General features: G+C 43.7%; 1 protein-coding gene across 1 annotated transcript; it reads right to left on the reverse strand.

Annotated features, from left to right (window-relative positions):
- Positions 1–2,022: 2,022 nt before the first annotated feature.
- smad3a (SMAD family member 3a) lies at positions 2,023–53,153 on the reverse strand. Its single transcript, XM_080730794.1, has 8 exons — positions 52,364–53,153; positions 22,999–23,192; positions 22,070–22,204; positions 16,391–16,516; positions 14,147–14,359; positions 12,969–13,106; positions 11,978–12,122; positions 2,023–5,302 (listed from the first exon to the last, which is right to left on the reverse strand). Exons 1-8 carry the CDS (start codon positions 52,564–52,566, stop codon positions 5,179–5,181), a joined length of 1,278 nt encoding a protein of 425 aa, XP_080586920.1. The 5' UTR covers positions 52,567–53,153; the 3' UTR covers positions 2,023–5,178.
- Positions 53,154–72,089: the final 18,936 nt, after the last annotated feature.

Raw genomic sequence — 72,089 nt, forward strand, 5'->3', positions numbered from 1 at the left:
TGGTAGAGCAAGAGGACCCCTTTTTTTGCCGAATCTGGGTTGAACATGATCTGTGGTGCAGCGCTGCCTCTGGTGTTGTAATTGTGGACATCCTTAACGTTTTTAAAGTATTTTGTCACGTGGGTTGTGGTGTAGTGTATCTTGTACAACAGGCCCAATGAATGCAAGATGCTGTATCTACTCTGAGCCACCCCACGCTTGGTAGCTAGCCAACACCACAAACTATTTCCCCTTAGTGCACATGCATAGGCATTAGGCAACACACACTCACCTGCATCATTCTCAACAGGGTTTGTGTGCACATATTACGCACGTACAGATCTCCGCCAGGCCAAGCCGCCTTCCCATTTTAGAATTTAGCCATCAGAACATGAGGAAGCTGTGTGTAGTTTGTAGACAAACGGTGCAACTTCTCATGTGTGTGGCGCCCTCTATGTGCAGAAGTGAAAGTGCTTTTGGAGTTGTAAGGAATCTCACTTGTCACAGTTAGGGCCTACAGTACACAAGACAATACACTAACATATTTAACCCATTATAAGACCTGGAATTATTTTATACTTTAGCTATTGAAAAATAGCAGATATACAAGCTCACAGGTGCCGCACTTATTATTATTATTATTACAAATCTTTGAATAGATCTTTTTAAAAGTGAACATTTGTAACGCAAATATTTGCTTCTGGGGGGTCCCTGGAACAACATATTTTGAGAGGGGGGTCCGCGGCCAATTACATGTAATTTCCTTGACACCAATGGTGATAGAAACATGAGATTTTCAAAAAACCTTATTTTTTGAAAAACTCCTGGATTTAGAAGACATTTGTAGAGTCGGGTCAAAAATATACAAATACAGGCTTGTAGCCTATATCTGCTATTTTCTAATAGTTAAAGCATAACATAATGGTTAAAGTAATGCTTTATTAATTATTAGTAATGCGTAATAGGTTCCAGGAGCACATAATCAGGTTTTATAGGATGTTTTATGATGCCATTCTTATTGAGGGGCCCCGCTCTACTCAGACAGATTAGGGGTGGATAACACAACTTCCTGTAACACACATTTTCAGATATGTTTTGCATATTTTTGGATGCTTCTGTAAAAAAAAAATGTTTTATGGTCAAATCATGATTGTTGGCACTAGGCCAACCCATTTAACCTCCGAGAGAGGTTATGGGGTTGAAGGGCCATATTGCATGGAGTAGGTCTACTTGTCCTGTATATAAACCTATCGTGAGTGTTTTTTATCACGATAAACGATAACGATTATCGTCCCATCCCTAGATCAATCACTTTTTTGTAGGGTCAGGTTCTGAAGACATGTCTGCATGTTCCCTTGTAAAGTATGCCATCATTATTCAGGGACAGACAGCAACAGAAGAATCGGATGTGGTTTTCATTAGTCTGTAACTTAGCAATGGGTTAAGAAATAAGTGGGTCCGTAATTAGATGTAACTTTTGTCTATCTTCTGCTTTGTGGCAAATGAGAGATAATCTAAATGCTACAGAGGGAAACACAATGGGACTCTGAACTTGAAATGTCATTAAATGACAGTTAAAGTTAATTGAAGGGGCTCTCCAAGTTGCCTACAGCAGAGCCCTAGAATGGAGAGTTGCGTCACTCCCGTTCACTTCATGGGGCCAGGTCTTCTACGCACACATCTATTGGCGTATAGTGACAAACGGCCAACCGGAAGTTTACAAAATGCATTGAAGTCTATGAGGTGTAAAGTGACAATGAACCACGTGACCAGCGCTGTTTCTGACCCCGCGGTGACACCACTCTCTGATTATACTGCTCTGGCCTACAGTATATACGAGTTCTAGAGTAGCTATTAATTCATCAAGTTCAGGTTATTTTTTTAGAACATTTTGGCAGAGAATTTGATTAAATCCAACACCCTTTTCCTAAATTACCAAGAAAAGGTTTATTTGGATTATCGCAGTCAAATTCAGAGTATGCCTATATTATACACACAAGTATGTATGAAGATTCTGTTTGATATATGACATCTTGACTCCAGTACCGCCACAAGATATAAGATTTTATTTATAGACCAACAACAACAAAACAAAAAAATGCAATGTATAACAAAAATGTATGGGCATATTATCATTTTTATACAGAACACATCTAAAAGAGCAATTTGTAACACAAAAGCACAAATTACGGGCAAATTACAGTCAATTTAGTCAAAAGAGAAAAAAATAAACAAGCACTTTTACTTGAAGAGTATACAAAAAAGAAAAAAGGAAACCAAAGTAAAACTGCCTGCAAAATATGTTGTACTGGATACATGAAATGACAATTGGATTAAAAAAGGCCAATGACATGCCATTAGGAGTTTACTCGCATAGAAACGTGGGACGTCTTTATAAAGAACTCTTGTTTCAGATCGGTAGATACTACTTTTTCTGAAACGTATCTGTACGTATGCGGCAGTATAGACTAGACTAGTAGGGTTACCGTCGTCGTAGTCAAACAGTAATAAACCTAAGCAGAATGTTAAAGCTTAGCACCATTGGGCTAGCAATAACATCATTAGTAACCATAATACCCACTCTGTGACACTGTCATGTTAAATACTTGGGGTGGGCACTGGAAGGAATCCCATTTGCAGTCAGACACGTTTTTAAACATGGCACACGAGTGAACCGACACTTCACCTTCCAATGTTGTACAGCAATTATAGGTCTTTAAATGTTTCATCAAAGTCTTAGCTTCCTCCCTTTTGTTCATCTGCTGCCAAGACCAATAACCGTACAAAGGCAATGGTCACCTATAAACATGTATACTGTACATGCACACGCAATTAAAACGTATGGGTAGGATTACCATAATGTACATTCCCATACTCATTTGAAACATTTCCCTTTGTAAAAAAAAAGAAGACAATTCTTTATCAAAACGGCCTCACATATAGAAAAATACAAGATCAGACCCCCAGATCTGCCTGCAGTATGTGTTGTGTTGCTAAACACTGGGGGGCAGATACCATCCAGCATGTTATCCCCCTTCAAGTCCTACAAAAAATAACGGATAGCAAAATAGACTCCACAATCTAAAAACTTGTGGAAAATAAGGACACCACTGTCCCTAATATACTGTTGAGCTATGTACATAATTGAGCTTGTTTTCCCAGAACCTGAGTGCTTAAAAGGTCGATCATCGATGATGTAAAAATAATGGCAATATGTTACAGAATGCTGAACGGGGCACTCTGCTTCTGTAGGACATGTGCACATGTGGCTGACTGAATGTTATGGTAAATTTAAACGATTGCAGATTTGTGTGCTGTAAATGTCTGCTGTAGGTTTATTGTCAATAAGACCTGGAATTATTTTATATTTCAGCTATTGAAAATAGCAAATATACAAGCTCAGCACTCGGTGCCGTGCTGTGAGCTTGTATATCTGCTATTTTTTTTTATAATTCCAGGTCTTAAAGGGTTAAACACTATAATAATTACAAGCACAGCACAAATGTGGGGAAACACAAATTGGCAAAGCACTCCTGTACTCACTACAGGATATTAGTGTCACAAAAGTCGAGCACTAGTCCAGCTATGTACCATCTACAACTATTAATTGTCAATTATCACCTGATCATACGTAGTGATACATCATGCAATATCAGTGGAATAAACAGGCATATGCTCTCTCTTAAGTTCTATGATGTCATGGTGTATTGCTGTATAACCTGAAGTAAAAACAATATCTACATCCTGAGCTCTATCCTGAACTATCAGACTTATAGAGACTACATCTAGCTCGCGGTTGAAATACACAGCACCATAAACTGTGCCACTGGCAGGGAGAAGATTTGACAATATAACCGATTAAAAACGTTTGTTTTTAAAGAGTCGCACAACACTTGGCTGCCGAAGCATAAAGGTACGGTCAGACATGCACAAATGAAATATTATATTAATCGCCTCCCGTTCACTGGAGCGAAGGGGCGCGATGCTCCCCATGGCGAGGCAAAATTTGCATCTTCTGCTTCACATGGATTTCAACTTTGGTGACTCATGTGTGCATATTATCCACTCAAACTGCCAATTGCTAACAACATAATTTCTATGTTACATCACATTCTGCACTGCTCACATTGAGCATGACACAATATGGAACTTGCCTCGGCATGGGATGGTCATTCGCACATGCGACCGTGCCCCAAAATCAGGCTTGAGTGGGAATTGGTGGGCAGGTACTGTACTTTACAGCAGCTGGTCATTTGGGGTGCGTAGCTCTGTTTTCCGACACGCATTACTCCGACATTACTAACCCCATCTCTAGTCTTCACTCCCTAACCTAACCGCACGTGCCACGTATTCGGAGTAATGATATGTCGGACTTCCGTATTCCTCCTGGTCAAATTAACTCAGCTGTTCCTTTGTTACTTGTGTGCCTCCTTTCATACACCTGTGTAATTGACAATATCAATATCATCTTATTATCAACAAATATAAATGAGCACCTTAAAGTGTCCTTCAATGCTTGCAGCTTCCCCTCCTTCAAGCACCACTCATAAGTGATGACTGAAGAGTATGTTTTGTTTTCCAGTAATTCGTACATTTTCAATCCATCTCGTTGGGTCACATTGGAAAGCATCTTCAGAACAGCTATTAAATGCCCGAACAGAGAAACAAATTCCACTAATGTGTTTAAAACAGTCTTACACATGCTAGGGGGGGGGGGGGACAACTACAAATCTTTTGCATCTGTACAAAAAACAAGAAACATGAAAAACAGCTTTGAGGAAGGAAAGAACGTGAAAAATCTCTTGAGTTTCTAAACCACACTGCTCCCATGCTACAGCGTATTTGGCACTTAATTGCCAAGTTCATAGAAAAAATAATTGCAATTAAAATATATATGGGAATACACGTGGAGACCATACCAACATGGCTCTGCTTTAATGCACTTGTCCCCTTTTTGTCACAAACAACATGTATATTATAAAAAAGTGCTACCAACAGTCGGTGGGGGAAGAGAGGGCGTTTTAAGTTGCACATCGGAGGTTGTTGGCAGAGTTTGAAGGGCTCATCTTCTCTCCAGGACCTTTTGCGGAGCTGCTCGTGTGTCTCTGTGTCCAGTTTGTGAGTTGAGTTTCTCAGTCTGTTTACTCGACAGGGGAGGATGTGGTCGTGGAAGTGGGTGGACGCTGGGAGACGTCTCCCCTAGGACACGCTGGAGCAGCGGATGCTGGGGGAGCCCATCTGCGTGAGCACCTTGTCCAGCCACTGCAGGGGGCCATTGAGGTGCAGCTCGATCCAGCAGGGGGTGCTAGTCACCGTCTGCCGCCTGGGACAGGATGAGGCAGAGAGAGAGAGAGAGAACACATGGTTCAATAATAGTCACAACAACCAAGAAAGAAACATGCCTGCAGTGTAAAGCAGTGGTTCTCAACCTGTGGGTTGGGACCTCCCAGGGGGGGTCCCCAAATTATTTTGGGGGGTCCCCAGATGATCAACTATTAATGTGCAACATTGTTTTCTCGCTCAGGAAACAAACCAACATAACGTTTAAGTGTATAGAGGGCATATGCACATTTATAATGTGACAATTTAAGGACTTTTTAATACCTTGCGATGCGACGCGTTGTGAGCTCTGCTATTTTCAAACATGTTGTGCTTCTACTTGTGGCACTTTAAGTACACGCTTTTATACTTTTACTCAAGTACATTTTGAATTCCGGACTTTTACTTGTAACAGTGAATTTCTATATTGCAGTATTGATACTTTTACTCAAGTAAAATATGTGAGTGCTTTTTCCACCACTGAAACAGGCCTCCTTTCTTTGTACCGAGAACCAGTTCCTCCCTCTAAACTATTTCTCTTTAATCTCACTTTCAATTTCATCCGGAACACTGACTGAACAGGTTTCAAAACCACACACCTCTTTAACAATTCTATAGGTAAGTAATAAGTATAGAGACACAGGAGAGGTGGGAGAGAGAGTAAAGCTGGTTGCACACTGCTGCGTTTTTTTCCCGTTGCGTTTTGGAAATCCGCAAAAACCTTTTTCAGGCAGGAGAGAGAGAGAGGAAAGAGAGAGAGAGAGAGCAAGGGACCCAGTAGGGATAGTTGCGGAAATCGAAAAAAAAATCAACCCTGGTCCGAAAATAAATACAAAGCGGGCGGCAATAAAGTGAGGTTGTTGTTTTTTTATTTACGTGCTCTGAAATTCGGCCAGAAAAAAACACAGAAGTGTGCAAAGACCTTAAGCGAGTCATGCAGCGAACCGATGACTCACCGTCAGGCATCAGAGCCTATGTACTGTAAGCACGCGCCCAAACCCAGGGGGGGGGGGGGGGGGAGTGACTGAGTTACTAGGGTCCAAGGTGGAGGGGCCTTAATTATTTTATACTTTAGCTAGAAAAATAGCAGATATACAAGCTCGCAATGCGGCACTTGGTGCCGCGCTGTGAGCTTGTATATCTGCTATTTTTCAATAGTTAAAGCACACAATAACACAGTGAATCCTTGTACCCAGGGCCCAGAATTTGGTGCGACACCCCATGATTCCTAACATGATTCCTCAGCGGACCAGATCATGGGTGGCACAGTAGGGCAAGAAAGTTAATGGCCCATCCAAAGCAAACAAAAAGAATCACACCCGTGTGAACTGAGCGGTGGTTTACCGTGTGTGTGTGTGTGTGTGTGCGTGCGTGTGTGTGTGTGTGCCTGGTCTGGCCTGGCCTGAACAACAGCGCCCCTCCCTTACAGTTTTTTTCGATTGCTAAAACACAAAAAGCTAAAATTAGGCACAATTTTCACAACCTTTACTTCTGTCCCCAATCACTTGACTCAATTTGTTACTACTTTAGATTTCCTTATCATATTAGACTCTGACTTTCCTTCTTTACACTCTGATGTAAATTTCACATCACCTTGTTGTCAAAACACAACACACAATTTTCAGGTTTGCACACACTTCTCACATAAAGTCTCAAAGCATCAATCCACAACACACAAATATTCAAATCTCTAAACTTTCGGGTCTAGTGTCAATTACAAATCCCCCTGTTGTCTAAAAACCACAGTTGTTGCACAACTGAACATTGAGACAGGAACCGGGGGCAGAGATGGGCACAAAATACAAAAAAATATTTGAAATACAAAGGTATAAATACCAGGATACTGTCGCCAGGATAGTATATTGGTGACAGTCCTGGTCAGTATTAGACCAAGTACTGACCAATTTCTTTCAAAATATTATTTTTGTTTTTTGTGCCCATCTCTGACCAGAGGCATGATGCCTAAATCTACTGTAAATCAAAACTTGTTTTTGTTTGGATGCATATTTGTGTGCTGTTTTATGTTTGACAATGAAAAAAGTAGGCCTACACTGAGTCATTTTACAAAAGGAGAAATATCTTATTCTCCAGAGCCATGGTCATTCTTATGGTGTGTTCCATTTCGACAATTGTGTTTTCAATTTTGCTCTTCAGTGTTCTGTACATGCTTGGTAGTGTTCTGTTCAGCCAAAAGCTAGTTGTGTTTATTCAATGAATGGTATGTGTGTGTCATGTGAAAATATGGCTGTGTTTACCAAATGAAAACACGAGTTCCATTTTGTGAACATGTTAAGAGATTTGATGGCAAAGAGTTGTTTTGCAAAGGGATGCCAGGGTTTAGCAATTTGTGTGTAATGTTTGGAGTTTTGTGTGTGCAGTTTTGAAAAGAACGTACAGTTTTGAAAAATGTGTTTTAGCAATCGAAAAAAACTGTAACATGTGTGGTCATAAAAGGTACTGCAGGCCTGCAGGCTACATACAGACACACACGCACGCACGCACACACACACGCACACACACACGCATACACACACGGCCACGTATAGGAGACGGTGTAACCACCGCTCAAAAAAGAAAGAAAACTGCATAAGAGAAGTAATATAATTGGATGGTTTCTTTGCACCTGGTGAGTGGTAATCATTTTCATGAGCCCCTCTCAAGTGAGCATGATGTGAAAACGAACTATTCCAACACAGAGGCAGAAAGGCACTCGAGTAAATCGTCACTGTCGGGCAAAAAACTTGTATCTCCAAGTTTCAAATGTGTACGTTTTCTTCGTAAAGCAAAGCCCTGCTTCGTCATACAAGACTGTCGCACAAAACTAGTGAAAAAAGCAGATCTACAAGCTTGTAGATAGGCTATTATCACAATTTTAAAATAATTTTTAAAATTACGAATACAAAATTAACGGTTTTGGACATACAAGGTTTTCACCCGACAGCGACGAAATTATACCTTCGAAGAGATCTGCTCGAAGGAGTCATACATAAAGGTAAATGGTAAATGGTGCATTTATATAGCGCTTTTATCCAAAGCGCTTACAGAGATTGTGCATTACATTCACCCATTCACGCACACATTCATACACCGGTGGCGGAGGAAACCATGCAAGGCACCAACCTACTCACCGGGAGCAATTAGGGTTAGGGTTAGAGTCTTGCCCAAGGACCCTTCGACATTAACTCAGGGGGAGCCCGGATTCGAACTGGGAACCCTTCGTGCTCTAATAACGGTTTCTCTACCCCTGAGCTATGCCGCCCCACACAAACAAAATAGATGCGGTGGGTAGGAAAGGCAAAGTGAAAAAATTAGTCAGATTGTGAGAGAGAGAGGAGGACAGAATAGGCCGCGCACGCACACGCACGCACACGCACGCACACGCACACACACACACACACACACACACACACACACACACACACACACACACACACACACACACACACACACAGTACTGGGTTTCGCCTTTGTGGAAACCTCAGCTGGAAAAGTCAACTTTCAAACAAGCACTGCCTCGCACTGAGAGACGGCCCTGGGGCCATTTTCTCTCTCCTGTCCTCTGTTTGCTACTATCAGGTGAGTCACGCTGGGTGGAAAAGAGGGAGGGAGGGAGGGAGGGAGAGCGAGCGGCGGGGGAAAGTCTGACATCTCTCTTTGACACAGCACATGTGTGTTTGTTTAAAAACAGTGGGCTGGTGCTGCTGGGCCAAGGCTGTTGTGCTGATGGGCTCTTGGCAGCGTGACGCGCTGCAGCAGAGTGCATGCAGATGCTTGGGAGGGAGGGAGAGAGAGAGAGAGAGAGGCTGGCTGGCTGGAGACTTTGCTATAAGACAGGGGTCTTCAACAGGGGGTCCGGGACCCCTCGGGGGTCCTCAGAGTTACTACGGGGGGGGGGGGGGGGGGGGGCGGGGGGCGCCAAATCTTTGTGTGATAGAAACTTTTTTTCTCCTTTTTTTAACCACTTGAACCCTGGCATCCATATTCTGAGAACTTTTGCCTAAAATAGCAGATCTACAAGCTCACAACGCCTCACGCTGCGAGGCGTTGTGAGCTTGTAGATCTGCTATTTTCGGCCAAGAGGTCTTGTGTAGAGGGGAAAAAGAGCAGACTAATGCCTCATTCACATACAGAAAAGCTAAGCTAATGGTTTGCTTGGTAATTCAATGTATTATCAATGCAAACCAGCTTTTAAAATGTCCAAGCTGGAAAAAAAGCTTGGCAATTTTTAAAGCTGGTTTGCATAGAGAATACATTGAATTACCAAGCAAACCATTAGCTTGGCTTCTCTCAGTGTGAATGCAGCATAAGTACAGAATGAAAGGTCAAGTTTATTAACTCATTGACTGCCAAGGCCCGAGTTTCCCGAGTTATTACAGTAGTCCCAGGCTGCCACAGCCCGAGTTTCCCGAGTTATTACAGTAGTCCCAGGCTGCCACAGCCCGAGTTTCCCGAGTTGGAAGCCATTTTGAAAAAAAAAGAAAAAAAAGAAAGAAAAAAAAAAAAAAAAAAATTATAAAGAAAATTCTAATAATGCCTCAAATGTATTAGGCATGATCGCGATTGCGAAATTGCATGTTTAGCCCCATAACAAACACATCTTTCAAAATGTCAAAAATGGCTGTTTTGTCTGACTTTGAAGGCTTGTATCCCATGAATGCCTGAACGGATTTCCAAGCGGATCTTTTTGTTTGAAAGCTGTTAAAAAGTACTACACATATGGTGCATGATCTAGGCATGGGCGTGCACGATCCGTGCACTAAAAATTGATCCGTGCACTAGAAATTTAGGAAGGTGGCAGTGTTTGTTTTGTCTGACTTTGAAGGATTCTATCTCATGAATGCCTGAACGGATTTCCAAGCGGATTTTTTTGTTTGAAAGCTGTTAAAAAGTACTACACATATGGTGCATATATGGTGCATGGGCGTGCACGATCCGTGCACTAAAAATTGATCTGTGCACTAGAAATTTAGGAACGTGGCATCCTGGTACTTGGCGGCCATCTTGAAAAGGGCATTCAATGAGTTAAGTATTGACGGTTCAAGTGGTTAAATATCTGAAAACAAATTGACATGAATCCAAAATACACTGACGATTGCGCTGTCAAACAATGAAACTATATGGAATCTATGAACAGGTTGTGGGGGTCCCTGCTTCATCTCTCTCTCTCAACTAAGGGGTCCTTGGCCTGAAAACGTTGAAGACCCCTGCTATAAAGATTCATGGTCGGTGTTGGTCTCTGTTGTCTGCATGGTGAAACTGTGATCTCAAACAAAAGAGCTGCCACTGATAGTGCTGACACAATTATTACATAGTCGTCTAATCGCAATTAATTTGCATAATCGTCATAATCGTTTCCATGTTGAGAAATGTTATTATAGTTTCAAACACTTTCAAAAAGTAGTGGAAATAGCAGATCTACAAGCTCACAACGCACCACATCGTGAGCTTGTAGATCGGCTATTTCCACTATCAATGTTCTTTTTTAAGTATAACATTCTCAAATATGTCAGTAATTTCTTTGCATAATATAAGTTATGTGTCATGATTGTCATGTGCAACTTCAAAGCCTACAAGCCAAACAGAAATGTAATTGTCAACGACAAATACACGATTAAATCGATAATTGCAATTATTTGAGTGACAATTAATCGTCATGTAAACATTATTGTGATTATGTAAAATGATTGCGATTAGACGATTATATAATAATTGTGACAGGCCTACATAACACACATTGATGTTCTCCACCCTATAATCACGATGACCCACTGCTATTTTACATCTGAGGTGTTTATGGTAAAAATGGTGGGTGAATCTTGTTGTTAATCTCTGGCAACCGTGCTATAAAAGCAATAATAGGCATGTGAGCTTGTAGCTTGTAGGCTATTTTAGGCAAAAAGGTTTGGTGTAGAGGGGAAAAAGAGCAGATCAAGTACAGAGCGAAAGGTCAGGATTACTAATTGACGGTTAAGTGGTTACATTTCTGAAAACACACCTTAACATGAAACCAACATACATTGATGATAGCGCTGTCAAACAAGTCTATGAAACTATCTATGAAATCTATGAAAAAGTTTAATCTGTAACACAATGTTATACAATATGAAGTGGTGGTCCCTGATTCATGTCTTTCTCAGCCAAGGGGTCTTTGAACTGAAAAACGCTGAATACCCCTGGTCCAAGACAGGGGTGTCACAAGGGGGGGGAAAGTGGGACTGAGTTACCAGGGCCCAAGGTGGAGGGGCCTGGAATTACTGGTATTTTATACTTTAGCTATTGATGAATAGCAGATATACAAGCTCACAGCGCTGCACCGAGTGCCGCGCTGCGAGCTTGTAGATCTGCTATTTTTTAAATGTATTTTTTAAGCGGAACATTTGCAACTCAAATTTTGCTTCATTTTGGGGGTCCTTCACATGAAAAGGTTTGAGAACCACTGACATAGAAACATAGGTTTTTCAACAAAAAAAAAACCTTAGAAGGATTTGAAATATTCAAAGACTTGGACAAACGTTCAATATTTTTCAAAAAATAGCAGATCTACAAGCTCGCAGTGCGGCACTCAGCTTGTATATCTGCTATTTTTCAATAGTTAAAGCACAAAATGTGAGTGAATCATTGTACCCAGGGCCCAGAATTTGGTGTGACGCCCCTGGTCCAAGCACTGTGCATGGCTCACCTGTACTCGGCTCCCCAGCCCTTGACGAAGCTCATACGGATGGTGCACATCCTGGTGAGCTGGTAGACGGCCTCGAAGCCCTGGTTGACTGACTGGGCCAGCAGGGCAGCAAACTCCTGGTTGTTGAAGATCTTCAGGTTGCAACCTGAATGGACGGACGGACCCAGAGACAATCAGTTCAGCCCAGTGGTTCTCAACCTGTGTGTCGGGACACCCCCCAGGGGGGGTCCCCAGATTATTTTGGGGGGTCCCCAGATGATTAACTTAATGTGCAACATTGTTTTCTCACTCAACAGTAAACAAACTAACAAAGTTTAAGTGTATAGAGGGTATCTGCACATTTCTAAAGTGACAGTTTGAGGAATTTTTAATACCTCTAAAATGCCAAATATTAGTTCACCGTTCACACAAATACTAGCCAGGGTTTCTGGGTTTCAATACCATTTTTGGCGGGTTTCTGATCCAGTCAGAGCGGAAATAACATTCCGCCGTCAGGCGGCCCGGGAACCCACGACCGGAAGTTCCGGCGCCGTGCACCTCCAAAGCCATTCCCCAGTTTAAAATGTATTTAGTTTTGTATGAGCGTTCCGCTTCATTGGGTCTAATAATCGTTTGCTGTGTCCATCCTAAATTCTAACTCCTGCCGCGACTAAACTAATTGATTTGCATTATTTTGGGGAACAAAATCAATACCCAATCAAAAAATCAATGCGACGCCAACCAGAACCCACCACCAGAATTTTTGTAATTATTTTCTAAACCGGATCACAAGGGCCATTTGGAACGAATACCAGGCTTTCCTCCTATTACCAGGTGTGACGCGAGGTTGCAAAACATGCTAATAAACAGCTTAACTTTGAGAACCAATGCTTTAAGACAGCAAGGATATAACCAAAGAGTGCACAAGGTGAGAGAGAACCACCGTCTCTCTCTCTCTCTCTCTGTCTCTCTCCCCTCTCTCTCTGTCTCTCTCCCTACATACAGTACATACCTGGTGGGATCTTGCAGACAGTGGCAGGGTGCCAGCCGTATCGCTGGTTGCAGTTGGGACTTTGGACAAAGATGGCGCTGTCACTGAGACACTCCGCAAACACTTCACCTCCGATGTAATACAGCCGCACTCCCCGACCTCCAGGACACAGAGACAGAACAACATTGATTACCACATCAGATCACCACCATAGCACAGGATAACAACAGGAATGATATTGCCATACTTGGTTTTAGGCAGTAAAAGATGTGCATTATCTTAGAAGGCGTACTCTTTGTTTACATCCTGTTGTGTGTCAATGAGGGGTTAGTTAGTTCACAGAATATCAGAAGGAGTAAGAAGGAGTAAGTAAACAACCACACTGTGATTACCAACCAAAGAATTTAGGCCGACTGTGTGAGGGTGAATAGAGGCTAATTCATACTTTATCCCGTAACCTTTTATATATCACTTTTAAATACCACTCCACAAAAATTAACACATTTTCAAGAGGAAGTAATCCATCAATGGGGGGGGGGGGGCTTAAAACATTAGCTCCATTTGCAGATGCAATGGTTATGATGTCCATAACAATAAGTCAACGGGAGTGAATGCTTCATGCTGCTTTATATTTTGCCACTCAAGTCTGTCCATTGTGCTGATCCTGAGTGGAATATGATGCATACGCTCTATTAACACTTAAGTTGCAATCAATTAAATGTCTTTGAAGGTCCAAGATGCCATGGTCATCATAGACCTCCATGTAATTCATAGTGCACAGATCGTGCACGCCCATGCCTAGATCATGCACCACGTGTGTGCACGCTGTTCACAGCTTTCAAACAAAAGAATCCGCTTGGAAATCCGTTCAGGCATTCATGATATAGCAGCCATTATGTTTTCTTCAGATGTAAACAAACATGGCTGCCATGTTTGAAAGAATGGGTTGGTATGGGGGTTAAACATGCAATTTCGTGATCGCGATCATGCCTAATACATTTTTTGAGGTAAAAAAAAAAGTAAAAAAAAAAGAAAGTTTTGAAAAAATATTTTTTTCTTCAAAAACAGGCCAAACTCGGGAAACTCTGGGTTGGCACAGGGGGGGTACCTATACAAACTCGGGAAACTCTGGGTTGGCAAGAGAAGTGTTAAGCAAGTATGTTTTTTCTGGTAGCCATGGTGGAGCTGGCGTGGCTTACCAATGTGCCTGCGCGTGAGCTCCACAGCTGCATTGCGGTTGACGTTTGACAGCAGGCCCAGACAGAAGCGCTCAGAGTTGGAGGGGTCTGTGAAGCCGTCCACCGTCAGCGAGGGCTGCGACGCGTGGAAGGTCTCTCCCACCCGCTGGTTCAGCTCGTAGTAGGATATCGAGCACCAGAAGGCCGGTTCACAGTACGTCACAGGCTGGAGATCTGAAGGGAAGAGAAGCCTGTTTGGTTACCAGGTCACCTTGATGAAGTGTGGCCAACTCAACTATAGTCTGACACAGCTAGGGCTGTCACGATTATGACATTTTACATGACGATTAACTGTCACTCAAATAATTGCAAACGATTTAATTGTGTTTGTCTACAAGCTCGCGACGCGTTGTGAGCTTGTAGATCGGCTATTTCGACTATTTTTGAAAATGTTTTATATGAAAATGTTACAACATGGAAACGATTATAACAAAATAATTGCGATTATGTCGAATAATTGCGATTATATCAAATAATTGCGATTATGTCAAATAATTGCAATTATGTCAAATAATTGCGATTGATGATGATTATGTAATAATTGTGACAGGCCTAGACACAGCCAGATATCAAGAGATCTCTGCCTACCCATCATGAGGAGAAATCTAAATTCAGCGTATGGGTTGTAACAGTTTAGAAAACCTACTCTTGTAATGTATAACTTGTCTTGTATGTCTGTATGAAAAACAAAATAAACACATTGTTTAAAAAAAAAAAAACCTACTCGCACTGTTTTGAAAACAGATTCTGATACCATTGCTCTAAACAGGGGTCATCGCCATGTTGGCATGTGATGGGCATGACATTATTTCAATAAACTAAAAACATAGGGAAATGTTAGAGGGAAAAAACAGTATCCAACTCAATCAACTTTAACATCATCCTTATCATTTATCACCAGTGTGGACAGGAGTTTTCATATACCGCACGGCAAGACTACATTTGTCCCAGTTAATAAATAGACCAACAAAATGAATTAATATAATTTATACTTTGACATGCGGAATCCGAAACTTGCCAGCCCAGCAGCCATCAATACATCAGCATCAGATCATTGCGGATGTGTGCATTTGTTTGTTTTACATGATTTGCAACTTGTTAAGTTAAGAGCAAAGGGAGAAAAAGAGTGTGAATGTAGACAGCTGTGGAGAGGAAAGAAGGAAAAGACTGAGGGAAGTGAGAGGAAAAAAAGGGGGTGAAATGGAGAGCCGAAAAAGAAAAGAAAAAACTCAAAGAAAACAGACAACGTTTACGTCACAAAATGTCAAACCCATACACCCAGTTTCCCAGAAGCGCAAACAAAATGTGGAAACTCAACCCTCACTAGAGGGACACCAGAGCCAGAAATGGTCAAATTACATGCTTATCCATAATGGCTTTCAGTAAATTCAACACTGGTTCTGGTAAAAAAAAAAAAAAGAAAAAAGGAAAAAAGAAAACCTTTTTTTAAACATTTTTGTCTGTGGCTTTGAAGTCCAGTTCTGTGCTCGGTGGACAGCAGAGCCATGTGAAGCTGCTATTTATTATTTCACTCGGTTGCTTGGCGGCGAAGCCCCCCCGGTGATTTTCCGTTCTGATACAATAAGCGGAGGATATTATTATTGATGTTAGCGTGGGCTGACTGGTGTCTTGTCCCCATTCGGAAAGGGAGCAGGGAGGAGGGAAAGACAATGGCTTCTTTCACCCACAGCTTCCCATTGAGTCAGAGAAGGAGAGGAGTTTTTGCATAGGAGAGAGGTGGCTAACCACTTGAACCCCAACATCTGGGGGAACATTCACCCCAATATAGCCAATCTATAAGCTCACAACACAGCACATTGTGACATGTGGTGAGCTTGTAGATCAGCTATTATTGGCAAAGAGATTTGGTGTAGAGGGGAAAAAGAGCACGCCAAGTATAGACACAACTCAGGTCCAGAAGTATAGAAGGTGGACAGCCGTGGAGGAAGGCGGTTAACTAAGGTGAAATGTGGAAATATTGCGCAGTGCGCGCCCACGCACTCACACTGAACATATGTACCATGTACGCAGGAATGCTCAAGCACATGTTGTCCACATTTTTTGGTCTCCTGTGACGACGCCAAACAAACAGTAAAGAAATCCTCAATGAGAATGTACAAAACGTCTACAAACATTTGTACGCTCGGTTACACATTTATCCATGGGCACTGAGGTTTCTACTGTGCGCACACATTGGGTCCTTACCCATGTTGTTATGTGTGGGGGAGACAGGGTTGGGCGACAGGCTAGGGGAGCCTGTATCCATGCTGTGGTTCATCTGGTGGTCGCTGGTCTCCCCATCTTCACTGAGGTAGCCTGGAGGCGGCGTTTCTGGAACACAAGCACATGGTACATATGGTCACAAACAACAGCAAAACCCTGACACATCAAGTATTAGCTAAGACAGTGGTTCTCAAACTTTGAAACTTGAAGGTCTCCCCTTAACATTGACAGAGTACAAATGGAACCAAATGGACCCTGACGGGTCCATTTGTACACTGTCAAAGTTACTGACTTGTAAGGGTCAATTTAGACCCCCATAAAAAAACCTAGAGAGTCCCTGAAATCCACTTTGAGAACCACTGAGCTAATAAAGCGGGGCAGATAAATGCATTTTTGCACTAAAATACTTCACAAGTGGAAAGAAACCTAAAACTTTTCACAAGTACTCCTTAGGGGTTGTTCCTATGATAAAACACATTAGACACTGAAAAATCAAAATGGCTGCCATGTTTCCAAGATGGCTGCCTCTGAACAGTACGCCAGCCAGTTAATGTCCGATTTTCATAATATTAGAGTTGTTTTGTAGGTTTTAAAACATCCTGAGTTCATTTATTACACTTTTAAAGCAGCCAGAATAACCTTTCTAACTTTTGGTTGGGGTCTTTCCTCACCTGGGACCCCCCAAACAGACCCCTGAGCCTATCTCAGTAATCGCATTGCTCCTGCTCCAGAGCAATGTTAAATTAGATCATAACTGAAGCATTAAAGTTGTTGTAACTGGGCTCTGAAAGCAAAAATGAGTAGTAGCAAATACCCAGGGGTCTTCCACAGGGGGTCCGGGACCCCTAGGGGGTCCTCAGAGTTACTACAGGGGGCCTGCCGAATCTTGATGGGGAAGTTCTTTTCTTTTTTTTAACTGTTTTTATTTTCTCAGTATTATTTATTACATTTTTGTGTTAGACAGTTCACAGGTGTTACTGCAGGGATTGCAATAATTAAGGTATTGCAACTTCTCACTTTGGGCGCGCAGTCTAACATGTCCATTTATTGCGCTGCACTCACACTGACAACACAACACACACACACCTCTTTGTTATCGTCACCCCAAAACCCGCACCCTATCCTCTTAAAGAGCTCACGGTCAATTGTACCCAAAGAAATTCACTACTATACATGTCCTCCCTTGGCTCCCTAATAGTGTTGACAGTTTCCACTATAGCATTTGCAGGGAGGAGAGTGCAAGGCAGGTTATTGTTTGAGCAGCTGCACCGTCCCTTGTAACCTGCTTTGCAGCCACATTTGATGAGCTCAAGTACTGCCTTTGCAGCAGGGAGGGCAAGAAACCTGACTGGACATACCCTCCACTCTCTGAATTCCATCTATTTTTTTTTTTTTTTCAATTGATGGAAGCTCAGGGCAATTTGTCAGGTATGACAAAGTAGGCATCATAATAGGATACCTTCATCAAGGGACATGATTTTGAGGAAGTGCAAACACATGAAGAGGCTGATACCCCGATTCCTTATCAAGTCCTTGCCTCCGGTACAAAAAAGGAAATGTATATATTCAAGTGAGTTCAAGTTATTGGATGTTACAAATGTCAAGGGTTCCTTTGCGTACATAGTTTTTCAGGTGCTGACTGGGGATGAACATTTGTTGGAATCACCAAAAAGACATGGGTCAATGCCTACTTGATGATGATGATGATGACCAAGCCATTAACCGCTTCAAGGACCTTGGCAAGGTCATTGGCCATTCCTCCTGAGCTTATAAATGGTGAGCTTCCATCAACATTGCAGTCGGAACATTTTGCATGCCATGTTTACAGTTCAAAAGGTCCAACAACCCTGGGATTACTCAGATGGGAACTATTTCTGTCAAAGAACTTGGAAGGTGAGATGCTACATCCAACTCGTGCTGCACTGCTACCACATTACCTCCGCGCCAACTCTGTCACAATGCAGGATAAATCATACCTGACCATACCATACCCTGTGCTTCCACCAATCGAAGAAAATAGATGGAATTCAGAGAGTGGAGGGTATATTCCAGTCAGGTTTCTTGCTCTCCCTGCTCCAAAGGCAGTACTTGAGCTCATCAAATGTGTCTGCAAAGCAGGTTGTAACCAGCTCAGTGGCCTTGTGGTTAGAGTGTCCGCCCTGAGACTGGGAGGTCGGGGGTTCAATTCCCCGGCCGGGTCATACCAAAGACTATAAAAATGGGACCCAATGCCTCCCTGCTTGGCACTCAGCATCAAGGGTTGGATTGGGGGGGTTGATCACCACCACCACCAATGGGGATCCTGTCTGTCTGTCTGTCTGTCTGTCTGTCTGTCTGTCTGTCTGTCTGTCTGTCTGTCTGTCTGTCTGTCTGTCTGTCTGTCTGTCTGTCTGTCTGTCTGTCTGTCTGACCAGCTCAGTGGCCTTGTGGTTAGAGTGTCCGCCCTGAGACTGGGAGGTCGGGGGTTCAATTCCCCGGCCGGGTCATACCAAAGACTATAAAAATGGGACCCAATGCCTCCCTGCTTGGCACTCAGCATCAAGGGTTGGATTGGGGGGGTTGATCACCACCAATGGGGGTCCAGGGACTACAGATGAAAATTAGCCCACGGCGGGCTAACTCTGGCTCATTTACATTGAAGTGAAAACTGACATGTCCATTAATGAGCACGGTCCCTGTCAAATAAACAGATCTTAACTCTTAAGGGACGGTGCAGCTGCTTAAATAACCTGCCTTTCACTCTATGCTATGGTGGAGACTGTGTCAACACTATTAGGTTGGACATTGAAGATGATGATGATGAAGACGAATATATCCTGCATGTCTGAAATTACTGTATTGTAGTGAATCTCTTTGGGCGTAATTGACCATGGGCTCTAATAAGGTGAGGGTTTTGGGGTGACAATAACAAAGAGGTGTGTGTGTGTGTGTGTGTGTGTGTGTGTGTGTGTGTGTGTGTGTGTGTGTGGGGGGTCAGTGTGAGTGCAGTGCAATAAATGGAAATGTTGTTCTGCGCCCAAAGTGAAAAGTTGCAATACCTTCATTATTGCAATCGCTGCAGTAACAGCTGTCAACCATAACTGTTTAACACAAAAAAACATTATAAATAATACTGAGAATACTAATAAACCATCAAAGTACAATACATAAAACTAGGATACATAAAAACATTCGAAGTTTCAAAAAAAAAATGAGATTTGGCAGGCCCCCTGTAGTAGCTCTGAGGATCCCCCCAGGGGTCCCGGACCCCCCGTGGAAGACCTCTGTTATTTGCTACTAGTCATTTTTTATTTCAGAGCATATTTCAGATCTAATTTAACATTGTTCTGGAGCAGGAGCAGAGCGATTACTGAAATAGGCTCAGGGGTCTGTCTGGGGGGTCCCAGGTGAGGAAAGACCCCAACCAAAAGTCAGAAAGGTTATTCTGGCTGCTTTAAAAGTGTAATAAATGAACTCAGGATGTTTTAAAACCTACAAAACAACTTTAATATTATGAAAATTCGATATTAACTGGCTGGCGTCCTGTAAAACATATCCGAAAAGGCGGCCATCTTTAAAACTGGCAGCCATTTTGAAAATTAAGTGTCTAATGTGATTTTTCTAAAGAATGACCCAAGAGGTACACTCTGTAAAATTTTGGTGCTTCTTTCCAGAACTGAAGTATCGTTCTCCTTAACTGCGCCGCTATAAGATATGTACTGTAATCAATCCAATGCTCCGTATATAGGTGCAATATAGATCCTACCAAGGGGTGTTTGTTTCCAAGAACCTATTATCACAAATTAGGTGAGGCATATTTTCAAGGTCATTTGTGAAACACTGAATATAGTAAAGGTTCATAGTGATCCACTAGAGCAGTGGTTCTCAACCTGTGGGGGGGGGGGTCCCCAAATTATGTTGGGGGGTCCCCAGATGATTAACTTAACTCATTGAGTGCCAGCCTATCACCACTAGAGGGCGCCCAGTGACCAGAGAATAATAGAGATATGCTGGTAATGCATGCCCAAGCCCTGGAGCCATGACTTTTTTTACAAAGGAAAGGACACTTTCCTTTGTGCATGTACAGGAAGAGGATGAAGTTAGCTTGAAGTTAGCTATTGGCTACCAAGCATTTTAGAAGCCTTATTTTCGTCAACTTAGCCATGATTAAACCTTGCACACCTCATGCATGGGAAAAAAACAGAGAAGAATGAGCTCTAAAAAATCCAATGCAATCCTGGATTGCATTGGAGTGGATTTGTGCAGTTTGTTCACAGCTTTCAAACAAAAAAATCCGATTGGAAATCCGTTCAGGCATTCTTGAGATAATCGCCATTATGTTTTACATGTAATGTAAACAAAAATGGCTGCCCTGTATGTTAGATGGGGTTGTATGGGGGTGGAACATGCAAAATCGCGATTGAAATCATGTTCACCAGATTTGATGGGGTCCCAAAAAAAAAAAAAAAAATTCAAAAAAATTTTTTTCAAAAAAAAAAAAAAAATTTTTTTTTTTTTTTTTTTTTTTTTTTTTTAAAAGCCGAACTTGTTCGGGATCGGCACACTACGATACGCTAATAAAGCCGAACTAGTTCGGGATTGGCACTCAATGAGTTAATGTGCAAAATTGTTTTCTCTCTGAAAAGTAAACAAACCAACATAACGTTTAAGTGTATGCACATTTCTAAAGTGACAATTTAAGGACCTTTTAATACCTCTAAAATGACAAATTAAACATTGGCCGAATTGTCAAATTTAGCCGATCTACATTCTCACAACGCCTCACAACACGAGGCTTTGTGAGCATGTAGATCGTCTATTTTCACAATAGAACCTTGTTATACAAAATGTAATGCCTCAACTCCTAGTGCTCGTCAGGGTGGGGTCCCCAGTTAAAATATGATTATTTTGGGGGTCGCGGCCTGAAAGGTTTGAGAACCACTGGGGTAGATCATAGAAGAGGAGATCATATAGGAGAGGGAGAGGAGAGGCAAGCACTCTCAGTGAGCTGTGTGACTCAGGATGTACTGTAGCCCAGAGGATTAGATCACTCAACGTCCCGGGTGTCTGAGTGCTTGAGCGTTCACCTTGTCACAGCAAATGTTTTATGTTGAACCTCTTCTCAGACTGACAGCTCTGACTCTGAGAGCCTTGAGGTCTGAGTTAGCTGTCTGAAAGGAAAGTGCACTGTAGGAATATCCTGAGTGTTAAATACGACACTCTGTGATTTTTGCAGTTGGTGCTAGGAATGGGACGATATGAAAATTTCATATCAAGATTATTGTGACAAAAGAAATCACGATTTACGATATTATCGCGATAATCAAAATCCTCGGGTGGAACATTTGCCAAAAAATATCCGATCTACAAGCTCACAACGTGTCGCAACTTAACGCATTGTGAGCTTGTAGATCGGCTATTATTTGACAAAGACATTTGATAGAGAGTGAAAAAAGACCGTATCAAGTATGTGTATTATAAGTACCTTTTACCAATTATAGAGGGTTTAAGTGGTACCGGATATGCAGCAGCTCTGCAAATCAAAGGTGAATTGATCCCAGTGCATGACGGAGGACGATATCACGATAAATGTAATCTCCACGATACGATTATCGTGAGTGTTTTTTATCACGATAAACGATAATATCGCTTATCGTCCCATCCCTGGTTGGTGCTGGTTACCTGGGATGTAGTTGCTCTGGGGCTCGATGCCAGCTGGGAAGTTGGTGTTCTCAGGGATTGAATGGCTGTAGTCATCCAGAGGTGGGAACTCGCTGGGGATCTCTGTGTGTCTGGGCACCAGCACTGGAGGCAAGACTGCAAACGCATGTACATACACAACAAGCACATCAGAACCAGCACCGGTGGCAAGACTGCAAACGCATGTACATACACAACAAGCACATCAGAACCAGCACCGGTGGCAAGACTGCAAACGCATGTACATACACAACAAGCACATCAGAGCCTCGCACTAGTGTTCCTCTAATCAGAATATCACAGGAATTTGTAACCATAAAACGGGCCTGGACTACTCTCTCTAAACAGACTTAACTCTGGATCTCGCCTTTTAACCACTGGTTCCCAAACACTCGCGGAGTCACAGACACATTTTTATGGGTCCCTTTATTACATGTTGTTTTTAATCATTATTATATATAAAAAAAAAAAAAACATTCCCCCAAAAAGCAAAATCTTTCATAAATTCTATAATTTTTTCAGTAATTACATGAAGAAATAAAAGAAAAATCCAAGAAATTCCATAAATTAGAAAACAAGAAGATCTGCTGTTTTCACTATATTGGGTCCCGGGCACATGTTTAATTTCTCTTTTGGGTCACAGACTAAAAAGGTTGGGAAGCACCGATTTAAACTACACTTAGTTGACTGACGTCCCCCAGAGGTCTATACCCGTTTCTTTCCACAGCAAATCTCTTTGCAGAAAATATCCCATCTACGAGTTCACAACGCAGCAAGTTGTGAGCTAGTAGATCTGTTATTTTACGCAGAATCTTTATGACGTGTCCAGGATAGGGATGCAAGGGTTCATGTGGTTAAAAAAATTGCTTTACAAAATGTGCATGGAAAGGTATAGGAAGATGGCTGTATACCTGGGGTCTCCACCCTCTGGTAGTGGTAGGGGTTGACGCACACCTCGTCCTTCTTGGTGTGGAAGGCGTATTCGCACAGCTCCACGGCCCGCAGCTCGTGGTGCGACTGCAGGTCGGGCCAGCGCCACAGGCGGCAGTAGATGACATGCGGCAGGCCTTTTCTGTGGGACACCTGCAGGCGGCCATCCAGAGACCTGGGGGAACAGGGGACATTCACTGAGTTGAGTTTAAAGACCAGGGGTCTTCAACGTTTTCAGGCAAAGGACCCCTCTGCTGAGAGAGAGATGAAGCAGGGACCCCCACTAGAGCCTATATATTTTATACAATTGTGCAAATGTTAATAGATTTCTTAGACAGCGTCACAGCGTAGACTTGTTTGACAGCACTGTCATCAGTGTATGTTGGATTAATGTGTATTTTCAGACATTACCAATCATTACTTCTACTTCTCTTCTTTTCCCTCTACAACAAAACTCTTGGCCAAAAATAGCAGATCTACTGTGTAAACACAGCCGCAGGTAAGTCAAAGAACAGAGGAGGCACCGTTTTGCAAGCTTTTTTTTGTGTTTTGTTTGGAAGCTGTGAACGGCGTGCACAATAATTGTGCACGATGGACATGCATGCGCCCACGTTAAAGGGTAAGAAAAGTCTGGCAGTCTGCTACATAAATAAGATTTTGATTTGTGGCAGAGAATGTGTTAAGGGCAATTCCTGAGGAATCAAGAAAGTGGTTCATTAACACATAATAAGCGACGATAAAGCTCTGTCCACACCGGCGAATTAGCGAAAGCGACGTGAATAAGCGAACCAAAAAGGCGAAGAATTCGCCATTCGCCCTTTTCCATACACACCAAAAAGCGACGCGAATATGCGTATAATATTCGCTTAATTCGTCTAAAAACGAGGGGGCGATATCTGCCTGCATAGCCACAGGAAAAAGGAGAAGAAAGGAGAGAGAGGAGAGGAGAGAGGAGAACGGAGACAGGGAAACAAATAAAACAATGGAAACTATATCCTCAAGTGATGATGAGACCTGGCCGTGGTTGTTAGCCTATTAAATAAGAAAAAGAACAGAAGAGACAAGTGACAACACGCGTTCTCCGTTCCCCCTCCCCTCAGCTCCGGCCGGGGGCAGAGTAGACACTAGACAGGGTCGGTCAGTGTTTTATCATGTCAATCATTATGTGTATTACCCGAGAGGACCCAAGAGGACCCGTACTGTGTGTGTACTTTCTGCTTTTTATGCAAACTGTAAAGCAATCAATCAATGTGTGTGTGTGTGTGTGTGTGTGTGTGTGTGTGTGTGTGTGTGTGTGTGTGTGTGTGTGTGTGTGCGCGCGCTGTTTAACGTGTGTGCTGTGTTTAGGCTGGCCTGACCTAGGATCATGGTCTGTTAGCCGTGAGGCAGCGAGATGAATGGCTGTGTAACAGTGTGATGATAATGCTGGTCTAGGATCAGTTTAACAGCAGGGGGAAAAGATATTGGTGCGTGCGTATATGCGTGATGCGTAGCCTGCTGCCAGGATGATGAGATAGCAGCCGCGACCGCGTACAAGTTAAACCATGACTTACTTACTTCTCTGTAGTTAGAAAATAGCCTAAAAGTAGGGTCTATTCCTTTTAATCTCTGGCTTTTGTTTCGATCTTAATATTATAGATTCCTTGGTAGCCTTCTTCTGCCTGTCAATCAGTTAACAGCGCACGCTGCACGGCTGCAGTGAAAGAGGGTTTTAATAATGATTAAATGGTCGGGTCTCTCGGAAATAAAAGGATCTCGGTCTGTAAAAAAAGAGTCAGTGTAAAGTAACTAAAAGTAGCCTACATTTACTTGAGTAGCCTGTACTTGTAGGTATTTGTACTTGAGTCGAATTTCCAGTACTTTCCTTCTAATCGACTCATTTCGGATCCTATTGTAGGCTATTTAATACCCAGCGATTTATTTTTAAACATTAGTCTTTTTGCAGATATAAAGTAGCCTACAATAACAAACACATAAACCATGTTTTTACCAGTAAGACATTCGAGTAGGCTACTTTTCCCAAGCAGCCACGCAGACGAGACACGGAAAAGGAGAAAGACACTGTTCCCCTCGGCCTCAATGTAACGTGAAGGTCCCTCCACCATTCTCTCTCTCTCTCTTGAAATAGGGTAGAGTGAGGTTACTTTGATACAGAGAGAGAGAGGAATTCGCCTTTGAACGTTCGCTTAATTCGACACAAGGGCGAATAAAAAACAGACGCCTTTTCGCTTTTTTGAAATTCGCGTTTGGTGTGGATGCTTCCATTGACTTTATAAGGTTTTAAACAAAAGGCGAATAATACGCTAATTCGCTATTCGCCAATTCGCCCTCTGTGTGTACGAACCTTTAGTGTATCATATCTTGATATTTTCAAGTACTACGTACTCATTCATTATCAGTATCCACACGTTTGACAGCCTTTCAAGACATGAGATACTGAGTGTGTGTGTGTGTGTGTGTGTGTGTGTGTGTGTGTGTGTGTGTGTGTGTGTGTGTGTGTAATTTTGTTACTGTTAACAGGCAGGGGTCACTGTCTGTTATTGGAGGGGTGGGTGGTCTAAAAATAGGGGTGTTGATGGGATTACCACTTTCAAAACAGGAAGTTTCAAAAAGAAGAAGTTGCATGCCGGAAACAACCCTAAGAACACGTACTGTACAGTATCATGGTGGGTTAAGAACAACATACAGATGAAAGCCATTCTGGCCAGCATGTAGGACCAGTATTACATATCCATCTGGGCTTTAGTCCACATTTCATTTCGGAACACATCAAATAAAGCAATAAATTCATATGAAGACTGGTGACTGGTGTACAGTTGTAGTAATGACTTAGAATACAGGATATAGTAATGAATAGTAAGTTGATGTGGAATAGTAAGTTGATGTGGAGATGGAGACTTTTTTTTGTGTGGAGATTAATACTTTAAAACTACAAGATATAGTAGACTTAAATACTGCAATTATAATTTTCAAGGCACACAACCACCTGCTTCCAAGCTGTGTTCCAGCCTAGAGAGAGCCAGTACAATCTGAGAGGAACTGCCGTCTCCAAACAAACCGATGCAAGAATAAATATTAGAGATTGATGTGTATCAGTTATAGGGGTAAAATTATGGAATAACTTATATAAAGACTTAAAAAACAGTACATTAATAAATAAATAAAAAATATGTATAGGTCAAACATAATAAATAGATATGGAACGTTAGTGTAACATAAAATGTAATATCTGGTGTATATATATATATATATATATATATGTATATATGTGTGTGTGTGTGTGTGTGTGTGTGTGTGTGTGTGTGTGTGTGTGTGTGTGTGTGTGTGTGTGTGTGTGTGTGTGTGTGTGTGTGTGTGTGTGTTTTTCCCCCCTATGAAAGGGAAACAAAGAACTGTATTGTTTTTAATCTATCACAAAAGACCAAAATAAACTACTACTAGACCGGTTGCTTTACACTACAGGCTGAAATCACTAAACCATAAAAATAAAATCCCTCTTTCATGCACGAGGGCCAGCGACCACAGACGGTGTGTGCACACGTGAGCACAGAGTAAGGGTCACAGGCTTAGGCTAAAGCCCCTTTGGAAGGACAAATGTCAGCTAGCGCTCAGATGAAAGCAAGGACTTCTGCTGGCCAACTGGTGAGGGCTCACTGGTGCCATGCCATCTGGGTCAGCCACTGTGTGTGCAGCAGGGAAAGCATGGCATTTAAATGTTTCACAGCAGCAGCATTCACTGTCTTTGTATTATAAAAGTGAGTGGGAGGAGGCCATTTAGTTGGAAATTAATGAAAGAACGTGCGTGCAAGCATATAACCGATAACTCACTCAGGCTATGAAAAGAAACATTTTGCAGCCTATGATTGCATTTTTGCATTTGCACCAAGCTGATTTATACTTACAGCACCTTGTGCATCCTCGAGCCCTTGAGAAGGGCTTCAACAGATTTCAATAATGAATCAATACTCCATTAGAGATTGATGCATAATGGTTTTTATTGCTGTAATGAAAAGCAGCATTCCTAGCAGAGCCAGCAAATTAACATACATTTATAAAATATTCACATGCCAAAGTGTCTGACGTAAAAACTAGTTTTCCTTTTCCTTCCAAGTGTTCAAGAAGCAACGCATCACAACAGCAACGCACAAAACAACTAGAAGAAGTGCTCCTCGGAGCACAGGTCACCGCCAGGTCAGGTACCGTAGGTTATTGTGGTCTCCTGGTGGCCAATTAGGCCAATGTGAAAAGGGTGTCTTCTTACTGTAGGCCTTTCACAGCTATCTGACTCTGCCTTCATGATTTGAGGCATTTTGTTCCATAAATGTGTTGCTAGTGGCGCTATAACAGGCCAATATAAAAAGGGTGGCATTTGTTCATCAGCCTAGTGTGAATGTGCGTCCAGAGTTTCGCAGAAATCGCACGCTGCGTTCATGATTTGAGGCATTTTGTTGAAAACAGACCAATCCCGCAAACTTTGGAAGCCCATCTTAACCAATCAGGATGGAATATGCTCAGGCAGCGTCTTTTGAGGAATAAATGGCTTGGCTTTTGGCTTGTTCTGTTTTGGTTGTAGGCTAGGCTACGTCATTGTATTCATTCAGACTCAGCCCCGATTTGTGAAAATATTAAACCAGTTTGATATTCTCGTAACAGAATCTGGCTCTCAAGTCGGGGTAAAAATCGAGTCGGACCACTACCTCACATTTAACGATTGAGTACCGACTGAGTCACGGGAGCGCGCCGCAAATAGCCTCGATTTTATTACGACTGAGAAATCTTTACCAAGTTGTTAGATGTAAGAGGGCCTTTAGGAATGCGACAAATAAAAAAAAATATATTATTTCCTCCTTTAACACACGGACAGACGGACAGGTTGCAAAACATAGGTCTCTGCTATCATAGGTCTCTGCCCCACATTTTTTTAAATGGCCCTGTTCTAGCGCCACCAAGAGGCCGATAATTACAAAACACATTTCTGAACACTACTCTTAGAGATTTTGTCCACAAATCCTACAAATTGGTAGACACTAGACTATTGTTTCCATATTCCATCCTGATTGGCTACAATTGGCTTCCAAAGTTTGCAGGATTGCTCGGTTTTTGTAGCCTGACACTCAGCCTGAATTGACATTTCGTTTCACTCCATTATTCAGTCTGAGGTCGCTTCCCCCCAGGGCGATTGCAGGGATGGGCCTTGCCAAATAAAAGGCAGTCTTCAGCGATGGGTTCAGTGTGGCTGGCTAGTGGCTAGCCTGTTGCTTGCTAGTGCTACTTGCTAACCAAAGAAACAGTCAGAATAGGAGCACTACGAACTAGTAATCAAACACAACATAACATGCCTGCTACTGGTGTTTCATAGCGAGATCGATACGATCGCATTTTACCGCAATTTACCGCATTTTACGGTACGGCGGCGGCGCTGGTGTACTTGGAAACACACATGAGTTCTGGGAAACCCCCACCCACGCTGATCATAAGACGCTGATTCACGACGCTGATTCGCCGTACAGATTTTCAATCGAGGCAGGCCTCTTCAATGAGAGCGATGCTAGACCTGAATCGCCAAAACAAAAAATTGAAAGGGGTGTGGCTAGCGATTCAGGGTCTGGAACTAGGCTAAGTTTTTTGAACAAAATGCCTCAAATCATCAACGCAGCTTGCGATTACTGTGAAATTTGCCACACATATTCCCACTACGTCAAGGAACAAATGCTACCCTTTTCACATTGGCCTGTTATAGCGCCACCAGCAGGTAGACTTTAGCAAAACACATTCTTGGAACACAATGCCTCAAATCATGCATGCAGCGTCCGACTGCCATGAAAGATTGGCGAAGAACACATGCCACGCTTTTTACATTGGCCTATTATAGCACCGACCTGTGCTTGGAAGAGCACTGCTTCTAGTTAATATTGTTGTTTAGGGGAGCCGGTAGCCCTAGCCCAGCTGACAAAATCAGATTCTTCAAATATGCTTCAGGAGTATTTAGAGTGCTTCAGCTATGTGCAGCATGGGGAAGCAGCAGTGGTGGTGGTGGTGGTGGTGGGGGGGGTAACGCTGACCCCAAATACCCTGTAGAGCTGTGTGTGTGTGTGTGTGTGTGTGTGTGTGTGTGTGTGTGTGTGTGTGTGTGTGTGTGTGTGTGTGTGTGTTGTTGTTGTTGTTGACTGACAAGCTGGGAGGGCAGAGAGAGAGAGAGGCCAAATCGGTTGTTCAGGCCTGTTCCAGAGATCCAGACCATGACCTCCAAGAATCCAAGCCAAGTGTTTCACATTAGGGATGGGACGATAAGAGATATTATCGTTTATCGTGATAAAAAACACTCACGTATCGTGGAGATTTAATTTATCGTGATATCGTCCTCCATCATGCACTGGGATCAATTCACCTTTTATTTTCCGAGCTGCATATCCGGTACCACTTAAACCCTCTATATGGAAGTCACATGTTTTGAAGAAGCAAGCCTGTCCTCTAGGCTAGCTGTGCCTTAAGGCAGGTCTTAACCACACAGAATCTCCCACAAATCGCCGTCGGAAGGCGTCGTTGCCGACAGGAAGCCATCGGGAGCTTGTCTGCAAGAGGCACTTGCCGTCGATAGGGCTGGTGGAACCCGTCGATGGAAAACTGAGGATGTTCAGTTGGTGCTTGCGGTCGGTGGTAAATCCTCCACTAGAATGGACCAGAGTCTAGTCTGCTACAGCGCAGAACTTCCAGAAGCAAGCCTAAATAAGCCAGAGACATTTTCCCATCGCACATTTTAACTAAATACCAAATTCACAATCTCAACTCTCAATTTCCTATACTAATCAACTCCAAAGCAATGCTAGTAATAGTGCTGAGTGTTGTTTTGGTGAGAGCAGAGCAGGAAAAAACACAGCACGGAGATCTCCGGTTGCCAGATTCTGTGAGTGAAACAAGCGGCCAGATCTATGAAAATAGACCAGTTTCACCTATTGAGCTCTATTACATTAGCTAATTTCTAATGTTTAAAGCAAGGCCAAATAAGCAACTACACTTCAGAAACAAGCCCAAACAAAAGCAACCCGCAACATTATAGGAAAACAGGATCAAAGTCGCTTATAACGAGCAGACCTGGCAACACTGCCATACAGTAACTACAGTCGGCGTCGGCTGGAAAAATTAAATTGCTTCGTTTTTTGCAGTTCTTTGCAGTCTGTACAGTCAAAAGGAGTCTCCTGTAGGCTGTCTGGTGTGGAGACACCTTTAAAGCTAGAGCCTTTAAAACATGGGACTTCCATACGGAATGAATTGGACGATGCTTTCTCCCCGACTCCCCCAAGGGCATGCTAGAGGCTCATGCTTCCAATGTCTGCCAGAGGCCTTAAAGAAAGGCCTAGCCTGAATTTCTTCCCAGTGTGGGAGAGGAGTTGAGGCCCTTCAAGTTCCGTCGTCATAAAACGGCCAGAGTGGAATTGGTGTCCAAGAGTGGATGGGACAAATTGGTATTGATTTTGCTTGGGTGGAAATTAAGTGAATGTCCATTGTGTTCCATGGCCCAAAGCAGAAGCTGACCCTGACCTTAATCAACACCCCCAACCACCCCAGCACATCCATACGCAAGTCTCTCTGTTAGGGGTGGGGCGGTATCAACATTTTGTTATCGCGGTTACGGTCCTCCCATTTACCGCCGGTATTGCGGTAATTACCGCACCCCCGTATCTATTAATTAAGGTTCGGCGATAAGACAAAATATTCCTATCATCTGCCCAAAATTCGTCGCTCCACAGTCCTATAAGCCCGACTGCTCGAGTTCCCCGTACAGCACAGTGGGTCTGGCTTTTGAAAGTAGCAGATCTACAAGCTCACAATGCGTCGCGTTCGCAACGCGTTCTGAGCTTGTAGATCTTTGCAGTGTCGGGTTACTATAGTAACGTAGGCTACAGAGGCGTCAATTGGGTATGGCAAGCTATGGCACCTGCCATACCTAGGCTACAGTGGGAAATATTAAAATGTACTTTTTATCGTGCCTGTTGCTAAGGTATGGCAACATGACTGGTGTCTTGCAGTCATGTTGCCATACCTTAGCTTTTGCTGAACTGACGCCACTGGTAGACTACTGGGGCTTCAGACACTGCACGCTTTTTGTGAACAAACCAGATGAGACGGGTATAGTGATTGTGTACGGTCTGTGATTATGTAAACTCACGTCTCAAATCGCATTGATTGAGTGGTGATATAAACATAATAAACAGGTTTTAGTTACCAGACTTGACAGAAAAGGTTGTAGACGAACAACGACGGGCACACGCGCTACTGTAAAAGTACTCACGTCTAGCGCTGGTTTCATTTTCGGTTTTAGTCCTTGTGCTCCGCCCGTATGAATAAAACAGAAACGGCCACAAGGTATGTATCAACATACTTGTATGAGTTGTGTCGTGTGGATTATGGAGAAAGTTTAACGCTGCTGAGGCTACAAGGCTACTGCACTGCTCCAGTGTCCACTGGTATCAACATACTTGTATGAGTTGTGTCGTGTGGATTATGGAGAAAGTTTAACGCTGCTGAGGCTACAAGGCTACTGCACTGCTCCAGTGTCCACTGTGTCTCCACTCTCCGACTCTCAATGTGACGGGCCAAGCTTCCAGTTCCAAACATGTGGTACGCGGCCCAGAGCAGAGCGGCATGGAGCGCATGCGGTCCTCGCTTCTCCCCCGTTTTAAAACTCGCTCGTTCTCAATAAAAATAGACTATTTTTTGTCTTTTTTGACCGCGGTAAGGACCCTGACACTGCGGTAGGCCGCGGTATACCGCGATACGGCGGTTACCGAACCCAGCCCTACTCTCTCTGTGTGTGTGTGTGTGTGTGTGTGTGTGTGTGTGTGTGTGTGTGTGTGTGTGTGTGTGTGTGTGAGAGAGAGAGAGATTCAGTAGTACAGTGGTTCTCAACCTGTGCAAATTATAATTTTGGGGGTCCCGAGATGATTAATTTAATGTGCAACGTTGTTTTCTCACTCAACAGTAAACAAACCAACATAAGGTTTAAGTGTATAGAGGGTTTATGCACATTTCTAAAGTGACAATTTAATTCCTCTAAAATGACAAATTAAACATTGGTCAAATTGTCAAATATTAGAGGCAGAAATTGTGAAAATAGTCGATCTACATGCTCACAACGCCTCGCAGAGACAGCCTCCAATATCTGCAAATATGTGTGTGTGTGTGTGTGTGTGTGTGTGTGAGAGGCTGACTCATAAAACAGACTCTGACAAGCCCAGACTGGGCTTCAGCAATCTCAGGGGGCTAAACAAATACTTGGAGGCATGCACACATTGCACAGGCGCACACACACACACACACACACACACACACACACACACACACACACACACACACACACACACACACACACACACACACACACACACACACACACACACACACACACACACACACACACACACACACACACACACACACACACACAGTGTGTGAGTGTGTGTTCTTTAGAATGTCAGCCCACTGAAAATTTTACACAACAAGTGTCTTGTCTAGATATCATGTACGGTGTATATATATATATATATATATATATATATATATATATATACCTAAGGCAAGGTTGAAACAGGGTATGCAAGTTCCAAGAGTACTGTATGCAAACGTCAGAACGTCTAGTGCTGAATCCAGCCCACTGTTTGGGAAACAGTGGGCCCATTTGTGGGTCGCAGACAGATTTATTGGTCCCTTTGTTTATTGTTTCCTACATTTAGTTTATTAATTATTATTATTCAAAATATTTTCAAAAAACATTTGCAAAAAAGCATTTTCTTCATGTTTTTCAAGATTCTTTTTCCAGTAGTTTCTTGAAGAAATCAGCCTAAGAAATCATCATAATCGTCATAAATTAGAACACAAATGTTTAAGTAGTAGTGAAAATAGCCGATCTACAAGCTCACAACACGGTGCGACACGTTGTGAGCTTGTAGATCTGGCTGCTGTTTTCACTAGTTTGGGTCCCGGGCAAACGTCTAATATCTCTTTTGGGTCTTCGAGCTGAAAAGTTTGGGAATCACTGATGTCTACACCTAAAAGGCAGGGTTAAAACAGGGTATGCAGGTTCCAAGAGTACTGTATGCAAACGTCTAGTGCAGGGGTCTTCAACAGGGGGTCCGGGACCCCTAGGGGATCCTCAGACTGACTACTAGAGGTCCTCCAAATCTTTGTGTCATAGAAACTTTTTTTGTTCTTTTTTATATTAAGCACTTGAACCCTAGTGTCCTTATTCTGAGAACTTTAGCCAAGAACATTGGCGTAGAGGGGAAAAAGAGCAGACTAAGTACTGTGTGTGAAAAGTCAAGTTTTTTTAAGTATTGACAGTTAAATATCTGAAAACACAAATTGACATGAATCCAAAGTACACTGACGATTGTGCTGTCAAACAATGAAACGATATGGAATCTATGAACAGGTTGTGGGGGTCCCTGCTTCATCTCTCTCTCTCTCAGCTAAGGGGTCCTTGGCCTGAAAACGTTGAAGACCCCTGCTCTAGTGCATTTAAGCAGAACATTGTGTGTACAAATGTACAAATAAGACGTAGAGAGGCGGGTGGGGCAAAGCAGGGCGAGAGATAAAGGATGGAGGACAGAGCTGCGGGACAAAGGGGATGACAGACTGTCTCAATAGTTCAGCGCAGCTCAGAGTGTCTGTGGCTGCACCACCCCCACCCCCACCCCCAATCCTAAAAGGCACTCCCCTCTCCGTCTGTCTCCCTATTCGGACAGCCCCCCCCCCCTCCAAAACCCAGTGAGACTGGGGGCTGGAATTGGTCTAATGTGCCTCTCATAAAACTCTGGTGGCCGCTGGCCAGTCTGTCTATCTGCTGCCATTTGGGGCTGCACTGCACAACTTTAGTTTAGTTTGGTGGCAGGAGGATGCCGTATTTCAAAAACACCAAAAGCTGGTAATGGCGTCTATTGGCCTTTTGGCAGGGCCGTCATAAAGCAGTGAGAGGATCATGCTTCATGTGGCCCCCAGACCCAGACTACATGGAAACCCTCTATATTAATGTCATACATAGGGGAATTTCACCGCTGGAAGAAGCTGCAGTTACTCAAAGTTAACACTATTTGTCTTTCTCTGTGACCGGGAAAGCAATAATGCAGTCATTAACATTCAGTCATGTTCCTCTGGAATTTATTAGCCCAGGGGTCTTCAACAGGGAGTCCGGGACCCCTAGGGGGTCCTCAGAGTTACTACAGGGGGTCCTCCAAATCTTTGTGTGATAGAAACTTTTTTTCCCCTCCTTTTTTATATTAACCACTTGAACCGGAGAACTTTAGCCACAAATAGCAGATCTACAAGCTCACAACGCCTCGTAGATCGGCTATTTTTGGCAAAGAGGTTTCGTGTAGAGGGGGAAAAGAGCAGACTAAGTACAGAGTGAAAGGTCAAGTTTATTAATTATTGACGGTTCAAGTGGTTACATATCTGAAAACAAACATTAACATGAATCCAAAATACACTGATGATGCCGTCAAACGATGAAACTATATGGAATCTATGAAAAGTTTGCGGGGGTCCCTGCTTCATCTCTCTCTCAACTAAGGGGTCCTTGGTCTGAAAACGTTGAAGACCCCTGTATTAGCCTGCATTACTCCAACAACCATTATGCTTTGTGCGCCACCATTCGAAAAGCTCCTCCAACAATTTGGGAACTTCTTCCCTTTGTGTGCAACAAATAAACATTGCTACAAATTTGGTATGCTACTTTATTCAACGTTACTACTGAACTGATCAATGTGTGGAACAGTGTTGTAAAGGATTGGGTTGCAATTGTATTCACGTCAAAACTTTGGAGGACTGATGTGAGAGAGACACAAACTTGCTGTATGGATGGACCCTCGCCAAACTGCTGTTCTGTACTTGAAAGAGTTGCTGCACACCCTTAGCTGTCGATGCAATTTTTATCCATCACAGGTATGTAGCAGGGACCCCCACAACCCATAGATACCATAGTTTAGTTTCATCGTTTGACAGCACAATCATCAGGGTATTTTGGGTTAATCTAAATGTGTGTATTTTTGGCTAAAGTTCTCAGAATATGGATGCTAGGGTTCAACTGGTTAATATAGAAAAGGAGAAAAAATGCTTCTATCACACAAAGATTTGGAGGATTCCCTGTGGTAACTCTGAGGACCCCCTAGGGGTCCCGGACCCCCTGTTGAAGACCCCTGGCGTACAGTACATGTTGATTTTTCTGTGTCATTTTCAGAGACACTAAGACTCCCTAATCGGGAGATAAGCGACCGTCACGTCTGCACGTCGCATACACAAACTTTAGGAGGCAATCGTAGCCAATCAGGAGGGAATATGGGAAATGGGACAGATCCATGTTGATGACACGACTTTAGAGATGGTGTGTGCTGCTTTGCGTGATTTTAGGGCAAAATCTGTAGGAGCAGTGCCCAAAAATGTGTTTTGCAAAAGTCGGCCTGATGGTGGCGCTAGAAGAGGGCCAGGTGAGATATCAGGTTGTGATTTGCCAGCCAAGGAGTGTGTGTGCAAAGTTTGGCATGGATAGGGGCAACGGTGGCGGAGATAAGAGTAGGGGCAAAAGTGTGACGTGACGTGACGTGGCGTGACGTGACGTGACGGAGAGAGGGACAGCAGGTAACTTGTGACCTGAAGGTCGCAATAAAAACCCTCTTATTGTATTCAGTGTTTATTATTTCTGTATGATGTAAACCTAGAGCTTTTACTGTATGTCAATCACCATACAACTTTGTTTCTCTGTCATTTTCCTTCAATAATACTCAATACTCAAATGAGTTTCAGAGTTACAGATATAAGCCACAGAAGTGTTTGGCCTACGCTTCCTCTGAAAACACAGTAAACATGCTGATTATGTCATTTTAATGCTGAAACAGCATTTTCCTTTCATGTTGTACAGTATGCCTTCATTGGTGTGTGAGGTCAATTCATTTCACCAACGAACCGAAGACGTCTACATATTACTACAGGTGGTGTCATACACAGTCTATTAAATTAGATGCCCAGAAGCAAATGTTTTGTTAGTCCTGATATAGCATAGCACCTTACATTTAGTCCATGATGCTCCAGTCCAGAGATGCCCGGTCTGGACCTGTCGTTTCCTATTAAAATAGGATCTACGCTAGGGATGTGAAAAAAAAAAAATCAAAAATCGACTCGAAAATCGACTCATGCTCACGGCGACTCAAAAAGTACGAGTCGAAAAAACGAATAATTTTTTATTATTATTTTTGTTATAAAAAATTTCTAAAGTTTTTCCCCCAAAAATGTTTTAATCGCTTCAAAAACTATATAAGCGTTAATGTTTTCCAACTGTGAGAGGACCGGTGTGTGGGTCTCTGTGTCGGGGACGAGTGCATGTCTGTGTTGTGCGTGCATGCATGCATCGCAGATTCGCATGCATGCGGCGCTAGTCAGGTCCGCAGACTACTGGTTGAGAAACACTGCTGGACTGGTCTGATGCGTGCGTCATAGCAGTGCACGCTGACTTGTTTTGTTTACGTGCCTGTGTGCATGCATGCTTGACACGAAAGCTTGCTTGGCAGCGTCGCCTCGTGTGCTGTGATTTTGTCAAGATTGACAATAAAACAACACAAAATACATTACTCGTCGTTAATGCGAAACACCCGTGGACGCGGTCGGGGAAGGAGAGCGGGGCAGACAAAAAGTCTGATTTAAGACTTTGTTAATCAGTTATTAACTAGTAAGACACCTGAGGGTGGAATGCGACCTCAGGGTGACATGCGACCTCGCCCTAAAGGGCGAGGTCGCGCCAATTCTTGACTATCTGGCCAACCACAGCGTTTCTCTGACGATTCTAGTTGTTATCATTCTGGGGGGAGTTTGTTCATGTTTTTGTGAGGGTATCAACCCTAGGAGACACGGGGAGAACATGCAAACTCCACACAGAAAGGCCCTATCGCCAACCCCACCTAGGGTGTGAGCGATAGGGCCTAAACATGGAGATGTGGATTACACTATATATGAAGATAGTCCAGTCCATCATGTCATATGGGACTACCGTCATAGACAGTAGCCATTGTTAGGCCGGAGTCAATGGCTGTCTGTCTGACTGTCTGTACAGGAAGTGATGTCACATAACATACTTTTTATGCCCATATATGAGTCATTCTGTACCACATCTCCATATTTAGGCCAAACAGGTTTGCTCCATTTCTCCATGTATAGGTCCAAATGACCTCGCCGCGCCAATTCTTGACCATCTGGCCAAACACAGCGTTTCTCTGACGATTCTAGTTGTTGTCATTCTGGGGGGAGTTTGTTCATGTTTTTGTGAGGGTATCAACCCTAGGAGACACGGGGAGAACATGCAAACTCCACACAGAAAGGCCCTATCACCCTAGGTTGGGTTGGCGATAGGGCCTTTCTGTGTGGAGTTTGCCTAAACATGGAGATGTGGTACAGAAGGACTCATATATGGGCATAAAAAGTATGTCATGTGACATCACTTCCTGTACAGACAGTCAGACAGACAGACAGACAGCCATTGACTCTGACCTAACAATAGCTACTGTCTATGACGGTAGTTCCATAAGACATATTGAACTAGACTATCTCCATATATAGTGTTATCCACATCTCCATGTTAGGACTCATATATGGGCATAAAAAGTATGTCATGTGACATCACTTCCTGTACAGACAGTCAGCCACTGACTCCGGATTAACAATGGCTACTGTCTATGACAGTAGTCCCATATGACATATTGGACTAGACTATCTCCATATATAGTGTTATCCACATCTCCATGTTTAGACAGCCAATGACTCCGGCCTAACAATGGCTACTTTCTATGACGTTAGTCCCATATGACATGATGGACTGGACTATCTCCATATATAGTGTTATCCACATTTCGTGTAGCCGCCCTGTACAGGAAGTGATGTCACAACTCGCTGACATCACACTGACATCACAGAGGATACAGAAGGACGGTCACGAGGATACGGAAGGAAGGAAGGACACTCAAGTGACACGGTTCTTCAGAGTATATGCGACCTTCGGTCGCAATAAATAAAATAAAAATCTAAGAAATTCCATCAATTAGAAACATTTGTGGAATGTTTAAGAAGTCAGGAAAATAGCCGATCTCATCTACCGCTTGTAGATCTGCCGTTTTCACTAGTTTGGGTCCCGGGCAAACGTCTAATCTCTCTTTTGGGTCTCGACGTCTCGAGCTAAAAGGTTTGGGAACCACTGGTTTAAAGTTTATATTTTCACTTCCCTTGACAGCAAGGCAGCTTATAGCATATATATCTACAACTATATCACACACACATTTCTCACTCTCTCTCTTCCCCTTCTCTGGAAAAGCCATCAGACATCTCTCTTTCCTTCCTTGCAAAAAAGGGTGGCTGGAAGGGGGTGGGAGGAGGAAACTAGGTGATATCATAGGACTGGAGTGTGTGAGAGAGAGGGGGTCTGAGGAGAAATGAGAGAGAGACCAGCAGCCAGACAGCCAGAGAAGCCAGACGACCAATAACACAGTCTGGATTGAAAAAGGTGGGTAAAGAAGACTGGGGGTCATTATCGGCTGCATTGCTGAATGCCTCTGAGTCAAACATACTCGTGTACTGTAGGTTTCCTACCAGGGTACCAGTGTGAGGAGTTTTTCCTCCAGCAGGTCAGATATCTATCTAGTAGTGCCACCAACAACTTTGGAAGTGTGACTTTCTACATGTTTTTTCTATCGGATTGATAGCAATACCGCTAACTTATTTTTTTCTCCATTACACGACGACTTTACCATAACAGATTCATTGAATTACATACGTATAATATCTAAGCCTAAGGCATAGGCCTAATATTTAAATGTTAACTGATTTTCACATGCCTTTTGGGTGTCAAGACCTAATTTATATGGCTTTTATGACAGCCGAAGTTTGTGAATATTTATCCCTTTTAAGAACAGAATACTTTCCAGTCAAGTATGGACCTCATATTCAGGCCCACAGTAATGAGAATGTGTGCTGTGGATTGATTCATGAGTAAACTGATGAAAATAGGGTTGGATGAAGATTAAAACAATTCTTGGGCTATAAGACGGCGGGGGCAAACCAACAGACTTCAAAATGCACCAGTAGTGTAGCATCGCAGGCCATCCCGAGCTACGTCATCACCAATGTGCTTCCTTTCTCGGTCTGGTGTCCCTCCCATCGAGCCTCTTTATTAGAACTTGGGTTTCTAATTTCCAATCAAATGGCTGCATTTGGAGTGACCCGCCTCACAACGCTCCTGATTGGTCGAGCAGCTGCTACAGCTCTCGCATTTTGTAAACAAACATGGCGGACCCCATGTCCGACGCGGGTTCACAAATCGCAAATAAAAGCTGCATTAAGCGAAGTTTTACCTGAAATCAACGGCCTCTCATAACTTAAAAACTAACAATAGTTTGCACCTTTGGAATTTCTGTCTGGAAAAGACGTATTTGCTGTTCTGCCGACTATGCTATGATGCGCTGGTGGCTACTGACTGGACCTGTCAGTCAAGGTAAGTAACTACGTCATCGCGTAATGCTTTGTCTATTGACAACTCCCAGACTCTCCCCTGGGAGAGTCTGGCTGTTGAGGGGCTACCAGTAGTGTACATGATGGTCCCTGGTTTATTTTCATAGTGACAGAGAGTCAGCAAAGGCGTACAGAAAGCAGACCAGTGACACACAGCAAACAGCCAGGAGTCGAACCAGGATCACACTGTATAATGTGGTATATACTAGTGCTGCACAATATATCGTTAGCGAGGTATGACCATGCACAATACCATTATCGTAAAAGGCAACGGTATCGATATTGCAATATCGCTGCCCATATCGCCAATATCGCTCATATCGTTGCCTATATCGTTGCCTTTTGCTACAATTAGAATATCAAATAACAAGTGTGGCCAACCCAATAGCACTTAAAATCAAGTGAGATTGACTTGTTATTATGCTGTTTTTTGAATAATGCTTGGTCTTAGGGCCGTGTTCTTTCCTCTGCGTCATCAGTGCCCATACCCTAGGTGGGGTTGGCAAAAGGGCCTTTCTGTGTGGAGATTGCATGTTCTCCCCATGTCCCCTAGGGTAGGTACCCTCACAAAAAACATGCAGTAATCCTAGTCTCTATACTGCCTCTCCCTGGCCAGCCAGGCACCTGATGGAGGGAAAATGAACTGTTTGGATTAACGTGTTCCTTCCACGGGCTAAGTCCAACCCGGGGAAACTCCCCCCTGTCAGGTGACAAGAACCAACTTGGACTCCTCATGCATAGAAGGAAGCATGAGGTCAGTCCGTTGTCTCCCCAGGTTGGCAGAGGGAGTGTAGCGCCCAGGATTACATTAGATAATTGACACTGGGTGAAAAATGGGGTACAAAATCGTGGGATAAAGATGTTAGTAAAAAAATTAATAATAATAATGCTTAGTTTTCACTGTAGCAAGACTTAAAATATTGAATATGAAATGTGTACGCCCGGTAATATCTCCCCCCAGCTGTCCACAAAAATAACCACAAAGATGAATGTTCTGAAATGACATTTGAAATGCAAACTGCATACAATTAAATACTATTCCACAGAAAATCATCACAGTCACTTTCTCTATTATCAAGCTGCCCTAGTTAATTGGCGTAGCGCAACTTTACAGCCACTCTGGACCACCGGGTTATCCTTAATCTCTGATCCTGCCTCCAGTTCCACAACTTTTGTCAGATGATTTAATCCCACCATCTTTGATATTTTCGCTCCGCGAATTAAGACCCTCCCATTACACTGACAGATTAATACTAATCTCTCATCCTCTGCTTAAAACCTTGTAGTTCGAGTTGTTTTTCCCCCGCACACATCCATCTGTACTAGCAAAGTGCTTGTAGCGGAGGTGCTATAGTGGCCGGTGGAGCCGCACAAAGGCAGGCTTGTTGTCTGGCGAGTGCATGGTGTGCGCGCGCGTGCTCCCCTGCAGATAGTGAGACAGCCAGGGCCAAGTTGAGGCAGAGCTGTCTCTGGCAGTCTAACCCCCTCCACCCCTGGAGCAGCCGCAAACCAAACAGCAGCCCACGCCCTCCCCAAGGCACTGCGAGAGGAGCATTCCACTGGCTTGACTAACCACACACACACACACACACACACACACACACACACACACACACACACACACACACACACACACACACACACACACACACACACACACACACACACACACACACACACACACACACACACACACACACACACACACACACACACACACACACACACACACACACAGAGTCTGAGACATATATAGTAAACCCCAGATAAAGAAGGATGTTGGATGTAATAAAATGCAATTCTGAGATGACTTCCTCTACGTTCCGCCCTGGGTGCAACCAATAGTGATATTACCACACGGTTTTTGGTCAACTAATCGGATATGCAGCATGTGCAACTCCACCGAGTTGTATAGGTGAGAATGAAGTGAAGCGAGTGTGTACCTAGATACTTTTGTTATTGTTTGACTTTTGGATCACAGCACAATGTCAGTAATCCATGCCAAATCCAGACAATCCAGGCAGCATCCATTTTTTTTGACGACTAAAAGCGAAAGGTGTTTATATGAAAAAGGGTTCGCATATTTGGGCGTTTGCCATTAACCACTTATAAGCCTAAACACTGACCGTACTTAGTTGACGTTTATTGCGACCGTAGGTCGCATTTACTACCAAAACCTCCACCGGCTGTCCGTCAGTCAGTCAGTCAGTGAGTGAGTGAGTGAGTCACACGTCACACTTTTGCCCTGCTCATATCTCCACAACCGTTGCCCCCATCCATGCCAAATTTTGCACACACACTCCTTACCTGCCAAACTACAACCTCCAAGGACCCCCGGAGCTCCAGGGACCCCCAGGTCCCTGGGGGACCCCCAGGTGTAAAAGAATGTCCCTCCGTGAGACACGTCACACTTTTGCCCTGCTCATATCTCCACAACCGTTGCCCCCATCCATGCCACATTTTGCACACACACTCCTTACCTGCCAAACTACAACCTCCAAGGACCCCCGGAGCTCCAGGGACCCCCAGGTCCCTGGGGAACCCCCAGGTGTAAAAAATGACCAAATGTGCAAAAATGACCAAATGACCACCCCAACGGGGCTGCTCACGGGGAATTCCTGGGGACCACCCACTCCTGGTGCTCCAGAACGGATGCAAAAGTGGTGGCGCCCCCAGTGGAGGACCCCCTCCACTGCAGCTCACATAAAATGCTGTAACTCGGGCTAGGAGCGTCCGGGAGAGCCGGGGCCGGTACCTATTCGTCCGCCAAGGCAACGCGGAGAACCCACCCCTCATTTCTCACATGGCCCTCTTCTAGCGCCACCAGATTTTTGGACACTGCTCCTACAGTTTTTGCCCTAAAATCACGCAACTCGCTACACAGTATGTCTACACTCATCCCATCAACATGAATCTGTCCCATATAGCGCCACCTTCAGGCCGCTTTTTAAAAACACATTTTTTGGACACTGCTCCTACAGCTTTTGCCCTAAAATCACGAAGATCCCTACACAGCATGTCTACACTCATGTCATCAACATGGATCAGGAAGATTTTGGAAAAACAAATTTGTGCCCTATTTGTGGACATAAGCGACCTACAATATATCACGGTATATATTGTGATGTATATACAAGTGAAGCAGGACCAATCCTGTCTGATTGGACATCATACAACCTAGATAACTTCAGTTAAAAGGTTAACAAAAAACAGGTTCACTTTCGCCATCGTAAAACCTATAACAATAGTGTGTTGTCTATAGCAAGAGTTTATCATTTGATTCAAATAACAGGGCTGCAATACATTACACACATGTACACGCCTGACTTCAGAAGCAAGCGGCATCCCCTTTCTGCAAGGCAAATTAAACAATGGAACAGATCCGGCGTCCTACTACAGAGAGTAATTTACTACTGTAATTACAGCTGCCACCCACAGACAGAGACAGACAGCACACACACACACACTCTGTGTGACCTTGCTGCCATCGTTGACAAGAAGAACAATGCTGTCTCAGATGACTCAACGATGCATGGGCACCTTGGCTTGGCTGTGAAAACCTATATGTGCAACACCTACGCGAAGGTTTGTCTGCATGTGGACGCGTTGGTGATGGCTGCGTGTGTTTGTTTTAACGAGGGACGTCGTGAAATGATAATACACAACTTCTACACCAGTGGTTCTCAATCTCAACCTGTGGGTCGGGACCCCCAGGGGGGTCCCCAGATGATTAACTTAATGTGCAACATTGTTTTCTCACTCAACAGTAAAGAAACCAACATAAGGTTTAAGTGTATAGAGGGTATCTGCACATTTCTTAAGTGATGATTTAAGGACATTTTAATACCTCTAAAATGACAAATTAAACATTGGCCAAATGGTCAAATATTAGAGGAAAAATTGTGAAAATAGTCGATCTACATGCTGCCAAATTGTCAAATATTGAGGCAGAAATTGTGATAAACATGCTCACAGTGAGCATGTAGATCTGCCATTTCCACAAGAGAAGCGTGTTATACAAAATGTAATGCCTCAACTCTTAGTGCTCGTCAAGGTGGGGGGGTCCCCAGTTAAAATATGATTATTTTGGGGGTCGCGGCCTGAAAAGGTTGAGAACCACTGCTCTACACAGTCACACGCATACACAATGTAAACTGAGCAACACAGGATGTACAGCTGCTTCTATTCATTATAGTAAATAAGACAGGATGTATTGAGAGAGAGAAGAGAGAGCGAGAGAGAAGTGTTCCAACAGGTGGAGGAGGAAGCAGAGCAGGTGCATGTTGTACATCCTGCATACTGTGTGTGTGGGTGGGTGTGGGTGTGTGGGTGGGTGTGTGTGTGTGGGTGTGTGTGTGGGTGGGTGTGTGTGTCTCATGTTGACTACCATCTTTTGACAATACCAGACACACGCGGGTGGCTCTATTGACGTTGGGTGTATCACTGTCTTCCCGTGGGCCTGTGTGTGTGAGTGTGTGTGTGTAGAGTCTGGAAAACACACTTATCTCGGTTATCAGCCAGAGAGGTTTCTCTGTGCTGCGCCGCAGTAACCGCAGCCTGCTGCCTCCCAACCACCTCTGTATTAACGCTTGAGAGTGTACGAATGGAACCAAATGGACCCCGCTCTCATGAGTTTCATTAACACTGAGGATTTTACCCCTCACACTCCTCCTGTGCTTTTCCCTGGCTTATCGCGCTGTTCTTCCTTTGTGCGATCAATACCCTTCTCACTGAGGAGGGTGTGGAAGATTCATGCTAGGCCCTCCATCCACAATGGAAAGATATACATAAAGTATAAAATATAAGTGTATATTAATGTATAGAAATATAGCCTATCTGTGTCCTTACAAACCAAACGTATGACCACGCTAAGTCTATTTCTATTAATTCCTTTCCCTCTTAAAAGTCTATTCCTTTCCCTCGTCACCGTCTTGTTCCATTCCCTTGCCATGTGTTTCTTTCTCCTGTGCTTTCCTGTTCCAACATGCAGCAGTCTGAATCAGCAGGGTCAGACTGCAGACGGGCTGCCAGGGGGATGTTTGTGGACAAGACAAGACTGTTCTGGCTGCCAGCTAAAAACACCCAGAACCAAGACCTCCCCGGGCAGTCTGAGAGGAGAAAAAAGAAACATCTAGGTGTGAGGAATCCACTGCTCCAGGCCAGGGTCTATCAATGAACACACACACGCACGCACGCACGCACACACACACACACACACACACACACACACACACACACACACACACACACACACACACACACACACACACACACACACACACACACACACACACACACACACACACACACACACACACACACACACACACACACACACACACACACACACACACACACACACACACACACGCATGCGTACGCACATACACTAGGGATGGGACAATACGCGATATCATTTGCGTGATAATCGTATCGTGGAGGTTTAATTAATCGTGATATCGTCCTCCGTCATGGACTGGGATCAATTCAGCTTATATTTGCCAAGCTGCATATGTTGTACCATTTAATATTATTGGTAAAAAGGTACTTTTAATATACGTACTTGATAGTCTTTTTTTCACTCTCTATCAAATGTCTTTACCAAAAAATAGCCGATCTACAAGCTACGTGACGTGTTGTGAGTTTGTAGATCTGCAATTTTTTGGCAAATGTTCTGCCCCAGGATAATGGATTTGGATTATCACGATAATATTGTAAATCCTGATTTCTTTTGTCACAATAATCGTGATATGAAATGTTCATATCGTCCCATCCCTAACATACACACGCATAGACACAGGCAGAACACCAGGCCTATACATCATTTATTCGCTTAATGGGTTCAGGTCTACAGGTGCTATTGTGACGAATTTGAGACTTCTTGCTCCGCTTTGAAATGTCATTGACACCTTACAGCCTAGCAATATTTACTGGTCTAGACGGAGCTTAAGGCGATGTTGAACTTCGGTAGAACCTTGGGCTGTATACAGCTACAAGGCCATGACATTCTGTAATTAAACAACAACTAGTGGCCGTTGTATATTGTCATTCTTCTAGCAAATCTTGCGTAGAAGGGTAAAACTGTGTCAAGAAATAATTCGGAAACTTAAAAAAATATAGTAAATGCAATGCAAAGCAGCACAAGAGTTAAGGACAGTCAGCCCTTCATCTTGGGACGGTAATACGATATGTTTTCAAAGACATAGGTGTAGCTTTTAGAGGCTGTTCCAACAACTACATTGAATTTTAACAGTCACCAGTACATGACGGAGGATCATCTCACTATGCAATACTACCTTTTAGAGACTGCTCTATCCACTCCCTTTTTGGCTTCACAGAGGTCAGAGTTAACCTTAAATGTGGTTTACCTTAAATGTGGTTATTTTGTGTTCAATTATTGTGGTTGATTATAATTGTGGTTGATTGTTATATTCAGTAATCTATGCAAAGGAAATATTCACACATGCACTTTGTTCAGATGCAGGTGCGTTGGACAGTGACAACTGAAGCAATCATGAAAGAAATATTTCAGGAACAAAAAATTGCACAAACTATGGTAATCAAATTATCATTGCATTTAACACATTCTGTGCCACCTTTTCACCACTAGAGGGCGCCCAATGGCCATAGAATGCTACATTGACAAGTGCTGGTATATGCACAAGCCCTGTGCAGCCATGACTCGCCTGAACACTTTCCTTTGTTCATGTACAGGAACAGGATGAAGTTAGCTTGATGTTAGCTATTGGCTACCAAGCATTTTAGAAGCCCTATTTTCGGCGATTTAGCCATGATTAAACCTTGCACACCTCATGGATATGCATGGAACAGAGAAAATGAGCTCTAAAGATCCTGGATTGCATTGGAGTGGATGGTAAATATCGGCGGCGCGACACTCTCGCGGGCCGTGTAAACAGATGACGGCCGGCGGCGCAGCTCAAAAAAAAAAAAAAAATTACAAAAATTAGTAGTTCGGGATCGGCACCCTGATAAGGACAAATAAAGCCGAACTAGTTCGGGATTGGCACAGTAAGAGTTAAGCTGGTTGCACACTGCTGCGTTTTTCGGGCCGAATATCGGAGTGAATTTCGGAGCACGCAAATAAAAAAATCAAACTCACGTTGTGTCAGTCACGGTTGCACACTGCCGCCCGTTTCGCGCACCACTCAGTCCCTTGCTCTCTCTATCTCCCTATCTCTCCTTGTCCTGAAAAACGCATTTCGCAACGAAAAACGCAGCAGTGTGCAACCACCTTAAGAATGAATTCCCTCAATTAGTGGAATGGGTCTACTGTATCTACTGTTTGAAAACAAAAAAGAAAACTCAATATATAACAAAAATGCAAAGTCCAATCCACCCCAAATTGTATTGCAGGTTGAGGGGCCTCTACAGAATGCACATAAAAGCACTTCCACTTCTGACTATAATAGGGGTGCCACAAATGCAAAAGGTTGGACGTGTCACGTATGTCGCAGGAAACTATTTCCCCCTTTCATAGAGTAAATCAGCTGGTTGCCACACTTAGGCCACATGCTCTTAACTTCTTTTGTTCAGTCTGGCCCTGTACTTAAACGTAATGGATACAATGCATTAATGATCAGCATCTTTAACTCCCCCATCCCATCCCTATTGCGCTTTCATACACGCACACATCACCAAAGCAATGTCATAACATGGACCACAGACACAACGCTGGAGGGAGGTATAGGGTAGTGCCTCTAAAAGCTTTTTTCGACAAAGAGATTTGGTGTAAAGGGAACATTTTCGGGACCATCATTTATAGACCCATGGAGGACTCCAGTCAACAAAGTACTGTATAAATGGTTATGTGATTTAATGAAGGCCCAACATTTACAGAAATTAATGTTTATTACCAGATATAATTTATTGACTGCAGTCACATAAAGTGACCGGGCACATCATTCACTCGTACACAGATAGGAATTCGTTTTTTAAATCTAAATAAATATGTATTTTGGCTGCAATACTACAATTTGGTTGAGAATGTATGTACACGACAGTACTGATGCTTCTTTTGCATTAGCTTCTGTTGTTGTTTTATGAACCTTTTGTCTCATTAATTTGTGGCCAACTGTAACAAATCCCCCCATCCCGGATCAATAAAGTTATTATCTGTCAACCCTTGTGAAACCAGACCATAATAACCATGACCATAGATGAGTCACCTTCCCAGAACTTCCCACCTTTGGCCGGTGTAGACTGCGCCATTTGAACGCACCTCCAGATTCCTGAACATAACTGGATAATGTCACATTTTAATGACTTGAAGCACTTGACACACCAATGTTTGCATTGGACGGAAGTGAGCAACTCAGAGAGCTTTTCATAACACGGTCTATGAGAAGAAAAATAGAAAGGAGAAGAAGGGGGAAAAAAAAGACACAGAAAGTGAGAAAGGGCCGGGCCATACCACAAAGCCACAACAGCTTGCTGTGGGGTGACTAAGACTTGAAATTACATAGGAGCCTTGGCATTTACTCATTTACTGTTGCTTATTGTTTAAAAAGTGGCCACAGCGTCCTAGTAAAGAAATACTAACATAATGGCCTTGCCACACCAAATGTGACACAACCCTTTGGATTCAAAATTAAATAATGAAAGTTAAAGTGGCAGCAGGAGCTAGTGTTCTGTTGTGGGGTTTTGTTGGGCTCTATAGACTATTGAAGTTTCACTGTTAAAACTACCTGCGAACTAACCCTATGTCCTGATCCTGAACACTGTTGTCGGTATACTCAATAATACATATTTTGTCGCTCCATGTGCAACTCCTGGGAAAAAAAGCTAAAACATTTGTGCTGGTGCCATTCTATTTTGAGAACCCACTAAAAACAAAATAACCACACATATCCACAACTACACTTTCACTAGAAAAGTAGTAGTAAAAACGTACTGCAACTTTGTATAAGTAAACCTTGTTGAGCCTGGCAAGAGGCCCATAGGGCAGGAGCCTAGCCTATCTCCTGTTTCTGTAGCGTGAGGCAGCTTGATGTACAAGTACACCCCCTGGACATGACCCTAGTATGTCGTAGGGACTTTACCCCCGATCCAACCCTTGATGCTGAGTGCCAAGCAGGGAAGGCAGGCATTGGGTCCCATTTTAGAATCTTTGGTATTAACTAAATAGTTAATTAACTAAATAGTTAATTATCTACAATTAGCTATTGTAGTACTTACAATGTAAGTACTACAATACTTCATTCAAGTATGAAATGACTAATTCAAGTATGAAATGACTATTTCATACTTACATGGCAAAGAACTTAAGCACATTTCAACTCGCTTAAAATCTGTGTAACTGATCTGATCATGCGAGGATATCCATTCCAGGCAGTCGAGCACTAGTTAAATCTTTCCTCAAAACAAAAGTACTAAATGGAATGGTAAATGGACTGCATATGTATAGCGCCGCCTCTCTCCAAAGCATTTTACAATGTATTTCACCTTCACCCATACATTCACAGACAGCAGAGGAAACCATGAAAGGCTCAAACCTGCTCATCGGGAGCAATTAGGTTTTCAGTGTTTTGCACTTCGACGTGCAGCCAGGAGTAGGGATGGGATGATATGAAAATGTAATGTCAAGATTATTGTGACCAAAGCAATTGTGATTTACAATATTATCGCGATAATCAAAAAATAGAAGATCGGCTATTTTTTGGCGAAGGGATTTGGTAGAGAGTGAAAAGAAGTACCGGTATGTAAGAATCAACTATGTTATTTACAGGTCCATTAGAGGGTTTGCAGCTCTGAAAATAAAAGCTGAATTGATCCCAGTGAATGACAGAGGATAATTTCACGATAGATTTAAAACTCCACAATACGATTATTGTGAGTATTTTTTATCACAATCAAGGGATCAAACCAGGAAGCTTTTGATTCCAAGAAGGCCACACTAGGGGCCACTCTACCTCCTGAGCCACTGCCGCCCCTTCAAGCAGTGAAGCACACATCTTGATCACAGCCACATAAGAGTTCAAATACAAGTCTGTGATCAGAATTCAATGTGGTCACTGTGCAAGCAAAGCATTGAATAATCCAGCTGAAATAATGGAATCCCGGCCACAACTGTGACAAACCAACAATGGGATTTTGACCAATTGCTGAAAGGGGAATATGGACAACAAGGATAAAGTTAGCTGCCAGCCAGACATAATACTGCATAGTTTGCTTTGCTCCATAAGTTCTTCTTCTTACTGAGTAATTTGCATTCGACAAAAGCATGCCTACTGTAAAAGTGCAGTAATTACTAGGAGAGTCTTCAAACAACGATTAGAATTTGTCTTGTAAGAACTACAATCTTTACAAAGCTATACAGGGCCACCTAGATTATGATTTCTGACTACAGTAATAATGATCACCCTATATATTAATTTATACAGTGTTTCTCAAACTTTCAAAATGTCAAGGTCTCCCCTTAACTCTGACAGTGTACAAATGGAACCAAATGTTAATTTGGTTCCATTTGTACACTGTCAGAGTTACAGACTTGTATGGGTCAGTTTAGACCCCCCTTAAAGGAACCCACCGAGTCCCCTGGAATCCACTTTGAGAACCACTCCTCTACTGCTCCTTGCTTCCCACAGTGCACAGCTGACAGTGGCTACTCTGCTATAGCTGACTATCTGATCAGCTGGCTGCTGATGGGCCTCACCGTGTCAGTTCATGTGTCAGGAAGATAAGGGAGCTGAAACTCCCCGTGGGACAGGCCTGAGCAGGCTCTGTGGCAGCTGCTGTGAGCCTGCCGGCATGCAGGGAATGAATAGGAGCGGGGATGCAGGTACCACAAGGCCAGCTCTCCAGGGAAACTGTCAGCCAACATTGATCTGAGGTCATCCTAGCGCACTCCACCGCTTCCCCTCTGCATTAGTGGTAGGAATATGAAACTGGAAACAAACATTTAACTTTCCAGGCAAGCTTAAAAACGTTTGGATGCAGGCCCGCCCCGGGCCCATGCACACTATGATATGCAAAACACTTGTGGCAGTTGAGAATGTGGGAGTGCCCCCCTGTGTCAGATTTGATTTCATCGAGCATGCTACTGGGGCTGTTGAAGCACAGTGTGGAGATATCTGCTGAGGGGTGAAGGGTCGAGGCCTTTGCTTACATTAGGCCTACATACGAAACTTGTGAAGCAATCAGTGCCAGTGCCAAGCATGGCAATGGAGATTGTGCTCACTGTATTGCAGTCAGTCAGGGTTATTATATATAAATAGCATAGCAGAGTAACTAACTGTGTAGCATTCCCATTGTCTGAACGTAGGAAGCTGGAGGTCAGCTCAAAATTCTAGTGACATGACAGCATTCCCAAATCTTCACGGCAAAAAGGAGTCCGCTGATGTACAATGGGACAGTGGTTCTCAAAGTGGATTCCATGGACTTTTATGGGGGTCTAAATTGACCCTTACAAGTCTGTAACTCTGACAGTACACAAATGGAACCAAATGGACCCTTATGGGTTCATTTGGTTCCATTTGTGTACTGTCAGAGTCATGGGGAGACTTCGAAATGTAACAGTTTGAGAAACACTGCAGTGGGCTACCAACATGGTGTGTGTTACCAACACTTCCTCTGTAGGGACTTTCACTTGTCTCCGCAGTAAAGACAGTGCAGCAAGCCTTCTTTCAGCCCCATAAAAAGCGCATTGAAAGATTTCAACAACGGGTAGTCATTTTGCCCGAATGCCAATGTTGATTATGGGTTGTTGTTGGTGCTGCTTCACACACACACACACACACACACACACACACACACACACACACACACACACACACACACACACACACACACACACACACACACACACACACACACACACACACACAGCGCGGTTAAAGGAAAGAATATAAAAACCAATAGCCTACCCACAGGCCACAGCCTTGCCTACGCTCTAAACACAAACAAAACCCACCATGCTAGAAAGCTCCCAGATTAAGGCCAAGTTATATAACTTGGGACTCCATTTGTGTGTGTGTGTGTGTGTGTGTGTGTGTGTGTGTGTGTGTGTGTGTGTGTGTGTGTGTGTGTGTGTGTGTGTGTGTGTGTGTGTGTGTGTGTGCACACACACAATGTATAAAAAGGTACAGAAAGTGCATGCTTGCTGTTGTTTCCCCCCAAAGCAGGAGTTGCATGCAAGGAAGGACACCTGCCAACTTGAAATAAATAACTCATCACAGCGACATAACAGCTAAACGTTTAAATCTTAAACGGGTATATATGTCTAATTGTCTATATATAGCCTACTGTACATTTACCGCTGATTTGGAAAAGGCGAAAACTAACTAGGGCTATGCAAAAGCACACAAAAAAAGAGAACAACCAAAATGTGTCATTCTTATCACACATGGGAGATTAGAAAGTATAGGGATCAGACAGTGAGAGCTCAGACAGACAGTGCATGGCTGATCATCACTGATCACCATCATCTCGATCTAACAGAGAGAACAATTCATGTTGCTTTGCTTTGAGCAGACACTTCCATTTATTATGTAGGGTAGGCCTAATACAGTGGTTCTCAAAGTGGATTCCAGGGACTCTAGGTTCCTTTAGGAGGGTCTAAATGGACCCTAACAAGTCTATAACTCTTGACAGTGTACAGATGGAACCAAATGGACCCGTCTGGTTCCATTTGTAGTTGTACACTGTCAAGAGTTAAGGGTAGACCTTGAAACTTAAACGTGTGAGAACCACTGATGTAATACACTCGGGATGGACTGATCTGTTAGGCTGTCTGAGGTTTCAGTGAGAGTGCATATTGTTTAATAATCCTGCAGTCAGTTCAGTTATTACCTCGGTATGGTGATGCATTTGGTGTTGATGTTCTGCGTGGTGATGGCTTTCTCCAGCTCGTCCAGCTGTCCCGTCTTCTTCAGCTTCTTCACCAGGCTCTTCACCGCCTTCTCGCACCATTTCTCCTCCTGGCCGTTCTGCTCGCCCTTCTTCCAGCCCAGGAGCCTCTTCACGATGGGGGGAGTGAACGGCAAAATTGACATATTTTGTTGTGGAGTTCAGTCCTCTCAAAGAACTTGTCCTTCCAGTGCTGAGAGAGAGAGAGGAGGTCCGCCGCCGCCGCCACCGCACGTTGGCACACACAAAAAAAGAGAAATCCGCAAAACAAATCTTATATTTTAGACGGTATAAGCGCCCCCAGATGCAGAGAAAAGGTGGTGGGGTTTAAAAAAACAAGCGATTGTTTTAGTAAACTCCACGGTAACACTTGAACTGAAGCATCATATGTATTTAAATGCTTTCAGTCCTTCTTGGTGTTCAGTCCGTGTGTCTGGAGCTCTGCGATTAACGCAGTGTGCGACCGCAGCGGGAGATCTGGTACTACTCCGCCAAGAAACCTAGTCCTGTCTGCACGTTTTTTTTTGCGTTTGTTTTTGCTGCTGCTACTCCCAATAGAACTTATAACCAAACTACACGCATGACTCGAACGGCACTTGAAATACACTACACGAGTCTCGGCGATAGTTTTATTACGCCGGCGTAGGTTGTCGTTGTTTTGTTTTATTCCTTTCGAACAAAGTTTTTTGGTTAAGTTCAGAGTCATCCGCTAGACCGCTAGGCTGTCCCAGGTTGGTCGTCTGAAGTCTGCCTCAAATGCAAATGCAGCTCAGCCTGTGTTTAGACTCCTCATTCAGAGCCTGAAAGACCACTGGGAGCAGCTGGCCAAATGTTGGACCGCGTTTTACACATTGCACAATCCCTGCCTTTTTCCAGGCTGGCAATAAACTGCTGCATGCAGTTGTGGTTTAGCTCTTCTTTCTTAGCTGCCTGCCTTTCTGACACATAGGCTACATGTACACATAGCCTTACCATTTGGTTATATAACACAGGGATACATACAAAATAAAACATAATGATAGGCAAACTCAACTTCACTTCAACTCGACTTTGTCAGGTAAGTTATAAAGAAGATTAGAGGGATTAAAAAAAAAAAAAGTGTGTAACCTAATTAAGAGACAGTAGGCTATAAAGTAACATAAAACATCACATTGATTCACAGCAGCAGCAGAGCGGATGCCTACTGAAATAGGGAATGTGGGAATGGAGTGTGTTCAATGTGATGGGTAAAAACAAGCTGATTATTATTTATTATTTTTAATCAGTTTTTTATTTACTGGTTTAAACCAAAGCAAGCATTTCTTGAGGAACGTCTCTGTCTCCAACATAAGAAAATAACGTGTTGCGACCGTCAAGTCGCAGTTAAACGGCTGTCTGTCAGTCTGTCCGTCTCTCCGTCAAATGTCACGTCACACTTTTGCCCTACTCATATCTCTGCCACCGTTGCCCCAATCTGAGTTCCCAGAGGTATTTTCTTCCGCCACTATCCATGCCAAACTTTGCACACACACTCCTTGGCTTCCAAACCACAACCTCCACCTCATTTCTCACATGGCCCTCTTCTAGCACAACCATGAGGCAGATTATTGCAAAACACATTTTTGGACACTGCTCCTACAGATTTTGCCCTAAAAGCACGCAAAGCTGTACACAGTATCTCTAAAGTCATGTCAACAACATGGATCTGTCCCATTTCCCATATTCCCTCCTGACTCCCGAGTGGTTACCATTGCCTTCTAAAGTTTGTGTATGCGACCTGACGGTCGCTTATCTTCCGATTTAGGGAGTCTTACTGGTGAATAGTAGGCCTATAGTATAGGGTGCCCTATAGCCATCTTGCTCTGGTGTTAAGATGTTAATGTTGTATTGCAGTGCAGTCTAGTGCAGTCCATCATTGGGAAATATGCACACAGTGATGCACACAGTGATGCATGCACACACAGCTCAAACACCAACAATCAGTGTGTGTCAAGAGGCAGAAAGAGAGAGAGAGAGAGAGAGTCATGGTGGACTGTGTTGTATAACCACTGAGTCCTCTGCCAGTGATAGCCCACTACAGCTTGGTTGGTGTATGTCTATCTTTGTTCTTCAGCTTCAAAAGAAATACTTAACTGCATCCAAGGACAGTTTCCAAATCGCGAGTGCCCTATTTGCAAACACTTGAAAAGGCTGTAAAACACTGATTGCTCCACAGCAACAGGGACGTGCAGAGAATGTTAGAGGCAGGGGCTGAAATTCCTAAAAGGATATTTTGGTGGAAATATCGAAAATAGCAAACCTCACAATAGTGGCGTTTCCATAAAGCCACTTTTTGCGCATTAACGGCTTATTCGCAAAATGTTTTTATGGAAACACTTCAAAATGCGAACAAACTTTCATTATCCACAAAAAAAGTTATCCGCTTGGAGGAGGAGGATTTTGAGCCTTTATCGAATAAACTAAATGCGCTTAAGTGAATGGAAACGGGTCAGACAATAAATGCGAATAGATTATGACGTTCTAGGTCCATTTCCCCTGCCGCTTTGTCCATGGTATAGCGTTAGCCCACAAAACAAACCTGTTGTTTGTTACACACGGAGTGACACGGACCATGTGTAAATTCCTCCCGTTTTCACCTCAAGCCATCGATGGCGAGCGAACCCTTCCTCATCCCACGGTGTTGCGTGCCTGAAGTGCCCAATCTACAAGCTCACAGGCACAGCAGCTCGCATCCACGTCTCCGCGCCGCGTTGTGAGCTTGCAGATCGGCCACCTGACCTTCCAGAGGACGCTGAAACTTGCACTGTGCAGCGAGGCGACCGCGGTTTTACCGGTGAACCGGTAGCTTTATGTATTGAGAGGAACTCTTGCCAATTTCGTAAGAGACTCGTCGCCAATTGTAATATATTTAAAAGTTATTTGGGGCCATGATGATGACTGATAATCCCTTCTTCCCACTACTAGACAGCGACCGAGTCACAGCAGTCAGACGTGCAGACGGTGCAGTGCTCAGGTTCGGTCTGAAAAAAATCAGCCCGATCAACTCTTGCGAACGTCGCTAATTCGAATGACACCCGCAAATGGAAACATGCTAAATTCGCTTTGTCTTAATGCGTATTTCTGATAATTCGCTTCCCTAATTCGAATAGGTTTATGGAAACGCCACTACTGTGTCGCACAAACTCGCGCTGTGACGCTTTGTGAGCTTGGAGGTTGGCTATTTTCGGTACTTGATACCACACTAAACTAAGCTTACTCAACTGAATTCTGAGAGTTTGGACAAGGCAATTCTCTTGAATTTGCGTTTCTTTCAGCATAGTAAAAACCGCATTCATGGTCTGGAGAGAGCACTTTTTACAGAGGGATAAAAGGGCAGGGGCTCAAGCCCCCTTTGATGTCTATGTGTGCACGTGCCTGCACAGCAATATAGTAGGTGTACTTTGTTGGCAGTTCAATTCATTTGGTGTGCCATCAATGGCATGAAAGCAACATGTTGAAATGTTACAATATATATACTATGATGAGGAATGTAGCCAATTCAGTAGGTAACTGTCTATATTTGCAGAAAACAATACACAAAAAACCTAAAATAGTCAATAACAAATCAGAAAACATCAATGTATTTTTTTTCTTTTCCCTTTTAACTATATATATATATATAGACCTATATAAATATATATATATATATATGTCACGGTTAGATAGAGAAACGGTTAGATAGAGAAACGGAGCGCTCGCCGTGCGGCACGGGGCGGAACAAGCGGTCGCCACAACAACGTCCTCCAGGCGGAGCCGCTCGATTGTCCACGACATTGCAAGCGGCGCGAAGGCCAGCGGAGCGCCGCGCGAGTTACGAAGCCGTGGTGAATGCAATCGTTATATTTATGCCCAGGCCGTAAGGCCTGGGCAAGCTAGGCTAGGCTAGGCTAGGCTAGGCTAGGCTAGTAAATAAAGAAAGAGAGTCGCAAACGAGTGACGTCAGCGCCTTCACTAGTGAATGGCTGTCGTCGCCATCTGGTGGTGATTGGTGTGTGGTGAACGACAAAACAAGCGCTCTTACCACAGTCTAACCGAGTTACCCAAACTAACCGTAACATATATATATGCTGCAACACATATCCGTGGGTCCATGACAGTTCACAGTCATCCTAGAATAGTAACAATGACTTGTGGTTGCCATTTTGGTATGTGTGTGTGTGTGTGTGTGTGTGTGTGTGTGTGTGTGTGTGTGTGTGTGTGTGTGTGTGTGTGTGTGTGTGTGTGTGCGCGTGCGTGTGTGTGTGTACAGTATAGGGTGATCATCGTGGTCCCCCTCTTTCTCTTTCTTTCTTGCTTGTGCTAAAATACTCTGGCTTTGAGCCAGCACTTTCATCACATCAGTATGCATATTTTTTGCATCAGTTATAAGCATGCAGCATGCTTACACACTTCCTCTAAACTTAAAAAAATAACAGTATCTATACAACATCACATTCCTGAAAATAAAAAACAAACTTTATTGTACATTATAGTAGTATATACTGTTATGTAGGCCTACAGTACACAGAAGAGTTTGTTTTGTAGCATCGTAATAAGACAGACCCATCACATACACACTAAAAACTAAAAAAGTGATACATGACAATCATCAAATCATATTTGCTCTTCTTTATTTAGCCTAGTAATGGATAAAGTAATGAATGAGGCCCTGGTTCTTTATTGTTTGGCACTCTTGTCACTCTTGTAAACAACACCAAGGTCTCAGTTAAAGTGATGCGTTGGCAGGTTGGAGATGGGAGAGCATGCTGCCATGTCACATTGCTGAGACCCTCCAGTTCCACCACCACCTCCACACCCCACCCCTCCCCCTGGCACCTGTTTCTGCCTCCGGGGACACGACCGGCCAAGACAGCTGGTTTGGTTTTGGAGAAGTGTAGGGTGAGACGGATATACGGGCTGGTGGGGGGATGGGATTACAGATGGACGGCAGTAGTTGCGGGGGGTTGTGGTGGAAGGCGGGACTATGGAGGGGGACGGGGGTCTCTGAAGAGAAGAATTACAGAGCACAAAAGGCATGTCAGTAAAGGCTGAATAGGTAATGACCATGTACAATCCGATGGACGATAATGACATTGTGCTCATCTGCACCTCAGGGGACTTGGTTCAGTGTGTGTGTGTGTGTGTGTGTGTGTGTGTGTGTGTGTGTGTGTGTGTGTGTGTGTGTGTGTGTGTGTGTGAGAGAGAGAGAGAGACACAGAGGGAGAGAGACTGTTCAATGTCCGGTGACCCTATAGTGTGTTTGCAGAATGAGAAGAGGTTCCAAGTGTTTGTGTGGTTGTGATAACATCGAGGCTGAATGCTCAACATAAAGAGTAAATTAATTATTGACCAATGCGTCTTCCATTTCGCATTTTGCCTTGCTATTCATTCAATATACAGTACGTTCCTTTTAAAGTACCACACACTTTAACACAAGGATTTAATAGTATAACTTGGAAAAGGGAAAGGGGAGCACTCATCCGCGAGTTCACAATACTTGTGTATCGGGTGCACGGACGGTTCTGGCAACAATGAATTTTTAACACAGGAAACCAGCATTCACTTAGATCCAAGTAGGATCTTTCTTGTTTTATTTAAGGGTTTACCCCCAGCAGCAGATCAAACCGGATGTTTTCGGCCAGCAGGCCTTCCTCAGTGTGAAATGGGCCTGCGGGCCAAAACGTCCAGTCTTGGCCCACTATAAGAAGAGAGGCAGAGAGCACGATCTTCATGGGCATTGCAGTGGACAGGGTCATCACAGAGGACCTGCAAAGCTCCTGTATTGTGTCACCTGCCCTGAAGAAATTCAGGGTGAGTCCCTGCATCCTCAGGTTGTGTTGCCTATAACAGCGCATCCTGACAGCGTGTATCAAAAAAGCACCTTGGTTATAAAAGGTAAGAACCGCCCCGGGAAGCTTGTTTTCGGTGGAGACGCCGGCGGTGCGCCGTCTCAAGCGGACTTGATCCATGTGAGACACCGCCGAGTGAGCTAAAGCGAGCGTGTCGCCGCGTCGAGCGTTGCAAAGTCAGCTTGAGCCGACTCAGCGCAGTTCGAGTTGTAAACCAGGGGGCCAGGATAGTAAATCTTCGTCCCCCAACTTTCGGCACCTCCGCGCGGTCCAACATAGCGGAGCCCTCCCTACCTCCGGTTCAGCCAATCACAAGCTTCCGTGGGCGCGTCTTACCTTAACTGAGGTGCTTTTTTGATACACGCATCCTGACAGGCCGCATCACCTCCTGGCATGGGACACCTGATACATGCGTTATCATATCCTTGGGATGGGACTGTTATCAATATTGTCATACCTTAGCCAAGGCTCAGTAGTCAGACTACCAACTACCAGGAGCTATGGGAACTGCACCGCTTCCTTGTGCGGGAACCCTCCACTTGCACTTCTGGGGGCACAATAAACGTGACCAGTTGCATATCTGTCAGACTCTATTTCCCCTCCAGCTTCATTGTGTCCTGACTGCTGCATCACGCGACTGACCACAGCCCTGGGTAGGCAACCAGGCCTGGCGGAGATCTGTACTCCGAAAAGAACATGTTATAGTTATAATGTGCTACTACCTCATTTTATTGATATTTTCCTTAAACCATGCACCTTCCTTAAATGTCATTACACATGCTGCTATTTTAAAATACTTTTTTCATACATCCTTGGTGACAAATATTTGAAAATGGTTAGCATGCACAACTTGTAGGGCTATGAATAACAAGAGAGTTCTTTTTACTATATGAGACTATGACATCTAAGTGTAATATACATACATACAATCAGACAATCAGTGTCATCAACATTTCATTATGTATCAAGGAAAATAATTGAGACTAAAGTGTTTGAGATTATTCTTAAAAACGGCCCAGATTTGCAGATCTCAGTGTTGTTAGTTAGTATACGTTTACAGTTGATTCTTGGAGAGCAGCGGTTACTGTGTGTAGCCTATGGTAACCTGGCATCAGCAGACTTTCCACTGCCTATATAGTAGTAACCTGCTGCAACGAATTCATGTTTGTTATTCCTCTGGCCTGAATGACTCACTGCTGTGCAGGTCTGCTGAGGTGACTCCTCCGTTGTATTATGTGTGCTCTGAGTGACTTCCAGCTCACATTACTGACACAGTGTAAATATAACCTACGGCTGGTTATGAATGAGCCCATCCTGAGTCATAATGTAGTAAATGTAGGTCAATTCCCTTCCCTTATATGGTCATGCTGACTGGAACGTTATTGCGCATTTGCGCCGTGACCACTCATGTGAAACAACAATAACAGTGACACATTTATTTCGCAAGCATGTTGGCTAACTGACAGATAAGAGAATAGACGCTTCCCTCACTGAGCAGCTACGAACAAATCTTATCTTACTTTTTACTCAATGGCCATGATAAAGTGGGCAATCCCTTAACAGGAAATATGCTGCGAATGATGATGTGATGACTAGGCGACTCTAGTAGTTAAGACTGCATGTCCAATGTAAAGACAGTTTTGTCCATAAATGACTTCAACATTAACATATAGATAGAGCTTTATTGGTTCAGTTGTCAATTGCAGTACAGCATGAGAAACCACATGGTGCAGCAGCAAAGAGTATAGGCTACTAATAATAATTATGATAAAGATACAAAAAGGGTTGGCAGCTAGCAACACACTGGGATTAGGAAAGGAGCAACTAGACACCAGATATATAGCTACACAAAAAATCTATAGTTATAGCTATAGTCAACTTTTTCATTGTAGGGCCGACACGTTTACATCTGTCTGACAATGGCCAAAATGATTATTTTATCATTATTTTACGCTTTTTGTGGTCATTTTTGAAAAGAAACAGGAGTGTTTGTGTACTGCAAAACTACAAATAGTTGCAGTTATTATTGCAACCGTAGGTCGCAGTTTACTATCAGAAACGTCACAGCTTGTCCGTATACGCCCGGACGGGTAACGCCTGACACTGTGGTTCCCCTGACACATCACTGTGACATCACAGGTGACATCACAGTGATGTGTACACTTTTTTACACTCTATGGGTATGCTGCTCTGACATCATGCTCTGACATCACTGTGATCACTGTGATGTCAGGGGAACCACTCTAACAGATTGGGTTTGCCGCTCTGACATCACCCTCTGGCTTCACTGTGATGTCACGCTAGAATACCTTTTATGCCCATATACGGAGTTCCCTGATGTCATCAATATTAAGCCCATATCTAACAGGACTTCATATGGGAATGTCCATATGGAGGCCACATCGGCCACATGTACAAGACAGCATAGGCGGCAAGTCCGTGGGGAACGCGGGGATGCGGCACCCCGCAGGCTCTTGACACCAAGACGAAATTCACACGTATGCCTTTGTTTGAGCGCTCGATATGGCTTCAGCCCCCTGCGGCGTGGACAAAACTTGGAGCCTCTGCAAGACAGCCCATATCTGTGTGGCTGGTTCTACAGACAGGGATCTCCATGTATGGGTATGATGTCAGATGTCATAGACATCATAGGACTTTGGGTCGTTTCATACCGTTTAAGGACCCTAACTAATTTCGGTTCGGGAGTGCTCCCCGACCCGAAATTATTTAGGTTCGGGGGGAGTTCATCCATACTTTCTTAACGGCTATAGTGCCAAAGTCGCTTAAATATTGGAGGTCCGTGGCATGACAACGTTTGTGGCCGATGAATGAGCATTGCAGGGCGGATACATATTTGACTTGCCCTGGCGCTGCACGTTGAATGACTTGAAGTCCAGTGAGTAGCAGGCAGCTCCAGCAGGCAGCAGCACCAGTGACGGGGGCTCTCTCTCACTCACTCTCACAAACGTCGAAAACATTTAATCTACAAGCTCACATTATAGACGTGCCGCGGCCGCCTCTCTTGCTGCATGCATATCATCACGCAGTCACAACTCGTCGTGGACAACGCGGAACATTAGCAAAGTTGTGTCTATGTTTTTCTTTTCTCTTTAAAACGGTCAGCGAGTAGCACTAGCAAGACATGCACCAAACCTCTGTGTGTGTGTGTGTGTGTGTGTGTGTGTGTGTGTGTGTGTGTGTGTGTCGCGCGCGCCTCCCAGTCCACCACTCGTCTCCAGAGCGAAAGGCAGCTGTATGTATCCGCTCTGCGATGCCCAACACACGGCCACACAAGCATTTGGAAGTCGGCGTGTCTCCCTCCCAAACGACCGCTGTTTCCTTGGATTTACAGCCGAGAATATGCACTTGAAGCCGGGCTGAATGAATTAGAAGACACCGCTGAGTACCGAAATTAAGTCGGGAGGTCACAACATTTCGTCAGCACCGTAGAGCCGAATTTAGTCGGTTGACGCCCCCCCGAACCGGGAGATGCGAACCATATTTGGGTTCGCCTAGTGCCGAACCGAACTTTGTTAGGCTCCTTATAACGGTATGGATCGACCCTTTCACATAACGAATAACTGAGTAAGCATGTTTGGGCTCTCACAGCATATCTCCATATACAGTACATGGATCTCCATATATGGGTAGGCTACCAGGGGACTCCATATTATGGGTAACTGGTCCGATATACATCACTGGCCAGATGGCCAAGACATGGCGCAACCTCGCTTGTCGCCCTGAGGCGTCTTACTAGTAATAATTAGACAGACAAATGAATAAACACTTTAAGGATGGTATGGTGTGCTACGAGTTGCATGTGATTCTGGTGTGGTGAACTCAGAACTTGAACGAGACCCAAGGTTCCTTTGGTAGTTACTGCCTCCATAACTAATACACTTCTGCTACAATAACAATATAAACAGCTCAAACGGCACGTTTATAAATAGGCCTATGCTCATAATTCTACAGTGAATCAGGATACACTATGCCGTACTAAGTTAACCAACCATATCAGTGCATCAAGCATCCCGATTCTGAGCATCCTCAGTAATTCACTGAGAAAGTTTGTTTAATTTGTTATGTTTAATGCCATACACTGGGCACCAAGGCCTAGGAAAGTGGGCCTAGGAAAAGTGGGAACTATGGAATCATGGGCACCAAAACACCAAAAATGAATGCAGGACTTCACAGCACTGCATAGCAGTCTACTCTTTTACTAGCCCAGTGCAGCTAAACTCTATCTATCCATTGCCAACACAAGGGAGATCCACAAAGTGTGATATTGTGTGGCTAAGCCAGGCTACTCTTTTACAGTCCTTTTTTTACGTGGCTATATGCTGCCTCTCAGTGGCAGCAGTTGTTTACTGCCAGTGCTGGTACCAATATCAAATCCACCCTCTGTGTAACTCTCTATATCTCTATTACACAGTCATTAGGTTTGGGTATTTTGTTTTATATGTCCTTCTGTCGCTTCAGGACTTCACTATATTAACACCTTAGCTTCTAAATTACATTGATCCATTTGTACTGTCTGTACCATTCTTTCTCTTCTGTTGTTCAGCAGCTGATGGTGTGGTGGTGGCTGGTGGGGTGGGAGAGGGTGAGCAAGTGATCTGTGTATGAATGTAGGCCTATATCGTGTAGTGTAGGCCTACTTGTATTGTATATGTATCTATGTTCTGTTGTTCATGTTTGTATGGGACCCCCTCAAAAATGAGATGCTGCATCTCAAGGGGGCTTCATAAAATCTGAAGTATTAAGTTAGGCTAATTGTATATATGAATAAAGGTCAGGGTTGTGCAGAGACCATTAGAGGGACATGTGCTCTAAGTTCAAAAGGGGAACGTGAGACAGTCATATATTAAAATTGCCTAGAGGGTGGGTGGGTGGGTGGGTGCACGGGGCGGGCTGGTGGGCGTCACAAGCGTAACATGCGGACCTGCGCACCGTTGCTCCGATCCACCCCAAACCTAGTGGCACCAATACTGCTCAGGGGTCTGCCATCACAATAGCCTCCCCAGGGGCCATGTGTGGCCCCCAGGGGCTCCACCAGGGGGGCACTAGGCTGCCACAGTTGCACCATCACTCTGATCCGCACCAAACTTGGCTCAAACACTGTTCAGGGCTCTGCCATCAGAATAGCCACAGATAATAACCATGAAAATAGTCCTGAACTATTCACTATGAAGCAGACAAACCCTGATGCTCTGAAAACCTCACTGCTGTCAGCCTACTGTCAAGCTGGTGTGTTTACCACCTAGTACCTACATTTGTAAGAATATTCGAGTGGTCAGTAAAAAAAGAAGAAACACTATAAATGCGGTCAAATGCAATTACCACTTGCATTTGTTACTCATTTGTCACACAAAACCTGGTCAAATTAATAGCCAAGGAATTTGATTTGACCAATTCGGTTTTCAGTCTTCAACCAGCCGAAATTCTCACATGTCTCCCCCCTGCTCCGCTCCCTCCACTGGCTCCCGGTTGCGGCCCGCACTGAATACAAAACCCTGATGCTGGCCTTCAAAGCAGCCAAAGGTACAACCCCACCCGTTCACTCAGATCAGCAAACACAGGGATGCTGACAGAACCCTCGCTAAAAACCCCAGGACAAAAGTCCACTCGTCCTAGACAATTTGCCCTCCTGGCCCCCAAACTGTTGAATAGACACTAAGAACAACAGACTCACTCAATAGCTTCCGCCGTGGCCTGAAGACTCACCTCTTCAGACTTCACCTAGGCCCATAGCACTTAATGTAGCTCACCTATCCCCCATCGACCATTCATCTGATGAAAGCTACATAGCACTTAGTTTTACTAGTTTTTTTTATATACAGCTCTTTACTGACTAGGTGCTCGGGAGTCGGGCTACCTACGTTATTTTTGTCTAGGTTGATACTTCTACGCATTTGAGATACTGATGTTGATGTATTGATGTATTACCTTGCTTATTGTATTGATGTATTAACGTCGCTCTGGATGAAGTGCATCTGCTAAATACCTAAATTGTAAATTGTAAATTCACAACTTCTCACCTGATGTGACTTTTGATAGCTGTCATGGAATAGTGACATACTACATCCACCGTGTATAGGCTAACCAATGACAACAACACAAAATAATAATACAATGTGCTATCACTGCTCTGCACTTCATACTTTACAGGGTGCCAAAACTGATTAGGTCTCGAGAAAAACTTCCTATTTTCTCTACAATTGCACATTATAGCCTGCATAGTCTAGTCTCCCATTTGCATTTATATGATAATAAAACCCCTCAATCCTGGATAACATATGCATAGACGATCCAGCATTGTTCACAGCCCATTGCCTTTCTCTGGCTGGCTGATATAATTTCTCATTTTCCTAAGCCCAATTCACACACCCCTTGACAATATGCAAATACCGGTAATGTCCCTGGGCTACCATTATGTTGCTGCTCTTGTACAATAGAGTGAGAGCAACACTAATATCACTTGTATTATTATCAAGTTCCATGTGCCTTTAAAGATAGCTGCACCATTTGCGTGAGGGCCCAACAAAAGGATCTTATTATATGTGATCTGCCTAATGTTGTTTGGAAATGAATTTTCCTGTATGATTAGACATGTGAAAATTAGATAATCAGATTAATTATTATTCACAAACAGTTTCCCTGTTTTGTCATATGACACCCGTTGTGACAGAACATGAATAAATACACATCAAATCCTCTTCTAATTGTACTATGGGTGTCCCCTGTAGAAAATTATCGACCCTATCTTTTTTTCTTTGAAGAAAACATCTGATCTGTTTTGCTATGAGCTGATCAAAATCAGGCCCCATCGCAGAGAGTCTGATAATTTCTTCCAAGGTCTGTCTGCTTTGAAGAGTTTTCATCCCTGGATGATTCCAGGGGCAGTGGAATGTAATAAACAAACACATTCAACGTCTATGAACATGCTAATGTTTGCATGTGTGTGCATAAAGATGGTGTGTAAATCTGAGGTAGGCTGAACAGAGGTTTGCAGAGGTAAAAAAAAAAATCAAACCTCGGTTCGAAGTGGAGCGGTGAATCTGTGTGTGTGTGTGTGTGTGTGTGTGTGTGTGTGTGTGTGTGTGTGTGTGTGTGTGTGTGTGTGTGTGTGTGTGTGTGTGTGTGAGTGTGTGTGTGTGTGTGTGCACAACAGCGCCCCTCCTTTAACTTGTGTGGCCACTCAAGGTATTGCCAGGCTACAGACATACCCAGCCAGCCAGCCAGCCAGCCACATAGCCAGCCAGCCACAGACATACCTGTCTATTGGGAGCGCTTTCACCGCTCCAAAAAAAAAAGAGAGAGAGAAAGACCTTCCCTGAGGCAGTTAGTTCTGTTTAGCCAAGCAACGTTTCCTCATTTATCAGCATTTTCCAACCTCGGACCCATACTTCTAGAGTGTGTGTGTGTGTGTGTGTGTGTGTGTGTGTGTGTGTGTGTGTGTGTGTGTGTGTGTGTGTGTGCGTGCGTGTGCGTGTGTGTGTGTGTGTGTGTGTGTGTGTGTGTGTGTGTGTGCACACACGCGTGGGAGAGAGAGCATGTGCCCATCGTGTATCTCCTCTCTCTACTCTGCATGCCCCCATGGGATGACAACATGATCAGATGATCTCCGTGGGGACCACTTGATCACAGGCCGTCCTGAACTCCCAGTGAAACCCGACACCCTGCAGATTAAATGGAGCTGTCACTCATACTCTGGCTCCATCTGACAGGCCATGCTTACCGGGGATGAAACCAATACATGACTCAGTTGACCAGATATGCCAGCAGTGGCCTTACACACCATTACACTTCATCTTCCCTAACACGCACGCACACACACATATGCAGAGAGAGAGAGAGAGAGAGAGAGAGAGAGAGAGAGAGAGAGAGAGAGAGAGAGAGAGAGAGAGAGAGAGAGAGAGATTATGAACCAACACAGACACTGCTATATGTGCATGCATGAGAGGCACACGGGATGTGATGTATGGGCGTGCAAGCATGCACGCGCACGCACACACACACGCAGAGAGAGAGAGAGAGAGAGAGAGAGAGAGAGAGATAGATTATGAACCAACACAGACATTGCTATTATGTGCAGGCATGAGAGGCACACAGCATGCATGCACACGCATGCACGCACGCACGCACGCACGCACGCACGCACACACACACACACACACACACACACACACACACACACACACACACACACACACACACACACACACACACACACACAATTGTTACGTATTATAAATTAAAGAATTATTATGAATTAAAGAATCCACATAGCTAGGGACAATAGCTATAAGGATTTTTGCATTTCTGTTTCAACATTCATCAAACCTCCTTGAACTGCATGGGCCAATACATGTCTTTCTGCCTTTGTATCAGAAGATGGCAGCAAAAATCACCCATGTCACTGCAATAAACACTGTAGTTGGTGTACCAGTGTAATCCTCTACACAGTTCTGTCTTCATAAATTGAAATACACGATCAGCAAATGATCACATCTTCTCAAAATGGATTTCCGCAATTCTGGTGCCATGAATGTGTGTGCATGTGACATTTGTCATGGTGACACATAGGCCTATACACACACACGCTTGTCTGCAGCAGGGGTCATCACATTTTGCTCATAATTACATTTTTACCACGGACATACAAAATGAGTGGACAATAATATTACCATAACAGGTCTGTAACTCTGAGAGTGGTCCATTTGGTTCCATTTGTACACTCTCAGAGTTAAGGGGGTCCTTGTAAATAAAACATTTGAGAACCACTAGCCTACTAGTTGGACTCCTAATACAGCAAGCCATAGTGTGGTAGTAAATAAGTGCCATATACCGGTATACATATTCTGAAGTAAGACTTGAATAAGAAGACTTGACATTCAGTAATTGGGTCTTGATCAAAATAAGAACGTTATAATGGTGTGTAAAAAAAGAAAATCTGAAATTTGCCACAGACTCTGTGTACAAAATATTGATCACCCCTGGTCTGCAGTAGCCTACCACCTCCTCCTCCTCAGGAGAGACCTGCAGAGAATGTTAGAGAGGCAGGGGCTGAAATGTCTAGGCCTTTGATGAAAAGATGGAAAATATCCGACCTCCAAGCTCACAACGTTCGGCTATTTTTGGTAGGCTACTTGATACCACTCTAAACTAAGCATAATCAAGTGAATACTACATGTATGAAAATGTGGCGTAACGGCATGGGATTCTACACAGAGAGGGGAATTCTTTCAACATAAGATGCTGTGTTCAGTTTGGACAAGGCAATTCTCGTGAATGCTGCCTTCAGTTATGGCAGGGGGGGGGGGGGCATTTGCATCACTTTCACCATAGTGAAAACTGCATTCATGGTCTGGAGAGGGCACCTTTTTTACAGGTAAAGGGCAGGGGCTCAAGACCCCTTTGATGTCTATATGTACGCACGTGCCTCCTGTTCAGGGCAGCAGGGCAGCTAGTGCTGAAGGGCCGTGACAGAATGTCTGGCCGTGTGTCTATGTCCAGCCATCCTGTGGAGCCAGGCCGTCTAGATGCCAGTCTGACTGTCTGTTGGCGAGCTGGCCAATAGCTAGGCTCTGGAGCCACTGAGAACAACAGGAGGGGCTGGAGAAATAAAATCAGGGAGGGGTGGATGGATCCTCAGTTACACTTAACTCATTTACTTTTCTTTCTCTGCCATTTCTCTATCTCAGGCTCGTTTTATTGGACTGAATGATTTGTGTAGCTAATTCCTCTGTGACTTTGGAGTCGTATATGATTTCCAAACTATTTGAATCTCCATGTTTACAGCATGCATGTGAAAACCAAGGTGGCGGTCATTCCTTTACGTGGTAGGCCTATCTTGCTGTTAATTTCAGATCACAGATCTCTTAATGTATTTATGACAGTGGATTTTCAGCCATTAGCTCTATTTTTGTGATCAGATACGGATTATAATGTAAGGGGTTGGAAACCAGGGGATAGGAGAAAATCAATGTGTTCATTCAAAAGAGCCTTCAAAGACATGTATTCAAGCTCTAACAACTTTGAAAATCCCAGATGAACTCTGCTTTTTACCATTTGCTTCATATTATTATTGTTGTTTGGAAAATCTGGATTTTCTTCAAATGAGCAAAATATCATTACACAGAATCTGAAAGTACAGTATATAGTCAGTCAATCAATAGAAACAGAGAAGACAAAACTATCTAAGAAAGTACATGACAAAGAGAGCTTGTGTCCGCCGTCCAGTGAAGTCAACAGCACATGATGGCACAAGGATTGAGACATCATCATTAATGTCATTTCTATGTCTCCCAAACTCTGGAATGAAACTTGCTGAAATGATTAAGCATTGGAGAGATGAATCCCTTTATTTAAAGAGGAAAAACAGCTAGTGTGGTTTGTGAATGTCTTTTTCGAGATCCAAGTAGCATTCTCGATCATGAGCCTAACTGGAAACCATTCATTGAGCCATGACCGGGCTGAACGGCCTTTCCCCAGAGTCATCCATAATTCATTGCGCCAGTAGGCAGGCGACTCTCTGCAGAAAGTTAGAATGTCTTCAAATGAAAGAGTAATTCTTTCCCACAGCAGCAATTTAGTTTTGGCCTTATAAAGAAAGAAAGGAAAAAAAATGTTTTAAATATATGCTTGTTCACAGGCAATATAACTGTCCCTAGTAATTAAAATGATCCTGATCCAATTCATTTAGACGGTTTTGTTTTCCATTTAACTTCTCATTAATTGCCTTGTATAATTTGGAAGTATCAATCATAGCTGACAGCCAGGTCAAGTGTCTGACTGAGTACAATACACGCCACATCTGTCTTTCTTTTAACAGCATCACAAAGAAAATATCTTAATTCAAATACATGATGGTGTTTTTAAACTCTGCCATTCATTATCTCCACCAGGCAGGAAGGGCAGTTTTCACCCCTCTCCATCCCAGCATATGTGTGTGTGTGTGTGTGTGTGTGTGTGTGTGTGTGTGTGTGTGTGTGTGTGTGTGTGTGTGTGTGTGTGTGTGTGTGTCTCTGTCTCTGTCTCTCTGTCTGTCTGTCTGTCTGTTGTTGTTGTTGTTGCATAGAATCAAATCAGCCTCATGGTGGCGCTATAACAGGCCCCTTCACACTTTGGCCTATAGCTATTGAACAGTAGGACATACAACCAAATGATTTCCTCCTGGATACCTTGGATAATGAAGCAATATATTGGCCACACCCATTTCCGTCTGACAAGATTCTTTGGGTTTTCTTCAAAACATAGTTTTTGCGACTACTGTTGTGGAATTCCGGATCAATCAGTAATTGATAAGAGAAGAGGACAAGAAGACAATATCAAAGGTGGTGAACAGTGCTGTGTTCTACCTGTCACACGGGTATACGCAGTATGCTGTGAAGACATTTACTGTATAAAAAAAAAGAGTATGCCCTCATGAACCTTTCAAAGTAGCGTATCTGATAGGCACTGGCGTATGCGCTGGCCACACGAATAGCCGTGGATCATAGATTATAGTATGCCCTCAAAAAAAGTCTAGAACACACCACTGGTGGTGAAGGCTATACTTCAGTTTAATACATGATATCATGGGGAGAAGTACGTTAGGTTAGGCAATAGGCACAGTCTGACACAGATCGGTGCTAAGGTAGTTCTGCCAACGAGCAGGGCTCAGGCCATAGTTTACACTAGCTGCTACAAGGATAAGCTGAACGAAAACAAGACAAGCTGTACCAAAACAATAGCCATCAGGCCTAGCGGAGACATCTTGGCTCCTATACAGAATATCATGTAATTATCATTATGCTGTAGGTACCATTAAGTACTCTAAGTCAGGCCCGGCGGCACGAGGGGGACTGCTGGGGCCGAGCCCCATCACGCGGACCCCCCGTCCCCATCAGTGAAGCCGGCAAATACTCGAGAAAAAAGGTGAAAGACTCATTTGCATAGTGGTCGTAACCTTAAGCTCACGGACGGCCCCATTAGCCATTGAGTCCTGCCGCCGGGACTGCTTCTGTATAAGTAAACCATGATTCTTCCTCACTACTCCAACAAATCTTCCAAAATTTCACTCAGATCGTCATACATTCTCTCTGGATCTCTCATGTGATCAAGACGTTTCAGTCATATTCTTCTTCATATTCCATTCCAATCTACAAATGTGAGCAGTTGCAACATCTGTCGTAAAAACTCTATTTCCCACCGCAACTAGCTTCCTCGTGCTCTATCGTCAAGGCCGCACCCCATAACTGACCCAGCCTTGTGTAGTAGTCAGGGACCCAGTCCCTGATAATGGGAGAGGACCTGTGATGTTCTGCCGTACTTTTTATTTCTGTTTTATCTATTAGTTTGGTCATTAAAGTCCACAGAATGAGAGGCCTGCTCTGCCGGAAACGTCGCGAAAAAAAGTTATGGCCATTTGTATATTCACTGTCCCATCGACTTCACTATACAGGAAAAGAATACAAAGAATAAATGTGCTTTAAGTAGCATGTGAGGGGTCAAACTAGGGGTTCTTCATGATTCTGAATCCATTGCAAGCATTTGTTTTGCATGATAATTTTGTCCCCCCAAAATTGTAAAAAGTGATGAGTCATCAAAACATCTTCACTTTTCACAGTTTTGGGGGGCCAATATTTTGCCCTAGGAATGTTTTTCATGCAAAACAAATGCTTGCAATGGATTCAGAATCATGAAGAACCCCTAGTTTCACCCCTCACATGCTACTTAAAGCACATTTATTTTCTTTTTTAAATATTTTTCTTTTCCTGTAGAGTGAAGTCGATGGGACAGTGATATACAAATGGCCATAACCTTTTTCCGCGATGAGAATCTTTTGCACCACACTTCCGGTTAACAGCAGACATACAAGCTCACGCCGCGTCGCAGATGCAACCGTTGTGAGCTTGTAGTATAGTTCACACCCGGCTGTGGCGCCGGAAGCTCCGTGCAACTTCTGCGCAATGCACGATGGGATGTTGGAAAGTTGTGGCCAGGCCGAAGGAGTAGCCGAGACAATGTTTTCGCCACTCTCTGTCATACAATACAACACTGATCTTGGCCTACTGGAAGTGTGCGTGCTAAGTTTCACACAGAGTGGTCCAGCGGTGTTCAGAATTACTTGCTCACAGACTGACAGACAGCCAGCCTCGTGGACAGGGGCGAAAACCTAATCCCAGCCCCCGGCTGATGTGGCCTGGCGGAGATGATAAAAAGACACATGCAGGAAACTATGCTCAGTACAGAACTTCATGATGCATGCGGCCAGTTAATCAGTTCTTCCTGGGCCAATGATAAAACACTTTTAAATCAATGTGATGCTATGGTAATCTGATCAGAAGCCATAACCACTTCCATGCCCCCTTTTGAAAAGAACTTCCTTGGTCCAGGACCAACCTTTCCACCAAGTTTTGTTCAAGTCCATTCATAACTGCTTGAGATATTCTGCAAAACCTAGACAGACAGACAGACAGACAGACAGACAGACAGACAGACAGACAGACAGACAGACAGACAGACAGGGGTGATGACCTCCTTGGCAGAATATAAGGAACGTTCCAAACTAGGAAGCTCGCTTGCAAATCAGATACGACCGCAGACCCCATATAGGGCCTATGTCAATGGTTATCAAGCTTTTGGAGCGTCAGTAGGCTTCCCCCTTTCGCTGATTTCTGAATCCAAGTATACCCTCCCTACCCAAAGACCTTTTGCCTCGAAAACAGCAAAAGAAAACTGAGCTAGCAGAGTTTGACTCTGAAAATAATGTGTTAATCTTCCAATACAGATGTAAAAGATAATCAAACCAAAGTATATCAGTAGATAATCTCCTTTTT

This window comes from Nannobrachium achirus, assembly GCF_963921795.1.
Source record: "Nannobrachium achirus genome assembly, chromosome: 7".
Classification (NCBI taxonomy): Eukaryota; Metazoa; Chordata; class Actinopteri; order Myctophiformes; family Myctophidae; genus Nannobrachium; species Nannobrachium achirus.

Bases quoted from the DNA above. Each gene is read 5' to 3' on its own strand.
- smad3a (XM_080730794.1), bottom strand. From the start codon at position 52,566: ATGTCAATTTTGCCGTTCACTCCCCCCATCGTGAAGAGGCTCCTGGGC. The intron at 12,123-12,968 runs GTATGTACTGTA...CCGTCCATTCAG, and splicing joins TGTCTGCAAGATCCCACCAG to GTTGCAACCTGAAGATCTTC. The intron at 5,303-11,977 runs GTGAGCCATGCA...ATCCTGTCCCAG, and splicing joins GGCTGGGGAGCCGAGTACAG to GCGGCAGACGGTGACTAGCA.